This window comes from Pseudochaenichthys georgianus, chromosome 10 (genome assembly GCF_902827115.2).
Source record: "Pseudochaenichthys georgianus chromosome 10, fPseGeo1.2, whole genome shotgun sequence".
NCBI lineage: Eukaryota > Metazoa > Chordata > Actinopteri > Perciformes > Channichthyidae > Pseudochaenichthys > Pseudochaenichthys georgianus.
This window is the reverse complement of record NC_047512.1, coordinates 88301-160389: the sequence shown is the minus strand read 5'-3', so window position 1 is coordinate 160389 and position 72089 is coordinate 88301. Positions and strand designations below refer to the sequence as shown.

The window sequence follows — 72089 nt, the reverse complement described above, 5'->3', positions numbered from 1 at the left end:
GCATATTACTCTCAATGAATATAAGAAAGCACTGCGTAAAGCGAGAGCAGCCTACTACTCTTCATTAAAAGATGAGAACAAGAATAATGCAAGATGTCTTTTCAGCACTGTAGCCAGGCTGACAGAGAGCCACAGCTCCATTGAGCCTTCTATTCCCATAGCACTCAGTAGAAATGATTTTATGTGCTTTTTTAACGATAACATTGTTACTCTTAGAAACAAAATTAATGACCTCTTACCTTTGACCAGTATAGTGTTATCAACGGCTCCCGGAAACGTAAGTTCTAATATTACACTAGATAGTAAACTAGAATGCTTTTCAGCCATTAACCTTGAACAATTACATTCAATGATTCTCTCTTCTAAACCATCACGTGCATGTTAGACCCAATTCCAACTAAGCTGTTGAAGGAAGTTTTTCCATTAATTAGCACTTCTTTATTAAATATTATGAATATGTCTTTATTATCAGGCTATGTTCCACAATCATTCAAAGTAGCAGTGATAAAACCGCTTCTTAAAAAGCACAACCTCGATCCAGAGGTTTTAGCCAACTATAGACCTATTTCTAATCTTCCGTTCCTCTCAAAGATTCTTGAGAAAGCGGTCGCAAAACAGTTGTGTGATTACTTAAAAAACAATGATTTATTTGAAGATTTTCAGTCTGGCTTTAGAACACATCATAGCACAGAGACAGCTCTGGTTAAAGTCACAAATGACATTCTAATAGCCTCAGACAAGGGACTTGTCTCTATTCTTGTTTTGCTCGATCTCAGTGCTGCATTGATACTATCGACCATGATATCCTATTGCAAAGACTAGAGCACTTAGTTGGCATACAGGGAACTGCTTTAGGCTGGTTTAGGTCCTATCTATCTGAACGCTCTCAGTTTGTACGTGTCAACGACGAATCTTCCACGCAAACCAAAGTTAGCCATGGAGTGCCACAGGGCTCAGTGCTCGGACCTATTTTGTTCACATTATATATGCTTCCGTTAGGCAATATTATAAGGAATCATTCTGTAAACTTTCATTGTTATGCGGATGATACTCAACTATATTTATCAATCAAGCCTGATGAAATTAATCATCTAAATAAAATTCAGGACTGCCTTAGGGACTTGAAAGCGTGGATGACCTTAAACTTTTTGATGTTAAACACGACCAAAACTGAAGTTATTGTACTTGGCCCGAAGAATCTAAGAAACAAATTATCTAAAGATATACTAACTATGGATGGCATTAATTTGGCCTCCAGTGAGACTGTAAGGAATCTTGGTGTTATATTTGATCAGGATTTATCCTTTAACGCCCACATAAAATCAATTTCAAGGACCGCCTACTTCCATCTACGTAACATTGCAAAAATCAGGCATATCTTGCCTCAAAACGATGCAGAGAAACTAGTCCATGCATTTGTTACTTCTAGGCTGGATTATTGTAACTCTTTATTATCAGGGAGTACCAAGAAGTCAGTCAAGTCGCTTCAGCTGATTCAAAATGCTGCGGCTCGTGTACTAACCAGAGTTAGGAAAAGGGACCACATTACTCCTGTTCTGGCTGCCTTCATTTCATTTCATTTCATTTCAAACCTTTATTTATACAGATAAAATCCCATTGAGATCATTGATCTCTTTTCCAAGGGAGACCTGTTCAAGTAGTTCCACATGAAACATAAAAACATAAATAGAACAACAAAAGGACATCATCAGCATCATTTACAAAATTATCCACATAAACAGGTACCAATAGCTTCCGATTGAGTAGCATCCAACCGAGCTTTAAAAACATTTAGTGGCACCAGATTGTTCAGTTTCCATTTAATTTGCAGACTGTTCCAAGACAGAGGAGCTGCATCTAAAAGCTGTCTTCCCTAAGACAGTCCTAGCAGTTGGCACATTTAATAAAACCACAGCATTCGATCTCAGGCAGTAGCCACTTACAGTTCTCAGCAGATATAAGATGGAAGTTTCCCTAGCATGGCTTTGTATATAAAAATGTACCAGTGACTGAGCCTCCGTACAGTTAGTGAAAGCAAACCAGCCCTTGCATACAGGGTACAGTGATGGGTTAATGCCTTACACTGGCTCCCTATAGAACACAGGATAGAATTTAAAATTCTTCTTCTCGCCTACAAAGCCCTTAATGGGCAGGCGCCATCTTACCTTAAAGAACTCATTATACCCTACTGGCCTACTAGGGCATTGCGTTCCAAGAATGCAGGGTTGTTGGTTGTTCCTTGAGTCTCTAAAAGTACAATGGGAGCCAGAGCCTTTTCTTATCAAGCTCCACATTTGTGGAATCAGCTTCCAGTTTGTGTTCGGGCGGCAGACACCCTATCCGTTTCTAAGAGTGCGCTGAAGACCTTCCTTTTTGATAAAGCTTATAGTTAGGGCTGATTAGATTCAGCCCCTAGTTTTGCTGATATAGGCTTAGTTTGTCGGGGGACATCTTACTTCTTCCTTCTCTCTGTCTGTACCTGTGTACACTCATGTTCCGATTAACCCAGCTTCCCCACATGTCTTTCTTTTTGGTGTCTATATACGCCGGGATCCGGAGTCATGGATGATCCTGCGGTCCTGTGTCCTGGATCGCGAGCGCTGGATCTTGAGTCGTGGCTGTGGTCCTGGATCATAAGTCCTGGATGGCTATCCTCGTGGATTCATCTTCCTATTATACACACATGCATTTCCAAACATCTGGACTACCTATGTTGCAAATGTATTATCTTTTCAATTTACACACGGCATCTATTGCACGTCTGTCCGTCCTGGGAGAGGGATCCCTCCTCTGTTGCTCTCCCTGAGGTTTCTCCCATTTTTCCCTTTAAACTGGGTTTTCTCTGGAAGTTTTTCCTTGTACGATGTGAGGGTCTAAGGACAGAGGGTGTCGTATTGTCATACTGATATTCTGTACACACTGTGAAGACCACTGAGACAAATGTAACATTTGTGATATTGGGCTATATAAATAAACATTGATTGATTGATTGATTGATTGATTGATTGATTGATTGACGAGGAGAAGACTGACGGACGTGTTCTTCACCAAGAGAGGAGGACGAGGAGAAGACTGACGGACGTGTTCTTCATACAGAGAGGAGGACGAGGAGAAGACTGACGGACGTGTTCTTCATCAAGAGAGGAGGACGAAGAGAAGACTGACGGACGTGTTCTTCATCAAGAGAGGAGGACGAGGAGAAGACTGACGGACGTGTTCTTCATACAGAGAGGAGGACGAGGAGAAGACTGACGGACGTGTTCTTCATACAGAGAGGAGGACGAGGAGAAGACTGATGGACGTGTTCTTCACCAAGAGAGGAGGACGAGGAGAAGACTGACGGACGTGTTCTTCATCAAGAGAGGAGGACGAGGAGAAGACTGACGGACGTGTTCTTCACCAAGAGAGGAGGACGAGGAGAAGACTGACGGACGTGTTCTTCATCAAGAGAGGAGGACGAGGAGAAGACTGACGGACGTGTTCTTCATCAAGAGAGGAGGACGAGGAGAAGACTGACGGACGTGTTCTTCACGAAGAGAGGAGGACGAGGAGAAGACTGACGGACGTGTTCTTCATCAAGAGAGGAGGACGAGGAGAAGACTGACGGACGTGTTCTTCACGAAGAGAGGAGGACGAGGAGAAGACTGACGGACGTGTTCTTCATCAAGAGAGGAGGACGAGGAGAAGACTGACGGACGTGTTCTTCATCAAGAGAGGAGGACGAGGAGAAGACTGACGGACGTGTTCTTCATCAAGAGAGGAGGACGAGGAGAAGACTGACGGACGTGTTCTTCATCAAGAGAGGAGGACGAGGAGAAGACTGACCAAGGCCACAAAAGAGGCTCCATAAGATGGATCAGGGAGGGCCCACTGGTATTTGTGAAGTGGATGGACAACAGGGAAGTAGCTGTCTGCTCCACCATCCATGAAGCATACTCTGGCAACACCGTGCAGAGAAGGCAGAAGCAGAGAGATGGCTCCTGGTCCCGAGTAGAGACCCCCTGTCCCACACCTGTTGCTGAGTGCACTGCACACATGGGTGGAGTTGATCCGTCAGATCAGCTCTTACAGTACTACTCTTCAAAGCACAAGACCATGCGCTGGTACAGGAGCCTGTTTTATCATTTCCCGGACATTGCCACTACAAACAGCTTCATTATGTACAAAGAAGTCTGTCTGTCTGTCACAACAGAAGAAGCCCATGACACACAGAGCACTCATGGAGGAGCTGAGTGCTGAGCTCTGTGGCAAGCCTGTCCATACACCTCCTGTCCGGGCACCTGCAGCTCATCTTCCTGTGCCCATTGCTGATGGCCAGGCAGAAAGCGACAGGGCCACCACAGGTCGCAGGAAATGCGAACATTGCTACTTCCAAGGCAAGAGAAAGGACACACCTTGGAAGTGCAAGCAGTGTGATGTTGCCCTGTGTGTCTCACTGGAACGCAACTGCTTTGAGGCATGGCATGAGGACTTAATCTGAGTGAAAGTCCATCATCTTCTCCTGCTTATCTGGTTGGGTCGAGTGGTGAGTGAAAGTGTTTTTTATAAATAGTTGAAAAAAAGCTCTGAGGTTCAATATTGTAACAAGTGTGTTTTTGCTGTTTTTATTTGTATGTATAATGAATAGTTGCTTGAAGGAAAAAAAATGCAATATTGTAAATAGTGAGATTTTGCAGTTTATATACATTGTTGGTATTATAATAAATTGATGGTTAAAAAAAAGTTCTAATGCTCAATTCTTTTTTTTGTACACATCACATGAACCTTGTTATGTGATATGAAGTCATTATTCAGTCCTGATGTATCTCAGCCGTTGCTGTGGTGAAAGTAGAGTGATTGACAGCTGTTTTACTGAGAATTCGAATGTATTACATTTAATTGTAGACATGAATATCACAATTATATACAGTGTAATTCAAATATGTCACTACTATTGTAATCCTAAGACTTTTGAAGATTTTCCGAAAATCAGATGTCAAATTTTAAGCTACTTATCTCATCAAACAGTGCTCTTAGGTGAGTAATTTGCATATATAGCAATACTAGAGATTGTCCTGAACATTTTGATATGTAACACATGGGTGCCATGTTAGAAGAAACACATTTAAAAGGTGATTTAAGAAACCATCTAAAAATCGAGAAAACACCCTTAGAGGGTTAAACAGCATAATAATAAGGACGATCGTCCGTTCTGTGATTCTCCAGAACACACATGGCCAGTCCGCCCCTGTGTAGCATATTATTTCAATGAGAGATGAGCAGATCACCACTGGGCTTTCAACTAAAGACACAGCCACGCAAAAACTGGTTGCCGACCCCTGCCATAGAATATGTCTGGTCATGTCCAGTCCTGCACATCAGAGGCCATGCCCAGTTTCCACAAATATGGGTGTGGAGGAGTTGTCTTAGGTTTTTCTATCCTGTTTTCGGGCATAAAGACACTGGCGGATGGGGAGGAACTGGTTCCCCTGGTATGCTCTCTCTCGGTAAGCTCTGTCCCTCAGAGCTGGGTCTTTGCTCTCGGTAAGGTTCTCTCAAACTTGGTAAATATCTCTCAAATGTCTTGGTTGAATGCCGAGTGAATTACTTTGTTGAATGTGTGGAATGAATTGAGATGTGTTAGTGAGTATTAGTAACCGCCACCTATGAGGATCTTCCTCCGAATACCTGCGGGAGATAGGTACGTGTTTGTGAATGTTAGTACCCGCCACCTGTTGGCGTCGTTTGGACAACAAAAACAGAGTGAAGCTCTCATACCATAAACCATCTTTGAGTACAGACACCATCCTGCAGAGAGCACACAGCCCAACAGCACGTTTTTGGTCTAGCATCATTTTACAACACGTTTGCATTAATACACTAAGACTAGCTGGTCCATTGTAAAGGTCAGTCCACCTTAAATGAACAGTGGGTGATCAGCAGGTGAAAGGCAGGACACGGGAACTTGGTCCTGAGGAGATGCAACGATTATTAAATAAGAAATAGTCGAGCCAAGGGGTCAAAGAAATGAACATTTGTGATTATTAGTGAATCGGTTGCAGATGGGTGAAAACAGGCTTAGGGAGTAACATATTACATGTTACGGCATTAGGTCATCAGGATACAAAATAGGAAAATGTATTCCCTTATAGTTACAGGAGCAAAAACACTCCGATAACAGGTACATTTATGTAAATCAGGGCTCATTAACAGGATAGCAATGATACAAAACATTTAGAAATAAAGAATACATCAAACCATCCTATACCTTTATATGGAAACTTGGAGCCCTCAATCCAAATAAAATGGTTAATCAACAGTCAGTGGTTAACGTATACATCAGAATGACAAAAACATTAAACATATTGTCCACCTATGTTGATAAAGATTCATTTAAGTCTTATATGGATGTTGTTCAACAATGTTAATCCGGTCAGACAGATTTCTCTCATGTGTGAACTGTCATAAGACTTATTCATTGTCCTCTCCATCAGCTTCTGTTTCCATGTGTTCAGCTGAGCTGCTGATTGGAGGCTCTGCCTCTCCGTTATCCTCAGTTTGAATTTCATTAAGCTGTGAGGACTGACGACCAACACACTTGTGCCTTTTGAAATGAACACGCCATTTAGATCTTTTGTCACAAACATTGCATTTGAATGGTTTCTCTCCTGTGTGGACTCTCATGTGTGCCTTTAAATTTTCATTACGTGAAAAAGCTTTGTTACAGAATGAGCACCTGTGTGGTTTCTCTCCTGTGTGGACACTCATGTGTTTCTTTACATGTCCACGCTGTGAAAAAGCTTTCTCACAAACTGAGCATTTGAATGGTTTCTCTCCTGTGTGGACTCTCATGTGTTCTTTTAAACTTCTACTGCGTGAAAAAGCTTTCTTACAGACTGAGCAGCTGTGTGTTTTCTCTCCTGTGTGGACTCTCATGTGTTCCTTTAGACTTACACTCCGTGAACAAGATTTCTCACAAACTGAGCATTTGAATGGTTTCTCTCCAGTGTGGACTCTCATGTGTTCTTTTAAACTTCTACTGTGTGAAAAAGCTTTCTTACAGACTGAGCAGCTGTGTGCTTTCTCTCCTGTGTGGACTCTCATGTGTTCCTTTAAACTTCCACTCTGTGAAAAAGCTTTCTCACAAATTGAGCAGCGAAAGGGTTTCTCTCCTGTGTGGATTCTCATGTGTCGATTTAGATCTTGTCTACATCTAAAAGCTTTCTTACAGATTGAGCATCTGAATGGTTTCTTTTCAGCACTATGTCGGGGATCACTGACAGATTCTTGTCTATTTTTCAGTGAGTTTGAGCCTGAGGCAGGTTCTCTGGTCTCCTTCCAATCAGCACTGTCTTCAGTGTCAGGTTCAGAAGAGTCATCAGTGTCTTCAGAAGAGTCATCAGTGTCTTCAGAAGAGTCATCAGTGTCTTCAGAAGAGTCATCAGTGTCTTCAGAAGAGTCTCCAGTGTGGTCCTCAGTCTTTGGTTGTAAACTGCTCTCTGGATCTGAGTTTCTGGCTGGTTCTGGTCCTCGACAGACCTCTCCATCAGCTTCTGTTTCCATGTGATCAGTTTGCCTTTGATGAGGCTGTGAGGACTGAGGTTTCTCTTTATCATCTTCACTCTTCACAGGGTCAGGAGTGAAAGTGGACTTGGTGATATCAGCCTCCTCCAGCTCCTGAAGCTGATCTCCCTCCTGACTGATCCTGAGTTCCTCCTGTTCCTGCTTAATGTGTGGGGGGGAATCTGGTTCCTCCTGGTCCAGACTGGAGCTCCACTCCTGCTGGTCAGAGAGAGGCTCTTCTTTAACCACCACCAGCTGCTGGACATCTGCAGGAAACAGGAAACACACTGTTATATCAGTCTTGGACCTAGTCAATATAATTAGGTATGTTATTGAATTACAGTTTCCAGAGAAGAGAGGCCCATTGTCTCTTCCGCAATTATTAGGGGTGAGCGGAAGTGCAAAGAGGCCCTCCTCAGGATAATACAGTTAAGTCTTGTTGGTTAGGTGGTTCATATCCTGACAGGGTATGAATTACACCTATAGAGGTCATGAGATAATGACCTTTCGACATCTGGAACATATGTGGGTGTGTTGGCTAATGTAAGGGAAATTGTGTGTGCGTTTATTACAGCTGCTATATATGATGTGAAAGACTTGTACTCGTTGGAGCATTACCACTATTGACTGCTTGTGTGCAAGGTAATGTTTCCTCATTATTATTGATTGTTGTACAACTAAATAATAATTAATCAACTATATCTGTGTTTTATTGATTCCTCTCCGTTTTATTCTTTCCTGCTGTGAGTGCTGAATTGCCACAACAACACAGTCAGAAAAAAAAGGGTCTAATTATGTTGGCTCAATTCACCTCATGTAGCCCAGCCCCTTTCCACTTACAGTTAAAAATGAAAAATGTTTTTTTCTTCTGGTTTAGCACTAGCCGCAATGTAAACAATGAATTGTATTTGGGATTGTTCACAGATACACTACGCCAGGGCTATTCAATTAGTTTGGAATGGGGGCCGGTTGATGAAAATGATCCAAAGCAAGGGGCCGGGAAAAAGATGGCTTAAAATATGAGCAATCATATTAAGATCTTCAGATACAGTACAACAGCATAGTGGAGTGCATATATTGTGTTTAATTCAATCAAACAACATAGCCCCAAGGCCCTTTTTGATCTAAATGCTAAGTTGTGTAACGCAAGACACATTGAGAGCATCATTGCGAAAGGGAATGCAGCAAAATAATCGTTTTTTTTCCGATTATGTTGTTTCCATAATCGTTGCAAGCCAAAATCGTAATAGAGATTAAAATACGATGAATTGCACAGCCCTAATTCAAACCTTATTTAAGTAAAAGTATGCAAGTATTATCAGAACATTTTATGGCACCCTCTTATGTCATAGTAATGATGGTGCTGTTGAGATCTTCATAGTATCAAGTGAATACTTAAAACGAAAGTTAGTTATAATCAAATATGATCAATCATATTCTTATATAACCCACAATGAAAATGCTTCATATTTTATGATTTTCTATATTTACAGTATAAATAAACACAAGTGGTTTGTTATGTTGAGTGTGTAAGGCCTATAATGGTTTCACTGATAAGGGAGAGACAGTTTCTTCCCTCTTCCCTCACAGCAGTACACAGGGAGGGGGGCTCCTGACTTAAGGAGAAAAAGACAGAGGCCCCCAAAAGGTGGTTATGTAATAGCCATAGACCAGGGGTCGGCAACCTTTTTGATATGAAGTGCCATTCAAAAAAATATATTTGATCAACGTGCTGACGATCGTGAATTATCAAGGGGGGGGGGGGGGGGAAGAGCTCGACGCTCGTGAACTGTCAACAGGAGGGCGGGGGGAGCCTCGCTGAGGGGAAGTAGTGTGTGGACCTGTCAGGGATGCTCTGATCGGATCGAGTGGGTGGGGCCTATGGGGATCTTCCATTTAAAGTTATGTTTAAAACTCAGTTAATGGGGCTCATTCATCACTGGCGCTTCCACCAACAACAACCAACATAATTGTTACATTCAAATGAAGTACATTATTCAAGTTTACATTAACTTTGGATGGTAACACGGGACAAATGAGCAGAAGCGCTCTCTTTTCCTCTCTCCCCCTCTCTCTCCTAACAGCCCGTCAGTATCTCATGCAGCTCATTGATCCAGTAATGAGTGACCCGACAGTGAAGAATAAATATATGTATAACTAGTTTAGCTTGTTCCAAAGGTAGATCAAATAGCTATGTGTGTTAGGTCTAACTCTTGTGTGTTTTGCTCCGCTCACCGGTCCGTCACAGCGGCCGGAGCTGCAGGATTTCTGCTTCACACACATTGCATTCCGCTATTTTATTGTCATTTTCGGACACTTTAAAATACTTCCAGACCGGTGAAGCCATTTTGGAGAGCTTCTCATGTATTTTACGTCATGCGATCGGCATCTTTAGAGAGCACCGATCGATCGGCAGAGTGGGTATCGGTCGATATCGATCGGCGGCCGATCGATCGGAGCATTCCTAACCTACATGATGCCGAATTTAACAAACAAATTTAAATAATTGGTTTAAACAGCATAATAAAAAGGACGATCGTCCATTCTGTGATTCTCCAGAACACACATTACATGGCCAGTCCGCCCCTGTGTAGCATATTATTTCAATCAGAGATGAGCAGATCGCCACTGGGCTTTCAACTAAAGACACAGCCACGCAAAAACTGCGGCATTTGTACAGCTCCTTCTGGGTACTGCAATTTGTGAAGTGCTTTCCTCTGTGGTGAAACGATCAGCACGGCACCACGGAGGAAAGCGGCAGAAAGTCGCCTGGACTTAAAGAGAGCACGGCTGCGTTGCGTGCATGGCTTCCTTCTGCAGGTAACATGTATGTGTTTGTGGATGTTAGTACCCGCCATCTGTGTCGGATAGGATTGTGTTTGTGAGTATTAGTAACTGCTACCTGTGAGGATCTTCCTCCAAATACCTGCGGGAGGTAGGTATGTGTTTGTGAATGTTATTCCTGCCATCTGTGTCGGAAAAAAGGTATGGAATTGATGTCAATTGATTTGGTGAATGAAAAGTTGAATGTGCTTTTTATTATCACCAGTCTTTTATGAGGAAATGCCTCTAAATTCTATCGGGAGATTTAAAAATCACAACTCAATTGGGCAGTTGAAATTACAATTTTGGTAATAAATGTAAAACTGTGAATAAAAGCTTCATATATTTGAACATGCATCCTGCATCTAGATCCCTCTGCAGGTGGTACTTTAACTATATTTTGATGCTTTTCTACTTTTACTTCTAACATTTTGAATGCAGGACTTTTTATTGTAACCGAGTATTCCTACACAAGATCTGAACTTCTCCCACCTCTGACAGTAAATCCTGAGTGGCTACCAAAATAAAAAGGTAACCAAAAAAGGTTATTTTCATTTTACAAATCCTGCTCTCAGGTTTGCTTTCTCCAATATCATTGAAATGCAGCCAGATGCGGCTTCTTTTTTCGGTTTTCGCTAATTTCTTGCCTTTTTCCAATCCGTCTCCCCGTCGCTCTGTGCAGCCGGCCTGTACCACTACACCTTCTGTGCCCCCCACCCTTCTTTCACATAATGGTATGATCCTAGTGTGTCTTCGCATATGATTGGCCGCTTGGTGGACCAGCTAAATAAAGTCCCGCACCTGCCTGCAAGGATTCTCAGCAAGAGTAGGATCGGCCGGCTGAAGATTCTGCTCTCCCCAACGGGAGTCTTTTCTTCTAGCAGCAGCTCGCGATCGGCGTGTTGGAGACCTCGGAATTAAATGATCAAGTCACCTCAAGTCAGAAGGCTCGAGTCCAAGTCAAGTCCCGAGTCATTGGTGTTCAAGTCCAAGTCGAGTCGCAAGTGTTTTGTGATTTTGTCAAGTCGAGTCTCAAGTCATCAAATTGGCGACTCGATTCTGACTCGAGTCCACACCTCTACCACTATGGTCGGCCCAATATATAAGGGAGACGACGAGTCGGCATACAGAGACGAGATCCTGAAGCTGTCTGAGTGCTGTTCAGCTAATAACCGACATCTGAACACAAGCTAAACAAATCATCATAGACTTCAGAAAGCACCGTCCAGAACCCCCCCCTCCTTCACCTCAATGGAGAGAGAGTGGAGAGGGTCTCCACCTTTAAGTTCCTGGGGGTTCACATTTCGGAGAGCCTCAGCTGGACAGCACACACCACTGCAGCAGTTAAGAAGGCCCAGCAGCGACTACACTTCCTGAGGGTGCTTCGGAGGAACCGACTGAACAAGAAGCTGCTGGTGTCCTTCTACCGAACGACCATCGAGAGCGTGCCGTCATAGTCCATCTCGGGGTGGTATGCAGGATGTTCAGCTGCGGACAAGAAAGCCCTGCAGAGAGTGATCAGGATGGCAGAGAAAACCATCGGCTGCCCCCTGCCCTCTCTGGAACACATCTCCACCTCCCGCTGCCGCAGCAGAGCTGACTAAATCATAAAGGACAGCTCTCACCCAGGTCACAGACTGTTCTCTCTCCTGCCTTCTGGGAGGAGAGACAGGAGCTTCAAGTCACGGACAAACAGACTCAAAAAACAGTTTCTACCCCTGGGCCGTCAGGCTGCTCAACCACCACACATAATGCAATAACCGTGACCATTCTCACACACACACACACTTTTAATGCACTTTATTTACTGTTTTTATATCAATATTTTAAACTATTTATCCCCCCGTAGGATTGTTTATGTTGTCTGTCCTATTGCCGTGTTTTTTAGTGTTATGTACGTGTTTGTATTTGTTGCACACCGGGACAGAGTTGCACTCTGAATCTCGTTATACTCTGTGTATAATGACAATAAAAGGCTTTAACTTAACTTTAACTTTGATAACCAGCTTCGGAGGACCGCTTAGCGAGATCGCGTTTGTTAGGGTTAGTTAAGCCGGGTAACTCAAACATATCCAGGGTCTGTTGAACTGGCTTCGTCGTACAGGGCACTGGAGGCAGTAACATGTAACTCAGCAGAATCTGAGAAGAGCAGCACCAGCTGCAAAGAGAGAGAGATTCCGGAGCTAAGAGGAGGCGTCGTTTACGTCTCTCTTACGTCGAGGCGTGCAGGAAACTAAACCCACATCCCCTGAACATGGGTCGACTGAAGAGTCTCGTCATGCCTGCCTACAAGCAGTAGTGCTGAGCAAAGTGACTAGAAGGCAAACACACACTTATAATATTGTATATAATACTATAAGGCATAATGCCCCTTTCACAGATTCTGCGTCATCATGCCCTGCATCTTCCATTTCAATCTTTTTTGCAGATATAGCGTCTTTAGCTAGCGGCTAGCTAGTAATTATGCTAATGTGCACATAAATCGTTATGTACTTATATTACGCTGTAACGATGATATCCAACAAACAAAGCTTCATTTAGCATGAAAGAATTATTGCACTGTGTGTGTGTATATATATATATATATATATATATACACACACACACAGTGTAATAAGCTTCTTAGTGCAATAAGAAGCTACAGGGACGTTAATCTAACGTCGGTAATATTAACTTTATTTAATACAACATTTACGGTAGAAGATTTAAATCATACAGCCCATGTAGTATAATAATGAATTACAGCAAACATGTGCAATATATCCATTATTACAGTTCCGTGGGCTGGCAGTAAGGCGATATGTGTCCGTTGTTATTGTGCATCCATGGGTAAAGATAAACGCATGTAGTGCTGCACACGTAACATGAACGTGCCGGGCAGCGCGGTCCCGTGGGTTAGATGCGCGTTCATAATGCCGAGGGAAATAGCTCTCAGAAAAACGTTATTAGCACATTTGTACAACTTGAGGAACGAATGTTTTTAATAAGGGCTATACAAGTGTTCATACTGGGTAGTTTATTTAGTTTAAAAACAATTATCCAACGATTTACAGACCACTCTTTCCCCGTGTAAGTCAATGGGAAAAAGTGTTTCCGGGCCTGGCAACCAAACGGAAGTGTAGTACCGCCGTTTGGCCACCACGAATATTTTCATCTGAGTCCAGCGCACTTCCTGGGGGCTTGGTAAGGTGCTATTGTATTATGTCAGTGGACAAAATGTATGCTATTATTTTATTAGGACAATAACGTTCCGTTGTGTTTGTTTAGTTTAATGTAGTCGTTTAATGCTCACAGCAACATGTTTTGTGTGTGATTGGCTATTTGTGTTATATGATTTATTAATGTGACCATCAATAGAGAACCGCAGTGACGCGTCCTAAAACCCGGAAGTAAACTCCTTTCGGTTCCTTCGTCAAAAACGCAATGCAATGTCTCCGTAGGATTTTGGAAAATAGCTGGAAATAAGGTCTGTGGTTGAAACACATTTAAGAGACAGATCACGTTTTGTTCAGCCGGATAATCTCCACATAATTTTCGAATCATAAATCTAGTTGCCAGAAGCAAAATGCTAACGTTATGCTATAAAGGAACTACAGCAGGGTCGCTGCTTCAACATCACGCGACTTAAGATCCATATTCAAACATACAGACTCCAACTGGTACGAGTTGAAGCGTCTGTTTGAACAGTTTGCAGGAGGCAGGGACTTGCTTTCAAGCAGAACAGGGCAAACTAACTTAGCGGGAGTGTTTACGTGTTCGGTGTAATGACGTAAAACGGCCTGGACAACTTCTGTAGTTCTATTCAGCCACTTGGTAACAACCATCGTTTTTCAGATACGTAAACTCTTCAAAAATCACCAGCGGGGTCACTGCTGGTGGATTTCATGTCGTAGAACAAAACGTGATGTGTCTCTTCAATTTGTGTCAAACACAGACCTTATTTGGAGCTATTTTCCAAAATCCTATAGAGAAATTGCATTGCTTTTTATCGAAGGAACCGGAAGTGGTAAAAATGCTAACTTACTTCCAGGTTTTAGGACGCATCACTGCGTTCTCTATAGCTAATTTGAGCTAATAGGCTAACGTAAGCGTGGTGCTATCTCTCCAACAGAACGCAGCTCACGTGTCCATTTTATGTTGTCCATTGAAATGCAGGTATGTGAGTTTTGTACACCAGTTTGTTTATGTTTAATGTTTCACATTTTTTATACTACCACTATACGATCATTGTTGTGTTGTTGATTATAGGACACTTATTTTGTAAAGGAGATTTTCATACCGCGTGAGGATCTCTTGAGAAACGCAGCTCACGGTTCCAACTAAAAAAACATTTTTAATGTTTCTTCGCTGAAGCTAAATAATTTATTCTATAGTTTAAAAGTATCATTTGAATAATAATATATAATATAAAATATATCTCAGTCACAATGAAAAGTAATCAAAAAATATATATCAAAACATTAAAATGTGCAGGCAGAGGAGCTCCGCCTGCCTGACGCTAGGGGGTGCTGCAGCGCCCTCAGCACCCCCCTTCCAGCGCCCCTGGTCTAAAGTGTTATTAATGTGATAAAGTGTTACTGAAGAGTTTAAAGTGTTAATGAAGAGTAAAGGGAACATACCTGCTCTGTGTATCCGAAGCTGAGGCTGTAAAACAGCGTCCAGTAGTTTCTGGAGTCTCTTGTTCTCCTCTTTGGAAAGAAACAGCTCCTCCTCGAGCTCTGCTATTGTTTGTTCAAACAGAGCAAATATCTCTCCAGAATCAGCAGTGACTCGCTGCTTCTTCAACGACAGCAGCATTTGGACTTTACTCATGTTTCCTAGATCACCTTTCCCTGCAGACTCCGTTAAACACACCGTTTCTCTCTCCGTCAAACTCTCAATCTGACTAGTGTTGCTCACGTGTTTCCAGCTAGCATGCTAAGCTAGCTCCTATAGTCCGAGGTAAACGCTCCAGAAAAAAGAGCACAGAGTCCGTTCGGAGGTTTATCCAGACACACAGATGATGGATCAGTAGAGCTGGAGCTCACACACACTTTCTCAGGAACACAGAGAGAACCGTAGCGACGAGACGCAGCATGCAGGGCTCGAGTTATGTGTGAGCCAATGGAAGCTGAGCTCCCACAAGGAGGGGCAGGGCTCGAGTTAAGTGTGAGCCAATGGAAGCTGAGCTCCCACAAGAAGGGGCAGGGCTCGAGTTAAGTGTGAGCCAATGGAAGCTGAGCTCCCACAAGGAGGGGCAGGGCTCGAGTTATGTGTGAGCCAATGGGAGCTGAGCTCAGACCCCTCGCTAATACATTACCAACAACCATTATTTTTATTTTGTATTGAGTCAGGCACAATGAATTTACATTTATACAGTCAATATTTGTCCCTTTCTCCCCCTTCCCGGTCCTAGCTAAGTAAATAAATAGATACATATAGGCCTATAGGTAAAATAAAGTAATGTAACAGATAATATTAAAAGAAAATTAAAATTAATCGACTAGGAAATAAGGAATAATAACAATAATACATGTACCCATATACTGCGGTGACACCATATTGTGGACCATAATTCACCTGTTGTATTGTGTTGCCACACGGACCCTTTAGTGGGAACACTGAGCTGTGGCTATTCATTCCTGCTAGCTCGTCAGACAGAGCAGTTCATGCATTATCCTCCGAGAGTTTAATGAATAATAAAGTGTGGAAGTCAATTCTGAATACACCGCCTCCGACTCCCTTTTCACGGCACTGCAATACTCACATATGTATACCCACACATACACATACACACATGGGCGTAGGAAGCATCCTCAATGTGGGTGGGACAATTTGTATGATACACATATACACATACATACACGTACGTACGTACGTACGTACGTACGTACATACATACATACATGTATATAAAGACAGAAACAAAAACAAACAAAAAAGCACAAACATTCATAGTCCCCCCTTTCTTCTTAGTGTCTTAAGTTCAGCTATGTAGGCTATCAGAGCCGAATAGTTTTGAAGAGCCCCTCAGGTTATATTTAATCTTCTCCAAGTTCAGGTACATCATTAGATCTTTAAGCCATAGAGATGCTTTAGGTCAGTGATGACATAACTGGGGTTACCTACTGTAACCCAGCTTCTATGAGTAATGGCTTCGCCCTCTAAGGCTATCTATTGGGTTATCCCTCTGCGCCCCCGCGCAGCACTGAAACACTTGTCCACCCGCCAGGTGGGCCCCACCCTCGGGCCTCCTTCCGGTATAAATAGGGAGGTGGCGCGGCAATCTGCTCCCATACAATATAACTTTTCTTCAGCTATTCGTAGAGCCAGTGGGCCCAGCACTCAGAGGGCTGCGCCATTACTCATAGAAGCTGGGTTACAGTAGGTAACCCCAGTTCTATTTCGTATATGAAGCTGAGGCCTCTAAGGCTATCGCTATTGGGTTAAGGGCGAAGCATGATGTAGTCTGCGCCCCACTGGGTCCGCCCGGCACTAGAAGCACAGACACACCTGCTCAATAACACATCCCTGCCTGTTGTGCCATGCGTAATGGCACCTCCCCGTCCCTGGAACATAGCAAACATACCTGTTTTCCTCACTGGGTGAAGGCTGGGACAATACATACCGACCGCTGTGAGAAGTAGAGACGAAGGTCCACCTTATCCTGCGATCATAGAGGGGGAACATTGCCCGCCTCCGTCCCTCACTCACCTTCCCGGCTGCTGAAACCCTCATCCACGCATTTGTCACTTCAAGACTGGACTACTGCAACAGCATCCTGTATGGTTCATCATCCAAAATCCTAAATAAACTACAATACATCCAGAACTGCGCTGCCCGCCTCCTCACCCACCCCCGCTCCAGAGACCACATCACCCCCGTCCTTCAAAACCTGCACTGGCTCCCTGTCCGTCAACGAATACACTTCAACATCCTTCTGCTAACACACAAAGCTCTCAGTAACCAGGCCCCCCCTACCTCTCCGACCTGATCCACCACTACACCCCTTCCCCCTACCTCTCCGACCTGATCCACCGCTACACCCCTTCCCCTACCTCTCCGAGCTGATCCACCACTACACCCCTTCCCCCTACCTCTCCGACCTGATCCACCACTACACCCCTTCCCCCTACCTCTCCGACCTGATCCACCGCTACACCCCTTCCCCTACCTCTCCGAGCTGATCCACCACTACACCCCTCCCCCCTACCTCTCCGACCTGATCCACCGCTACACCCCCTCCCGCAGCCTTCGCTCATCAGAAGCGAACCTCCTCTCTATCCCCACACGAACCAAGCTCCGAACCTGGGGCGACAGAGCCTTCTCCATCGCTGCCCCCACCCTCTGGAACTCCCTTCCCCAACACATCAGAGACTGCACTGACCCCCCCACTTTCAAAACACTGACCAAGACACACCTCTTCAGACTGGCTTTTAATCTGTGAATTATGCTGTATTGCTGTTTTAATAACTTTTAAATGTTATTTTATCATGTTCTAATACATTTTTAAATTCTATTTTATCATGTTTTATCACCACTGTAAAGCGTCTTTGAGCACCTGGAAAAGCGCTTCGAAATGAAATGTATTATTATTATTATTATTATTAACCCTGGAAATAGCCTCTTTCAACAGGAGTTCCCGTAGCTCTGCTTGGAGCGCAAGACACTGTTCTCGGGATGTTAGGCATGTCACCTGTATCCCTTTGAACTGTGGGGGGGTGAAGGCGAACTGCAGGGGGTACCCTCTGCTGATCAGCCTGTGCATCCATCCGTCCATCAGACACAGGCGCTGCCACGCCGAGAAACACTCTGACAGCGGGCGCGCCTGTTCGAGATGTGTTGTGGTTGTCATGACGACGAGCCACTCCAAAGCCCTCGCCGCCACTGCCCGTGAGGCAACCCAAGGTGGGCCTAGAGCGAAAGGGCTGTGCGGAGGCCTCCACACGCTGCGTATCACTCCGCCTCGCATCATGAGACGTGTACACGCTCAGAGGATGGATGGAGGTGTGTGCAGTAATATCCACATGAGGCGTTAACACTGCTCTCATGGGCTTATTGTGACCGTGTGTCGGTGGCGTATCTCGGACAGAAGAATGCCGCGAGGTCTGTGGTTTAATAACCGAAGAGTCATAACCATCAGAAATCTGTTGCGAACCATGCCGCCTACTAATCATCAGATTGGAGGCAGTTGGTGTAATTATTGAGCTCCGCCGCTTATTAATCGATGGATTAAATAGCGCAGGCTTTTGTACCGAACCCGGCTGGCTATTAACCGACAGGTCATAGGCAGCCTTCGTCGGTGCGGGACGGTGCCCTCCTTTTTTGAGCGCCGTGCTGGCCGCTTTAGCGATCTCCTCCGACTCCTCTGGAGCCACGGTGGTGGATCGCTCGACCAACGTCCCCACCGAGTTGGTCAGCAAAGCGATGTTGTTTGCCGCTGCTGACGCCTGGAACGCACATTGGTGCGCCCGGTCAGCCTGCTCATCCATCTGTCCATCAGAAACACGCGCTGCCACTCCGAGAAACACTCTGAGAGCGGGCGCACATGCTCGAGATGTGTTGTGGTTGTCATGACGACGAGCCACGCCAAAGCCCTCGCCGCCGCTGCCCGTGAGGTAACCCAAGGTGGGCCTAGAGCGAAAGGGCTGTGAGGAAACCTCCACACGCTGCATTTCACTCCGCTTCTCATCATGACGCGCGTACACGCTCAGAAGATGGATGGGTGTGTGTGCAGTGATATCCACATGAGGCGTTACCACGGCGCTCATGGGCTTATTGTGACCGTGTGTCGGTGGCGTATCTCGGACAGAGGAATGCCGCGAGGTCTGTGGTTTAATAACCGAAACGTCATAACCATCAGACCTCTGCAGCGACTCCTGCTGCCTACTAATCAACAGATTGGAGGCAGCTGGTGTAGTTACTGTGCTCTGCCGCTTATTCATCATAGATTAAATAGTGCAGGCTTTTGTAACGAACTCTGCTGGCTATTAACCGATAGGTCATAGGCAGCTGGTTCACCCAGGGTGGAGGATATGTGAAATACATTTGTAATTGATGACTCAGACAACATGTTGGGAAATAATCGTTTTTTATTTCCTTCACCCCCAAACCGTCAAGGCCGGCTTTGCTTCTTCGGCGGCTCTCGTGGAGCAGACGCCGAAGTGAGTATCTCACTCCCTTCTTGCCCCCCCTCTCTGGTGGGGGGCCTGAGGCGCAGGACGGTGCCCCCGCCGCTGACGGACGACTCTGACGCCTCGGCTATTGCGCGTGTCTGTCCGTCTGCCGCTGTGGCTGGGTTGGCTGCTGCTGCTGCCGCTGGCGCCGTTGCGGCTTCCCTGCTGGCTGGAGCCAGCTGACGTGCTGGCGGATGTCCTCCGCTTGCTCCGATGCCGCCTTCATGGACTCGACCATGGCCAGGAACTGGGGTCCGAACAGCCCGTCCGAGCTGATCGGAGCTTCCAGCAGCACCTTCCTGGCTGGCTCTGTCACCGCTGCCTGCTGCAACCAAAGGTGGCGCTGGATCTGAGTCATCCAGGCCGTGATTCTGGCCTGGGAGACTGCCACGGCTGCGCACAGCGTGAGTGCCGTGACGGCCGCCTTAGCGATCTCCTCTGCCTCCTCTGGAGCTACGGTGGTGGACCGTTCGACCAACGTCACCACCGAGTTGGTCAGCAACGCGATGTTGTTCGCTGCTGCCGACGCCTGGAACGCACACTGGTGCGCCCGGTCAGCCTGGCGGGCGACATACTGGTCTTTGGGGGTGGTCAACATAGGGCGCCGTCCGGCGACCAAGTTGGCCTGTCTAACCCCGAAAAACGCCGTTAAGCTCGGTTCCAGAGCGGGTGTGGTTGCAAAAACCTCGTCCGTGAACCCCTCCACCATAGTGAAGGGAACAAAGGTGGCCACCGGAGCCCTTAAGGTCCTCGGGTTCACCGCTGCCCCTTCCTGGTAACGCCTAATGGCGGGGAAGCGCGGCCAGATCGGGTCAATGCTGCCCGTCTGAACCCGGGAAAATACTCCGGCCATGTCATCCAGAGCCACCCTCTCCCGTACTCGTGGAACGGGGAGGCCTCTGCATGCTGCTGCTTTGCCGATTATCTCCGGCAGCTCCAGCATGATGCCTCCCAATGCCGGTAGCGCCGTGGCCACGGAGAAGGGGACCACGTGCTCGACCGCCACCTCTGACTCTCGCTCCGACCCCGTCTCCCCCGTCCGGGGAAAAGGGGGAAGGGGAGAGCCGAATGGCGAGCCCTGGATGGAGGCGGGGGAGGAGTCGTCCGACTCCTGCCCCCCACTCGCCCCCAGGAACAGGTTGTCGTCCCTGTTCTGGATGGGCCAGTCGTCCTCCTCACCCGCAGCAGCTAGAGCGTCCGCCCTTTGCCTCCTGTCGGATGATGGGAGACGCACACAGTGAGGACATGCGATCTGCTGGCTGAGAGCCGCGTCCGCGTGCTCTGGCCCCAGGCAGGATGCGCATATCGGGTGTAAATCATAGCTCATGATATATCCTGTTTTGCACGAAGGACACATGCGGATATGATCATTGCTGCTCATGATTTTTCTCGTGCTTCAGTACTGCTGGTTGCTGAAGAAAAGAGGGAGCAGATTGCCGGGCCACCTTCCTATTTATACCGGAAGGAGGCCCGAGGGTGGGGCCCACCTAGCGGGTGGGCGTGGACTACAAGTGTTTCAGTGCTGCGCGGGGGCGCAGAGGGATAACCCAATAGCGATAGCCTTAGAGGGCGAAGCCATATACGAAATAGAACGTCAACATAGGCCGACCTGGGAGTGAGGATGTGTTGGTTTGTCATGTTACAGGCCACTGTGCTGGTGTTGTGTGCCTGTAACATGACTTCTAATATGTGTCCGTCTGAATAAACTTTTCTGCAATCAGTCAAGTATAGTTTCCCTAACGCTAACCCAAGTATAGTTTCAGTTAAAATGCGTTTTAGGACATATTAAGTATGTTTGGTCTTGAACAGGCTGGGCCCACCTGATTTCTGTTGGGCCCGCCCACTCTTTGATTTCTGCCTGCGCCACTGCCTGTAGGGTTATACATTAGACATGAAGGATCTCTGGTATATGTGGTGCATATAGAGACACAGACAAAAAGAATACTTGGCAAAACAAAATGGATAGGAATGTTATAAAAGCTATTTGATAAAAACTGTCTTAAAACTATAATAACAACAATATTGACATCTGAAAAATACTATAAAGTGTATTTGAAGTGGAGAGCATCTAGTTTACATGTTACTAACAGTGCCTTGTTAAAGAGCCTGTTGCTGTTTATTTATAGCTTTGAATTCTTTCAACCCAATAGTATCTTCTTAAACTTGTATGGTAGTCAGGAGGATCACTTTCTAATGTGTATTGATACATTTAGAGGGAGGGATCTAAAGTAATGCTTTAAAATTCAGATTGGATTCATTTCTCCCATTTTCTTAAATTCATGGTAGTTTCAGTAATCCCCATGGTAACTGAGGACACAAGCTATCTAAACGACTAATGTCATCTTTATGGCTTTCAGAAAGGACAGGTGACTATCAAAGGACTAGCAGCAGCAGCACGATGATGATGATGATGATGATGATGATGATGATGATGATGATGTTAAATGTGTTGTTTTAGTAACATCCATTGCAAATACATGCTATTCAATGAACATAGAAGAGCATATCATGCAGTTTGTCGGTGCCTTTTCCTCCGTGTTGTCCTGGTTTGCTGTGCTGCCTCCTAGTCGCCACCATGGTTTGCTGTGCTGCCTCCTAGTCTCCACCATGGTTTGCTGCGCTGCCTCCTAGTCTCCCCCATGGTTTGCTGCGCTGCCTCCTAGTCCCCACCATGGTTTGCTGTGCTGCCTCCTAGTCTCCACCATGGTTTGCTGTGCTGCCTCCTAGTCGCCACCATGGTTTGCTGTGCTGCCTCCTAGTCGCCACCATGGTTTGCTGTGCTGCCTCCTAGTCCCCACCATGGTTTGCTGTGCTGCCTCCTAGTCTCCCCCATGGTTTGCTGTGCTGCCTCCTAGTCTCCCCCATGGTTTGCTGCGCTGCCTCCTAGTCCCCACCATGGTTTGCTGTGCTGCCTCCTAGTCCCCACCATGGTTTGCTGTGCTGCCTCCTAGTCGCCACCATGGTGTGCTGTGCTGCCTCCTAGTCTCCCCCATGGTTTGCTGTGCTGCCTCCTAGTCACCACCATGGTTTGCTGTGCTGCCTGGGGATGCTCAAATCGCTCAGAGAAAGGAGTACGAATGTACGGCTTCCCCACTGACACAGAGCGGAGGAAAAATGGCTGGCTCAAGTCAGCAGGAGCAATTTCACGACCAACAGCAACAACATATGTGATGTAATTATATACAAACACTGCATTTGCACTTTTTCACCAAACGAAAACCACACCATTGGGAGAGCTTAATGTTTTCTTTAATACAAAAAAACAGGGAAAGGCTTGAAAAACACAGAGTTGAGACTCAGGGTGCAGGGTGAGGGTCTCAGTGCAGGTATTCAGGCTCCATTGAACCCCCCTCTGGTTCTTGTGCTGAGAGAGGGAGCAACAGACAGGAGAAAGGGTTATACACACACAGCACACCTATTGGATGGGAAATGCCTCGGGGAGATAAGGTGTTTACTTATATAAAACAGTAGTATTAAACTTACCTTGTGTTTTCACTCTTACTTAAGTGCCTCTCCCTTTGTCATCAATCCAGAATCAGCTGAGCTGCAACATTATACAGACAGGTAATAATCAACAGAATCACAAGGACACAATATGGCTCTGCTAAAAACACTCACTCTTACACGCACCAAAGTTATATTTATCTAATATTTAACTCCCTCCACCCCCGCATACAATCCCGTTTAGAAGCCCCTCTTCTCTAATTCAACATGTTGGACGAAATGACATTAAGAGAACGGAATGTACAATTAAAAGGCTGTTCAACGTGTGTTGCTAACTTGCTTCGGTATGCTAGCTTGATCTGTTATCTGTAAACGTTCCCTAAATCTACTAATTTAGGGATAATCCACTGACATCCTTTAATACACATGTTCATTAGAATCAGATGTACTGATAATATCCGCAATATAAATCTTTAAACTTCTTCTTACCTTTATGCTGCAACTCCACAGCTCTGCTAGCCTTGGCGCTAACTTCTGGGCAACGATTGAGAGGCTCCGCGATCCGCCATTGCTGTAAAAAAGTGGTCCATTGGAGTGAACGGAGATGTCGTAACTCTTCTATTATATGGCTCTGGGTATACATATGTGAGTATTGTAGTGCCGTGAAAAGGGAGTCGGAGGCGGTGTATTCAGAATTGACTTCCACACTTTATTATTCATTAAACTCTCGGAGGATAATGCATGAACTGCTCTGTCTGACGAGCAGAGATGGGGTTGTTACTAAAAAAAAAGTAATATATTACACTACTTCGTTACTCTCTACATAAAGTAATTTGTTACTTTACTCGTTACTTTACTCGTTACTTTAGTCGCAGGGCCGGCCCGCCCCTCCCTGCATGCAGATCACGCAGACTGCTAAAGTTTTAAATGTTCTCTTTCGTTCAGTTTCCATTGTCGCATAAGACTGATCCAGATCCTGAATGTTTTCCTATCTGACCGTGGCTGTCCTCTGTCTCCTGCTATCTGACCGTGGCTGTCCTCTGTCTCCTGCTATCTGTATACTTTGCGCAGTCTATCTCTGCTCACGCTGTTGCGTCGGCATGTTCTCCTGCGTGTTGGCCATGTGTTGCACTGGAACCAGACACCGCAAAGACTTCAGCCGAGCACGTACGAACTGCGCATGCGTGAGTGGCAATAACGCTCCTTACCAGCAGGCGGCGGTAGTGTGTATTCATCATTCAAAACAGGCAACAACCGGAAAACAGAGAAGAAGAACAGACTACGTGTGTGATATAAATAAACAACAGCTCTGTGCGTTAGCTTCACCTAGCATGTGTTCTTTGCAGGTGTTTGTTGAGGTTTGATTATGACTGATTTTAGAAAGTAACGAAGTAACGCGTGTCGGGGCAATGTTAGTAACTGTAGTGTGATTACTGAATTATAAAAGTAACGCGTTACACTACTCCGTTACCGACAAAGTAATACTATTAAGTAACGCGTTACACCCAACTCTGTCTGACGAGCTAGCAGGAATGAATAGCCACAGCTCAGTGTTCCCACTAAAGGGTCCGTGTGGCAACACAATACAACAGCTGGATTATGGTCCACAATATGGTGTCACCTCAGTATATGGGTCAGAGGCGGATTTAAGATTGTAGGAGATCCGGGGCTTAGCCCAGGAGTCGTTGGGTTGGGGGGGGGTGCAGGGGTACAGTGCTATTTTTTATAAGTGGGGCTGGACCGAACATCCTTTAGGGGGGTCGTGGCCTCCTCTTAGGGGGTCCGGGGGCATGCTCCCCCAGGAAGATTTTTTTTTTTAAATATTGAAGTTGAAAGCATCAATCTGGTGCACTTTGAGAGCAACATTAACCCTACCTTAATAACACCTTAAAGCGGACAAAAGGCAGTGGAGAACACTCATTAACACCCTTTAATGAAGCAATGCCTTAACGCACTCAAATAGTCGTTTACTTATTAAGGTGAAACGAATGTGCGTAGAGTTTTAAAGGATGCGGATAGTCTCACCTTGATTCTGGCGCATTGCTTATCGTTTTATAGATCTATTCTCATCCACCATCTTTGTTTGTGACGTAAAGAGTGTAAGAGTCACATTTCTGAATCGGACACTCTGAGTGGATGCAGTCACAGCCAATCGGAGTCTGATTCAGAGGGTTGTGTTGTGTCTCGTCAGATCTGTTAGTATTATTTATCTGAGTCTATATTATCAAGTCCGTGTCTGCCATTTCCTGTTTTACCTTGTCATTTCCCTTCTCATTTCAGGTAGTTCGATTCCTACCTTGCCTGTTTGTCCACGGACCTGATTACCTGCCCCGCCCTTATTGTTTGCACCTGTGGAGTCCCTTGCTTTTGTATATATTCTGTGTGTTCCCTGTGCTAAGTGCCAGATCGTTTTGAACCTTGTGAATGGATTACCTTGTTTTATCATCACAGTAAAACCTTTTTTGAATCATCTTTTGTCTAGAGTCGTGCATTTGGGTCCTATCAGTTTTTGTGTGTCAGTTCTGTTGTTATGTGTACTGAAACGAGAGCCGGTATAATTCCATGCGCGAAAACAAAATAAAAAATGGAATACATTATTTTAGTGTCTTAAAAGTAGACTGAGGTATGAAGGGTTAACGTTACATCTTAGGATAATTTGTAGTCATGTTCTGTATACATACTAACATATAAAGGTATACTTAGTGTGGTTACTCCATGTTTACTAGCTATAACATTAACGTTACATCACTCTTTTTCACTTCTTACTCAGTCAGCCAGAGGGCAGATATCACCATTAGATTCACAAACCTGAAACATCTTCCATTTCTTGACTGCTGGTGATGACATTGTTGTCAGCTGTTGATACTGCTGCTGCTACTGCAGCTTGTGGCGCCGGCTGCTTCGATGACAATAACTTTCTAATATCCATAACTGTATAGGCTATTAGCTTAAAACTCGTCAGGCACTAGGAAGGATCACTTCTTCTTCAGGGCAGGCTACGCAGTACGCAGGCTAATGCCCCACAGTGGTTGCCTCTCTGGTGGACTCCGGTACTGCACATTACTCCCGAGACGTTTTAAAAAATATATATATTAAAATGTTTAAAAAAATATTTTTTTTTTAAGTGAAACATCCGGGGCTTTTCAGAAAACATCCGGGGCTTGAGCCCAAGTAGCCACCCCCTAGCGCCGCCACTGATATGGGTACATGTATTATTGTTATTATTCCTTATTTCCTTATCTATTAATTTTCATTTTCTTTTAATATTATCTGTAACATTACTTTTTTTACCTATATATGTATCTATTTACTTTGCTACCTAGGACCGGGAGGGGGGGAAAGGGACAAATATTGACTGTATAAATGTAAAGTCATTGTGCCTGACTCAATACAAAATAAAAATAAATAAAAATAATGGTTGTTGGTAATGTATTAGCGAGGGGTCTGAGCTCCCACGGATGCAGTGACATCATACCTCCTTGTGGGAGCTCAGCTCCCATTGGCTCACACATAACTCGAGCCCTGCCCCTCCTTGTGGGAGCTCAGCTCCCATTGGCTCACACATAACTCGAGCCCTGCCCCTCCTTGTGGGAGCTCAGCTTCCATTGGCTCACACTTAACTCTAGCCCTGCATGTGTCGTCTCGTCGCTACGGTTCCCTCTGTGTTCCTGAGAAAGTGTGTGTGAGCTCCAGCTCTACTGATCCATCATCTGTGTGTCTGGATAAACCCCTGAACGGACTCTGTGTAGTGATGGCAAAATGAAGCTTTGAAAGAAGCGTCGAACCACTTGGACAATTGTGTCGGAAATAGGTTCATTTCTCGAAGCTTCAGTTACAGCGACCTCTCCTGGCGAAGTGCAAGGCTGCAGTGGGTTTAACGTATCTTTGCCTGAAAAATATTCGATGCACTCACACTAAGACTGAATATCATGTTCTATTTGCAATTAAAGATTGATAGTTGTGTGTATTGGGTTATTGGGAAGAGACTAGAGAGTGCTGGACCTTTTTTTGGGCTGAGAGGGCCTTTTATCAGTCATTAAAGTATTAAAGTTGAAAAGCAATGATTAAAAGTGTAAATACTCCGGGCTTTGAACCAGCTGCGCGGAGGACATCGCCGCACCATGGCCGCCGGCTCTACCCACTGGGCTATCTATTCCTTAGACCATCGAAGTGTTTTTATATTACTCATTTTCTTTTTGTTCACAGCTTCTCCACATTTCGAAGTGTTTCACGAGCCATAACGACCTATCTTTCTTCCTGGCTTGCTCTATAATGATCCAATTCAAATGCAATGCCAACAACAACTCAACAGCAACAACAACCCACACATTGCGCATTGTTTAGAGCGGTTATAAAGTGTTGAAGCGCTCAAGTTTGAAACTGTTTCAACCTGTCACCTGTCAGAATCGAGACGAGGCAGTGCATTGAATCGCGTGAATGGACCGTGAACCAGTCAAGTGATTCATTCAGGAAATGAAGCAGTTGCTGGTTCGGACGTCACATGTCACGTGAATTGAAGCAGTTGCTGCTTCGGACGTCACATGTCACGTGATTTGAAGCAAGCTTCGAAGCACTGCTTCTATGGAATAGGAAGTCCAGGGTTGAAGCTCCGTTCGAAGCTTCAGTGTCAAACTGCCATCACTAACTCTGTGCTCTTTTTTCTGGAGCGTTTACCTCGGACTATAGGAGCTAGCTTAGCATGCTAGCTGGAAACACGTGAGCAACACTAGTCAGATTGAGAGTTTGACGGAGAGAGAAACGGTGTGTTTAACGGAGTCTGCAGGGAAAGGTGATCTAGGAAACATGAGTAAAGTCCAGATGCTGCTGTCGTTGAAGAAGCAGCGACTAACTGCTGCTGCTGAAGAGATATTTGCTCTGTTTGAACAAACAATAGCAGAGCTCGAGGAGGAGCTGTTTCTTTCCAAAGAGGAGAACAAGAGACTCCAGAAACTACTGGACGCTGTTTTACAGCCTCAGCTTCGGATACACAGAGCAGGTCTGTTCCCTTTACTCTTAATTAACACTTTAAACTCTTCAGTAACACTTTATTATCACATTAATAACACTTTAGACCAGGGGCGCTGGAAGGGGGGTGCTGAGGGCGCTGCAGCACCCCCTAGCGTCAGGCAGGCGGAGCTCCTCTGCCTGCAAATGTAATGTTTTGATATATATTTTTTGATTACTTTTCATTGTGCCTGAGATATATTTTATATTATATATTATTATTCAAATGATACTTTTAAACTATAAAATAAATTATTTAGCTTCAGCGAAGAAAAACTAATCCTCACGCGGTATGAAAATCTCCTTTACAAAATAAGTGTCCAATAATCAACAACACAACAATGATCGTAGTGGTAGAAAACACATGTGAAACATTAAACACAAACAAACTGGTGTACAAAACTCACATACCTGCATTTCAATGGACAACATAAAATGGACACGTGAGCTGCGTTCTGTTGGAGAGATAGCACCACGCTTACGTTAGCCTATTAGCTCAAATTAGCTATAGAGAACCGCAGTGACGCGTCCTAAAACCCGGAAGTAAGTTAGCATTTCTACCACTTCCGGTTCCTTCGATAAAAAGCAATGACATCTTTCTATAGGATTTTGGAAAATAGCTCCAAATAAGGTCTGTATTATTGCAAATATTATTTAAACCAGCTCATGGTTTGAAATGGCAAACATTGAAAGGCAAAAGTATTATTAAAACCATGTACTAAACATCACCTTGGTCCCATCATATACTCTGGGGAGAGAATATCTACTGTGCTTGAAAACTGGTCCTCATCATCATCTGAGGTTGACTTTGTGATCTGGAGAACATTTCAGCTGCAACATCAGCTCGTTGATAAGCTTGGGATATGAGATCTGTTTGTAGCCATTCGTGGTGAAGGCATCTGTGCTATTGTGTGCATTATGTTTGACCAACATTTCTACAGGCAGGGCAGAATATGGCACTATTTTCACATGAATATTCCATTGTCTATTTGTATACCACGAGCTGCAAAATGACCGCCTAACCCCACTGCACAGGCGGGTACTTGTTTAGATATACCTGGGCCGGCTCTGTTTTGCCGTGGTATCCTGCGGGCCGCAGAGGGGCGGCGTAGTTTGGGGAGACGAAGACTGCTGCTCCGGGGGCGAGGGCGGCGAGTCAGGCGGGAGTAAGCTAGTGTCCACAACGGAGGGTAACGTGATGTCCCCATCTGACCCGTTGCTACGGTCTGCAGTAGATGCAGTGCTGCTGGCGTTTAGTGATGGTTGCTTTAACCATGTTCGTATAAATGATTATCCACAGATGTGTGTCACTGCTGTGGAAGCACTTTGGAAATGATGCACGCGCAGCGGAGCAGGTCACGCGCACCTGACACAATTTGTTGTAGTGTTGCACGGTGTACCGATACTTGAAAGGTACCGTGATATCCTGCAGTTAAAAACGGTACGATTCCTCCGTTTCATTAGTATCGGTACTTTAAGAATGACGGGGAAAAGTACTCCGGTGAGAAAGCGCCGTTTTAATAAGAGCCGTGTGTGTTCAGCGCTCTGCTTCCACTCACTGCACTGCAGCCGTACCTGCAGCCCCTCCCCTCTCAAGCACGCTCCAAGTCCCTCCCCTCTCTCGTGCACACGCTAGCTGCCAGAGCATGTGAGAAAACGAGAAGCATGGCTGCAAGTGGGAGTGCAACTGCCGCTGCGCCTCGGCTTGTTGACAAAAACGACGGCAGAAGCGAAATTTGGAAGTATTTGAGCGATATCTCTGACAGTGAGGGCAAGCCTACGGACACCACGAGGCCTGTCTGTGAGAAATGTTTTAGATCCCTGCAAACCAAGGGAGCCAACACATCAGACTTGGCTAAGCACCCGCCGACCGGAATCCAGAGCTGTTCAAAGAAAATGTAAAGACAGACAGGTTAGCGAATGTGGTAGATAACATAATTACATCATGCTCAGCCCATGCCCTCAAATCTAAGTCAAACAAGTGTAATTTATTTTGTGACAAACGAGCGTATTCGTAGTTTGACGAGGCAATTAATGGCAATGATAACTGTCTAATATGGCTATCTTTTTAGCTAACTTGTTAAGATGTTATTCCAACATCTGCAATATACATTTTGTCAATAATTATTTATATTACTGTACTGTACATGTTAATAAAATATAAAAATAATTATATTTTATAAAACAAAAAAGTTGTTTGAGATGATGCTTAATTTTATTTCAATACGAATTCTTGTCATTTATTTTGTTTATTGTTCTCATTGTTTAAAAGTTTGTGTTAACCATATGGTTCTGGTGTGAAATAAAGCACAATAATTACATTTAAGACTGTTTCCCTTTTTTTTTGAAAAGTATCAAAAAGAATCGGAATCGCAATTCTTGACTCGGTATCGAAACCAAAATGTTGGTATCGTGACAAAACTAATTTGTTGTTTGTATTTTTCGCTCCGTTCTCTTTTTTGAATAGAGGGTGCATAACATTCAACGAGGGATGTCCCGATCACCTTTTTTTGCTCCCAATCCGATTCCGATCATTTGATTTTGACAATCTGCCGATACCGATTTTTCCCGATCTTTATGCAATGCATTAAGAGAAAGAAAGCATTCAAGTTGTCCCTTAAAGGTGGGGTAGGTAAGTTTGAGAAACCGGCTCGAGATACACTTTTTGTTATATTCCATGGAATGCTCTTAACATCCCGATAGCAATGAATATCTGAAGTGCTTTGACAAAAAATCCATTAAAAAATGTCATCTGTGAAAGCCGTAATACTGTAAAAAGTACATCCAATTGGATTGCCGCCCTGTCTGTCAGCCTTCCATCTCGTGCACGCACAAATGTATCTCGTGCCCTCATTGGGCGTGCCGTAATTGGGCGTGCATTGCGCGTTCATGTGTGTTGGAGGAGGTGCTCTGTAAGGAAGTCTGAAGGAAGGGGCGGATCATTTTCGGCTGTGTACTTTCAAATTTTAGTGCACTCGAGCCGGTTTCTGAAACTTACCTACCCCACCTTTAAGGTTATTTTTTTATTTAAATGACAGAACCCAACTATCCATTCTATCCAACATGGATATAGCTTCTTTTTTTCACAGCAGCATTGGATCAGTTCAGTTGTGCAGCATTGGATCCAAACAAAAATAAAGCGGAGAAAAGTAATAACTACATATAAAGACGGAGAAAGTAAACAATAACGTTTATGGTTAAGTGTTAGCACCCACCAAGCTCTTACGTTGATATTGGAGATTTCAATAAATTCAATTTGAAAATAAAACGGGGGGGGGAAATGAAAAAACAAACAATCGTATTAGATTGGTCGTGTTGAACGTAGCTCTGTTCTTTCCACCACGCGGAACCTCCTTCTTGCAAACATTGCATCTGGCTGTTACACTGCCTTCGCTTTCAATTTTATAATACTTCCAAACTCCTGACATTTGCTCTGTCCCGACTCCCGAGTCACCAGCTGAACGTAGCCTCTCGTTAGCTTACTGCTACTATTTACTATATACTTATACTCTTGCTTATCTTTCTTACAGTGCAGACGCTTTTCTGCTTGCTCCTGCCTCTGCTTACTTTTTATGCTGATTTTCCTATTCTTATTCTCTGAAAACTTTGAGCAGCGGCTCCTGGACATTAACCTATCACTGGGACAGTTCATCTTCGTAAATAGACGGAGGTTTTCAGCCATATTTCAACATTTTTACGGCGACCCCAGTCTTACAGTAGCGTGGCCTAGCAACAGCTAAAGCCTGGTAGGCTACTGCATGCTATTTAGCTTAAGCTAGTTGGTAGCAAATGCCTCCGTTCTCTACAGATGACTTCCACAAACTTCTACAGAAGATAGCTGTGCTGGAAATGAAAATGCAACGGTTGGAAGTTAACGTGGAAGTGAATGGACTATGTTGTGGGAATGACACCACTTTACCAGTGTTGCAAAATAATGGAAAAGGGTATGCTAACTCACAGCTAGTTAGCAGCTACAAGGATTCCAAGGAACAGGAGGGCTGTGTACCGGGTAATAAATCTACAAGTGGTGGTCCTCCCTGGAACTCTCTGGGTGCAAAGACTAAGAGTAAATCATTTTCATGGAATTTGGGAGGACGGATAACAGGCAGAGCCCAACACTCTGAAATATGTGATGCGACCGGCTGGCCTGCATTGTTATCACCCAGGAGGAGCGCCTCTTCAACCCCTAAACAGCCGTGGACAGCTGCTAAAGGGAGAATTACAAAAAATCCTCCTAAACCACCAAGTGTGCCAATCCAGAACAGATACGCTCCGCTGACCGAGAGCCGGAGATCTCTTTCTGATGACCTGGATAACCCGTCCTCTTCACACAGCAGGGTAAGGACCAATAGCTACTCCAAAAGCAAAAGGCTAGAGGGAAAGCTAACGACTGGGCCTGAAACTCTGATTGTGGGTGACTCTGCTGTAAGAGATGTAAAAGGTCTGTGTAGTAAGAACAACACCAAAGTACTCTGTTTTCCCAAGGATGTGGTCTCTGACTTGGCTGAGAAGATCCTGCATATTGGGGCTGAACATCCGACTGTGAAGAATGTGGTTCTGCACATTGGAACAAATGATGTTGTGAAACAAGAGTCAGAAGTGCTGAAAAAATACTTTAAATGTCTGTTGGAAACTGCCAGCTCTCTAAATGCAGAGGTGTTCATCAGTGGCCCTCTACCGCCAGTCAGAAGAGGAGTGGAGAGATTCAGCAGATTGTTTGCACTGAACACCTGGCTTTCACCTGCCTGTACTGACCATTCTGTGCATTTTATTGACAATTTTAACTTTTTCTGGGACCGCAGACATCTTTTCAAGGCAAATGGAGTTTGCCTGAACAAGTCAGGAGTGAAATTGTTTATCTCTAACATATTCAACTGCCTGCGTCATCAATCTGTTCCCTCTGCCAAGGACAAGCGGCAAGAGGAATCAAAACAGGAGATAGACACAACACATCGCGCAGAAAACCCTGAAGAAGTATCACTGCACCCGCCTGAGGAATGTTCTGATTATGGGAGACCTATGAAACACACGGAGGAGTCCCCACCGCCCGTCACCCCCCCCCCCTGTCAACGCCTTTGAGGATACTCCGTTCACCCTTTCGCCCTCGCCCACCCTCCTGGAGATCGTGGAACACAAGAAGGAGATACAGAGGGCTGGCACCGATTCCTTCCTGGATTTCAAAGACCAGACTAAGGCGATACGCAGGGCTGGCAGCATGTCCTTTACCCCCGCCCCTCAACGACGCCCACCAAAATCACCAAAGCAGAGACGCGCACCATCTCCCCCGGCTTCATCACCATGCCTACCACAATCATCCAAACCAAAACAATCTGCAAACTGATATCTGCTGGGTCCAGGCTCAAGGGCGTATGGCACTCTCAACTATTTCCAGGACATTCCAGGGCCCTGCCTGCCAGTAGCTTTGCCGATATCTGTGTTGATAGGTAATAGATTAAGAGCGGTGAATCAGCTTAGACACAGGAAGCACTCAAACGTTTGTGTGAGTTTATCTAATTTAGCAGTGATTCCATGTCAGCCACAGCTTGTTACAAAAAACATGACTGATAGTGTGTTCAACGAACTTAAACTAGCTTTATTAAATGTCAGGTCTTTGGCAGGAAAAACATTTTTAATCAATGATTTTATCACTGAGCACAATCTCGATTTTATGTTTTTAACAGAAACTTGGATTGAACAAAATAACAGTGCAGCTGTTCTTATCGAATCAACCCCTCCCAACTTTAGTTTTATGAGTCAGGAAAGAATGCATAAGAGAGGAGGTGGAGTTGCTATTCTGTTCAATGATTCCCTTCAATGCAGGAAGACATCTTATGGGAACTTTGATTCTTTTGAATATGTGGCCCTTCAGCTGAAACGCTCCTCTCGAGCTCTGTTCCTAAATATCTATAGGCCACCCAAATACTGTGCAAGCTTTTTTGATGACCTTACTGAACTGCTGTCTATAGTGTGTATTGACTTTGACCGTCTAGTCATTGTTGGTGATTTTAACATCCATGTTGACAACCCCCAGGACAGAGGGGCTAAAGAACTGTTTTGTGTTCTTGATAGCTATGGACTGACTCAGCATGTGACGGAGCCCACGCACAATAAGGGGCACACTCTGGACTTAATGATCTCAAAGGGTCTGAATATCTCTAAGGTTGTGGTGACTGATGTTGCGCTCTCTGACCATTCCTGTGTTTTCTTTGAGAGCTCTATTTCTATGTTCAAAAAGAGGTAACCACAAAGCGATGTTTAACTGAAAATACTAGGGAAATGTTTACTCAGAATTTTTCTTCCACACTTGCCCCTGCTAACATCTCAGTAAATGAGCTAGTAGATCATTTTAATTCAAAAATTAAAAATGTCATAGATGCCATTGCTCCAATTAAGGTAAAGGAAGTGACTGGGAAGAAAATATCTCCATGGAGAAAGGCCATGACCGTTAAAACAGAAAAAAGAGAATGTCGAAAAGCTGAACGCAGGTGGCGAAAAAACAAATCTCCAGGTTCACTTTGAAATTTATAAAGAGAGACTTGGCCTTTATAATTTGGAATTGAAAAACGCACGACAATCATTCTTCTCTGACATCATAAACAAAAACAACGCACGTGCCTTGTTTGCTACCGTCGACAGACTAACTAACCCCCCAGTGTCAGTAGCCTCTGAATTTCTATCCACCAGGGCGTGCAATGATTTTGCCTTTTTCACTGACAACATTCAGAACATCAGACAAGCAGTCAGTGCCTCTGCATCAGGAACAGCAAATGTGCTGTCTCTGTGTCCACTTAACATCAATTCAGACATCATGACACAGATCCATCAGATTAATGATAAAAACCTAGAGGACATTATTCAACTTCTGAAATCCTCCTCCTGCTGCCTTGATATTATTCCAACAGGATTTTTCAAAGATGTTTTGCCTTGCATGGCCTCAGAACTACTTCATATAGTAAACAAATCTCTTCACTCAGGTATTTTTCCACAGGCCCTGAAAACTGCAGTCATTAAACCGCTCTTAAAAAAGAATAATCTAGATGCTTCAGTAATGAACAATTACAGGCCCATATCGAACCTGCCATTTCTAGGTAAAATCATTGAAAAAGTTGTTTTTCAACAGTTGAGTAATTTCTTGCATTTAAATAGTTGTTTCGATGTGTTCCAGTCAGGCTTTCGTCCAAACCACAGCACTGAGACTGCTCTTGTAAAGGTCTTTAACGACATCCACTTAAACACAGACAGTGGCAGAACTTCAGTGTTAGTATTATTAGATCTCAGTGCTGCGTTTGACACTGTTGACCACAGCATATTACTGGACCGACTGGAACACTGGGTGGGACTTTCGGAAACGGTTCTAAATTGGTTTAAATCCTACTTAAAGGATAGAAACAACTTTGTTTTTATCGGTAAATACACATCTGAGTTGACAAATATGACATGTGGGGTTCCTCAAGGCTCCATCTTGGGGCCTCTTCTCTTTAACATCTACATGCTACCACTGGCTCAGATAATGAAAAACAACAAAATAAGTTACCATAGCTATGCAGATGACACACAAATGTACGTAACAATTTCACCAGGAGACTATGCTCCAATTCAAACACTGAGTAAGTGCATTGAACAAATCAATGACTGGATGTGTCAGAACTTTCTCCAATTAAACAAAGATAAAACTGAGGTAATGGTTTTTTGAGCCAAGGCAGAACGTTTAAAAGTTAGCGCTGAGCTTCAGTCTGCAATGTTCAAAACAACAGATACAGCCAGAAATCTAGGAGTAGTCATGGACTCTGACCTGAGTTTCAACAGTCACATTAAAACAGTTACTAAATCAGCCTACTATCACCTAAAGAACATATCTAGGATTAAAAGACTAATGTCACAGCAGGATTTGGAAAAACTTGTCCATGCCTTTATCTTCAGTAGACTCGACTACTGCAATGGTGTCTTCACAGGTCTCACTAAAAAATCTATTAGAAAGCTGCAGCTGATTCAGAACGCCGCTGTTCGAGTCCTCACTAACACTAAGAAAGTGGATCACATCACTCAAGTCTTTACACTGGCTTCCTGTGTGTCAAAGAATAGATTTCAAAATATTGCTGCTGGTTTATAAAGCACTGACTGGTTTAGGCCCAAAATACATTACTGACCTCCTGCTAAACTATGAACCATCCAGATCTCTCAGGTCTTCAGGGACTGGTCAGCTTTCTGTCCCCAGAGTCAGAACTAAACATGGTAAAGCAGCGTTCAGTTATTATGCTCCAAATATCTGGAACAAACTCCCAGAAACCTGCAGGTCCGCTTCAACTCTGACTACTTTTAATTCTAGGCTGAAGACTTTCTTTTTGTCGCTGCTTTTAATTGAACTATTCATATCTTAAACTGCACTGTAACTTTTATCCATGTACTTTGTCTTGTAATGTTTAATTGAACTATGTATATTTTAGACTGCACTGTAACTTTTATCCATGTATTTTTCCTTAATGTTTATTTGATTAGCTTTTCTTTTTTAATGCTTAATGTCTTTCATTTTTTTTTTTTTTTTGTAAAGCACTTTGAATTGCCTTGCGTTGAAAAGTGCTCTATACATAAACTTGCCTTGCCTTACTATTAGACACTGCGCCCACTCTGTTGCCAGATTTCAGAGAAATAAGCAACCAGGTCTGAAAACAAGCCCAAAAGAAGCAACACATACATGATGTTGTGTCATTTTAAACCAAAACTAAGGCATCAGGATGACTTTAAGACGTGAACATGGTCATTTTTGTTTTGTAACATTAAATAAAATAATTTTTTTAAGGATTCCCGATCCCCGATCTTTGTCTCCCGATTCCGATCTTTTAAAAATCACGTGGATCGGGACATCTCTACATTCAACTGCCCCGAAGATCCCGACGCGAAGCCTGAAGGGTAAACACACCAGGTTTAATCTGCCCGCACAATTTGTCTGGTGTCGGAATGTCTCGCCATGTTAGTCCATTGTTAAAAAACAAAACACCATTTAATTTCGGGTTAAAATGTGTTGTAACTGCGTTACTGGGCATTGTAACAGGTAATATATTACCCACATTTCATTAGTAATGCGTTACATTACTTCGTTACAGCAAAAAGTAATATATTACTGTAACTCCGTTACTTTTGTAACGCGTTACACCCAACACTGGTTGTTACCAAGTGGCTGAATAGGACTACAAAAGTTGTCCAGGCCGTTTTACGTCATTACACCGAACACGTAAAACATTCCCGCTAAGTTTGTTTGCCCTGTTCTGCTTGAAAGCAAGTCCCTGCCTCCTGCAAACTGTTCAAACAGACGCTTCAACTTGTACCATTTAGAGTCTGTATGTTTGAATATGGATCTTAAGTCGGCGTGACGTTGAAGCAGCGACCCTGCTGTAGTTCCTTTATAGCATAACGTTAGCATTTTGCTTCTGGCGACTAGATTTATGATTAGAAAATTATAAAATTCAGGATCTCGTCTCTGTATGCCAACTCGTCGTCTCCCTTATATATTTGGCCGACCATAGTGGTGTCATCTGCACATTTTATAATGGAGTTGGAGGGGTGAATGGGAGAGCAGTCGTGTGTGTAGAGTAGAGGGCTCATTACGCAGCCCTGCGGGGAGCCAGTGCTGAGGGTGGAGGAGCAATAAGGGCCTATTTTCACTGTCTGAGGACGGTCTGTAAGGAAATTATTTATCCAGGCGCATAAGATGGAGGGGAAACCTAGGCGTGACAGTTTTTCCACGAGTATGTCAGGTATGATGGTGTTAAAAGCTGAGCTAAAATCGACGAACAGCATCCTTATATAGTTGCCTGGGCCTTCTAGGTGGCTCACAGCTGTGTGATCAACTCAGTAAATCAACCAGGGTTTCTCTGTCCGACTGAGAGCGCGTTCATGTGAAAGGGACGGGGTTAGCAACATTTGACCAATCACAAACATGGAGAAGCGGGCTGACAGCGTCTTTTTTTCTCTCTCCATGAACCTTTGGGGCTCCGTATATACACTAGTATTAGATGCAGTCAAAAGTTTGGACACATCTTATCATTCGAAGTTTTTTACTTATTTAAATTGGTTCTACATTGTAGATTAATACTGAAGACATCAAAACTATAAAACACATATGGAATTATTATAGCGTTCGGTGGTTTTTGTGAGTGCACTTGAGGATACATTCAAAGTTCTTGAAATGTTCCGGATCGACTGGCCTTCATTTCTTGAAGTGATGATGGACGGTCGTTTCTCTTCACTGAGTTGAGTGGGTCTTGCCATAATATGTATTACAACAGTAGTCAAATAGGGCTCTCCACTGTGCACTAACCCTACCTCAAACACATTAAGAAAGCAAGTAATTCCACAAATTGACTCTTGGCAAGGCACACGTGTTAATGGAAAACCGTTCCAGGTGACGACCTTGTTATGGCAGATTCCTTATTACAGCGTATTTCTCGCTTATTCATTAAGGTCACACAGGTCAGAGAGGCCCCATCGTCTTGTTATATCAGTCTTATGCCTAGTCACATGGTTAGTTAAGACAAATGTGTTTATTGAGTTACATTTCCAGAGAAGAGGCCCCATCGTCTCCCCCGTAATTATTAGGGGTGAGCGGAAGTACAAAGAGGCTCCATAGCTCAGTCGGTAGAGCCTCAGGTTATAATACAGTTAAGTCTTTGTTAGTTAAAGACGTCATGAGATCGTGACCTTTCCACATCTGAAACATATACAAGTATGGCATTCATAGGGGAAAATGTGTGTGTGTGTTCATTACAGTAGCTATATATGCCTGTGTAAAACTGCTACTCGTTGGGGCATTTCCGCGATTGGTTGCTGTTGAAGCAAGGTGATGTACTCCAATATTATTAGTTGTTGTGTGAATATTGATTAATTTCAACCATATCTGTGATTACGTTTTATTGATCTCTCTCTCTGTGTTAACATTTAAAGTTGGTGAGCCATTAATTGCACTAGCTGTGTGCAAAGCAAAAGGGGTCTGCTTTGAAGAATCTAGAATAAAAATCACACTTTTTTGTTAACTAGATAATTCCATATGTGTTCTTTCATAGTTTTGATGTCTTCAGTATTAATCTACAAAGTAGAAACAAATTAAAAATAAACAAAAACCATTGAATGAGAAGGTGTCCAAACTTTTGACTGGTACTGTATATAAAAAACACACATATTTTAATATTTAGCAGGTTCCCTCATCTATAATCATTTATACAAGCACAACTTTAAACATTTACAGCAGTGAAATGCAACATTCAAAACAATCAAGAAACATCATAAATGAAACACTGACAGGGTTGGTGCGGAGCTGATAATTTATTCCGGCAAATTACTCAGACCTACTAATTAACCTAACCGAAGTTATTGAGTCTAAGTAAGTTTACTGCTTGGCTCAGATCCACCAACGTCAGCAAGATCTCACCTCTATTAACTCCTGAAGAACCAGGTTCAATTAACTGCTGTTTCAATTCAGACGACTCTCTTAAATCTGTTTAAGTGATCCCGAAGGATTTTGATATCAGTAATGAGGTGTGTCCCTACCTAAGTGTGAGTGTGGCAGGGTGCAATCTTACCTTTGAAGCAGGAGAGGAGAGCGCAGATGTCTTTTAAGTTGTCGCAGTCCAAAAGGTGGGATCAGTTTATTTGAAGAAAAATGGGTCCAAACTAATACAGGGTTTTTACCTTCTCTCGTTACATCATTATACTCATACTAAACCTATCATGCTTCGATCATGTTCAAATATGAAACTTTTATTCACAGTTTTACATTTATTACCAAAATTGTAATTTCAACTGCCCAATTCAGTTGTGATTTTTAAATCTCCCGATAGAATTTAGAGGCATTTCCTCATAAAAGACCGGTGATAATAAAAAGCACATTCAACTTTTCATTCACCAAATCAATTCGCATTAATTCCATACCTTTTTTCCGACACAGATGGCGGGTATTAACATTCACAAACACATACCTACCTCCCGCAGGTATTCGGAGGAAGATCCTCATAGGTGGTGGTTACTAATAACTCACAAACACACTCCTATCCGACACAGATGGCGGGTACTAACATCCACAAACACATACCTATCTCCCGCAGGTATTCGGAGGAAGATCCTCATAGGTGGTGGTTACTAATAACTCACAAACACACTCCTATCCGACACAGATGGCGGGTACTAACATCCACAAATACATACCTATCTCCCGCAGGTGTTCGGAGGAAGATCCTCACAGGTGGTGGTTACTAATACTCACAAACACATCTCAATTCATTGCACTCATTCAACAAAGTAATTCACTCAGCATTCAACCAAGACATTTGAGAGATATTTACCAAGTTTCAGAGAACCTTACCGAGAGCAAAAACCCAGCTCTGAGGGACAGAGCTTACCAAGAGAGAGCATACCAGGGGAACCCCCCCCCCTCTCTCTCTCGCTCTCTCCAAAAAAAAAGTTCCTCCCCATCCGCCAGTGTCTTTATGCTCAAAAAATGGCCTCTGATGTACAGGACTGGACATGACCAGACATATTCTATGGCAGGGGTCGGCAATCCCTGGCACGCGGCACCGTATCCAGTGGCAAACTAGGAATAAGTGGAATAAGTGTGCAAAACATTAACATTTTCGGATCCTGAACGAGACCGCCGCCAGAGCGCGTCTCCCATTACCTGCAGAAGGAAGCCATGCACGCAACGCAGCCCCGCTCTCTTTAACTCCAGGCGACTTTCTGCCGCTTTCCTCCGTGGTGCCGTGCTGATCGTTTCACCACAGAGGAAAGCACTTCACAAATTTCAGTACCCAAAAGGAGCTGTACAAATGCCGCAGTTTTTGCGTGGCTGTGTCTTTAGTTGAAAGCCCAGTGGCGATCTGCTCATCTCTCATTGAAATAATATGCTACACAGGGGAGCACTGGCCATCTGTGTTCTGGAGAATCACAGAACGGACGATCGTCCTTATTATTATGCTGTTTAAACCAATTATTTAAATGTGTTTGTTAAATTCGGCATCATGTAAGTTAGGGATGCTCCGATCGATCGGCCGCCGATCGATATCGACCGATACTCACTATCTGCCGATCGATCAGTGCTCTCTAAAAATGCCGATCGCATGACGTAAAATACATGACAAGCTCTCCAAAATGGCTTCACCGGTCTGGCAGTATTTTAAAGTGTCCGAAAATGACAATAAAATAGCGGAATGCAACGTGTGTGTGAAGCAAAGATCCTGCAGCTCCGCCCGCTGTGACGGACCGGTGAGCGGAGCAAAACGCACAAGAGTAACGGCCCCTACACACGGCGGCGTGCGTTGTCGCTTGCCGGCGGGGGGGGCTGAAACTCGACCAACAACCAATCACATGAATCTCCCGCCCCAGACACACAAGCACGCGGTTTGATTGGCTAGAGCTTGTACTGGCATATGATTCGATTGGCTGACGCCTCCGTCAAGGCATCAAAAGTAGAATATTGCTCTACTTTTGCAGCGAGCACCGCGAGAGAAGCTACGCTTTGCTCCCACAATGCAGTTCGGCGAATCGTGACGTCACCCCATTCAAAGTGAATGGGCAGAAGCGTTGAAGCGGCAACGCACGCCGCCGTGTGTAGGGGCCGTTAGACCTAACACACTTAGCTATTTGATCTACCTCTGGAACAAGCTAAACTAGTTATACATATATTTATTCTTCACTGTCGGGTCACTCATTACTGGATCAGTGAGCTGCATGAGATACTGACAGGCTGTCAGGAGAGGGAGGGGGAGAGAGGAAAAGAGAGCGCTTCTGCTCATTTGTCCCGTGTTACCATCCAAAGTTAATGTAAACTTGAATAATGTACTTCATTTGAATTTAACAATTATGTTGGTTGTTGTTGGTGGAAGCGCCAGTGATGAATGAGCCCCATTAACTGAGTTTTAAATATAACTTTACATGGAAGATCCCCATAGGCCCCGCCCACTCGATCCGATCAGAGCATCCCTGACAGGTCCACACACTACTTCCCCTCAGCGAGGCTCCCCCCGCCCTCCTGTTGACAGTTCACGAGCATCGAGCTCACCGTAACCATTTCCCCCCCCGCCCCCCCCTCCTTGATAATTCACGATCGTCAGCACGTTGATAAAATATATTTTTTTGAATGGCACTTCATATCAAAAAGGTTGCCGACCCCTGTTCTATGGCTATGACATAACCACCTTTTTGGGGCGTCTCTCTTTTTCTCCTTAAGTCAGGAGCCCCCCTCCCTGTGTACTGCTGTGAGGGAAGAGGGAAGAAACTGGCTCTCCCTTATCAGTGAAACCATTATTGGCCTTACACACTCAACTTAACAAACCACTTGTGTTTTGTTTATACTGTAAATATAGAAAATCATAAAATATGAAGCATTTTCATTGTGGGTTATATAAGAATATGATTGATCATATTTGATTATAACTAACTTTCGTTTTAAGTATTCACTTGATACTATGAAGATCTCAACAGCACCATCATTACTATGACATTAGAGGGTGCCATAAAATGTTCTGATAATACTTGCATACTTTTACTTAAATAAGGTTTGAATTAGGGCTGTGCAATTAATTGTATTTTAATCTCTATTACGATTTTGGCTTGCAACGATTATGAAAACAACTAATCGGAAAAAAAAGATTATTTTGCTGCATTCCCTTTCGCAATGATGCTCTCAATGTGTCTTGCGTTACACAACTTAGCATTTAGATCAATAAAGGCCTTGGGGCTATGTTGTTTGATTGAATTAAACACAATATATGCACTCCACTATGCTGTTGTACTGTATCTGAAGATCTTAATATGATTGCTCATATTTTAAGCCATCTTTTTTCCGGCCCCTTGCTTTGGAAAATTTTCATCAACCGGCCCCCATTCCAAACTAATTGAATAGCCCTGGCGTAGTGTATCTGTGAACAATCCCAAATACAATTCATTGTTTACATTGCGGCTAGTGCTAAACCAGAAGAAAAAACCCTTTTTCATTTTTAACGGTAAGTGGAAAGGGGCTGGGCTACATGAGGTGAATTGAGCCAACATAATTAGACTATTTTTTCTGACTGTGTTGTTGTGGCAATTCAGCACTCACAACAGGAAAGAATAAAACAGAGAGGAATCAATAAAACACAGATATAGTTGATTAATTATTATTTTGTTGTACAACAATCAATAATAATGAGGAAACATTACCTTGCACACAAGCAGTCAATAGTGGTAATGCTCCAACGAGTACAAGTCTTTCACATCATATATAGCAGCTGTAATGAACGCACACACAATTTCCCTTACGTTAGCCAACACACCCACATATGTTCCAGATGTCGAAAGGTCATTATCTCGTGACCTCTTTAGGTGTAATTCATACCCTGTCAGGATATGAACCACCTAACTAACAAGACGTAACTGTATTATCCTCAGGAGAGCCTCTTTGCACTTCCGCTCACCCCTAATGATTGCGGAAGAGACGATGGGCCTCTCTTCTCTGGAAACTGTAATTCAATAACATACCTAATTATATTGACTAGGTCCAAGACTGATATAACTGTGTGTTTCCTGTGTCCTGCAGATGTCCAGCAGCTGGTGGTGGTTAAAGAAGAGCCTCTCCCTGACCAGCAGGAGTGGAGCTGCAGTCTGGACCAGGAGGACCCAGAGCCCCCCCCACACATTAAGCAGGAACAGGAGGAACTCAGGATCAGTCAGAAGGGAGATCAGCTTCAGGAGCTGGAGGAGGCTGATATCACCAAGTCCACTTTCACTCCTGACCCTGTGAAGAGTGAAGATGATAAAGAGGAACCTCAGTCCTCACAGCCTCATCAAAGGCAAACTGATCACATGGAAACAGACGCTGATGGAGATGACTGTCGAGGACCAGAACCAGCCAGGAACTCAGATCCAGAGAGCAGTTTACAACCAAAGACTGAGGACCACACTGGAGACTCTTCTGAAGACACTGATGACTCTTCTGAACATGACACTGAAGACAGTGCTGATTGGAAGGAGACCAGAGAACCTGCCTCAGGCTCAAACTCACTGAAAATTAGACAAGAATCTGTCAGTGATCCCCGACGTAGTGCTGAAAAGAAACCATTCAGCTGCTCAGTCTGTAAGAAAGCTTTTAGATATAGAAGAGATCTAAATCAACACATGAGAATCCACACAGGAGAGAAACCCTTTCGCTGCTCAGTTTGTGAGAAAGCTTTTTCAGTGAATACAAATTTAAAGACACACATGAGAATCCACACAGGAGAGAAAGCACACATCTGCTCAGTCTGTAAGAAAGCTTTTTCACACAGTGGAAGTTTAAAGAAACACATGAGAATCCACACAGGAGAGAAAGCACACATCTGCTCAGTCTGTAAGAAAGCTTTTTCACATAGTGGAAGTTTAAAGAAACACATGAGAGTCCACACAGGAGAGAAAGCACACATCTGCTCAGTCTGTAAGAAAGCTTTTTCACAGAGTGGAGGTTTAAAGGCACACATGAGAGTCCACACAGGAGAGAAAGCACACATCTGCTCAGTCTGTAAGAAAGCTTTTTCACACAGTGGAAGTTTAAAGGCACACATGAGAGTCCACACAGGAGAGAAAACACACAGCTGCTCAGTCTGTAAGAAAGCTTTTTCACGGAGTAGAAGTTTAAAGGAACACATGAGAATCCACACGAGAGGAAACACACAGCTGCTCAGTCTGTAAGAAAGCTTTTTCACGGAGTAGAAGTTTAAAGGTACACATGAGAATCCACACAGGAGAGAAACCATTCAAATGCAATGTTTGTGACAAAAGATTTAAATGGCGTAATCATTTCCAAAGGCACAAGTGTGTTTCTCGTCAGTCCTCACAGCTTAATGAAATTCAAACTGAGGATAACGGAGAGGCAGAGCCTCCAATCAGCAGCACAGCTGAACACATGGAAACAGAAGCTGATGGAGAGGACAATGAATAAGTCTTATGACAGTTCACACATGAGAGAAATCTGTCTGACTGAATTAACATTGTTGTACAACATCCATATAAGACTTAAATGAATCTTTATCAACATAGGTGGACAATATGTTTAATGTTTTTGTCATTCTGATGTATACGTTAACCACTGACGGTTGATGAACCATTTTATTTGGATTGAGGGCTCCAAGTTTCCATATAAAGGTATAGGATGGTTTGATGTATTGTTCTTTATTTCTAAATGTTTTTGTATCATTGCTATCCTGTTAATGAGCCCTGTTTTACATAAATGTACCTGTTATCGGAGTGTTTTTGCTTCTGTAACTGTAAGGGAATACATTTTCCTATTTTGTGTCCTGATGACCTAATGCCGTAACATGTAATACGTTACTCCCTAAGCCTGTTTTCACCCATCTACAACCGATTCGCTAATAATCACAAATGTTCATTTCTTTGACCCCTTGGCTCGACTATTTCTTATTTAATAATCGTTACATCTCCTCAGGACCAAGTTCCTGTGTCCTGCCTTTCACCTGCTGATCACCCACTGCTCATTTAAGGTGGGCTGACCTTTACAATGGACCAGCTAGTCTTAGTGTGTTAATGCAAACGTTTTGTAAAATGACACGAGACCAAAAAGGTGCTGTGTGCTCTCTGCAGGATGGTGTCTGGACTCAAAGATTGTTTATGGTATGAGAGCTTCACTCTGTTTTTGTTGTCCAAACGACGCCAACAGAGGGCGGGTACTAACATTCACAAACACGTACCTATCTCCCGCAGGTATTCGGAGAAGATCCTCATAGGTGGCGGTTACTAATACTCACTAACATATCTCAATTCATTCCACACATTCAACAAAGTAATCCTCCCCCTCTCTCTCGCTTTCCTCCGTGGTGCTGATCGTTTGAACAATGACATATTCTCATGAATATTAAACACAACAACCTGGAACCTCTCTCATTCAATAAGAGTGTGTGTGTGTGATAGATAGATCGTTGGAGCTATGTGCAACTCAAGGCATATGCTCGAACGGGAGCTGCCTGGACGCTGAAATCATGTTGCGCACTATCCGAGCTGAGTGTGCTGACTTCTCCTACAATGTCCCGCTGTCTGCTTCCTGCATAAAGTCAAGTGCTCGGCGCAGTTGTGGCGAAATTTCGCTCCTCTGTTTTCATTTAAACAGCTCCTTATATCTGTTAGCGCAGCTAGCTAGCACCAGATGCTAACAATATACATACTACTTTTGTAATTCTAACACTTTGGTAACAATCTAAAACACCAAACCAATTAGATCACATGAGAACATTTGTGTTTTGAAGATTTTCCCAAAATCAGATGTCAAATTGTAAGCTTTTGAGCTACTTATCTCATCAAACAGTGCTCTAAGGTGATTAATTTGCATATATAGCAATACTAGAGACTGTCCTGAACATTTTGATATGTAACACATGGGTGCCATGTTAGAAGAAACACATTTAAAAGGTGATTTAAGAAAACATCTAAACATCGAGAAAATACCCTTAGAGGGTTAAACAGCATAATAATAAGGACGATCGTCCGTTCTGTGATTCTCCAGAACACAGATGGCCAGTCCGCCCCTGTGTAGCATATTCAGCAGGTGAAAGGCAGGACACGGGAACTTGGTCCTGAGGAGATGTAACGATTATTAAAAAAGAAATAGTCGAGTCAAGGGGTCAAAGAAATGAACATTTGTGATTATTAGCGAATCGGTTGCAGATGGGTGAAAACAGGCTTAGGGAGTAACGTATTACATGTTACGGCATTAGGTCATCAGGATACAAAATAGGAAAATGTATTCCCTTACAGTTACAGAAGCAAAAACACTCCGATAACAGGTACATTTATGTAAAACAGGGCTCATTAACAGGATAGCAATGATACAAAACATTTAGAAATAAAGAACAATACATCAAATCATCCTATATGGAAACTTGGAGCCCTCAATCCAAATAAAATGGTTCATCAACAGTCAGTGGTTAACATATACATCAGAATGACAAAAACATTAAACATATTGTCCACCTATGTTGATAAAGATGGAGTTCATTTAAGTCTTATATGGATGTTGTACAACAATGTTAATCCAGTGAGACAGATTTCTCTCATGTGTGAACTGTCATAAGACTTATTCATTGTCCTCTCCATCGGCTTCTGTTTCCATGTGTTCAGCTGAGCTGCTGATTGGAGGCTCTGCCTCTGCGTTATCCTCAGTTTGAATTTCATTAACCTGTGAGGACTGACGACCAACACACTTGTGCCTTTTGAAATGATTACGACCATTACATCTTTTGTCACAAACATTGCAGCTCTATATTTCCTCTCCTGTGTGGACTCTCATGTGTGTCTTTAAATTTCCACTATGTGAAAAAGCTTTCTTACAGACTGAGCAGCTGTGTGCTTTCTCTCCTGTGTGGACTGTCATGTGTGTCTTTAAATGTCCACTCTGTGAAAAAGCTTTCTTACAGACTGAGCAGATGTGTGGTTTCTCTCCTGTGTGGACTCTCATGTGTTCCTTTAAACTTCCACTGTGTGAAAAGGCTTTCTTACAGACTGAGCAGCTGTGTGCTTTCTCTCCTGTGTGGACTCTCATGTGTTCCTTTAAACTTCCACTCCGTGAAAAGGCTTTCTTACAGACTGAGCAGCTATGTGCTTTCTCTCCTGTGTGGATTCTCATGTGTTCCTTTAAACTTCCACTCTGTGAAAGAGCTTTCTTACAGACTGAGCATTTTAATGCTTTCTCTCCTGTGTGGACTCTCATGTGTTCCTTTAAACTTCCACTCCGTGAAAATGCTTTCTTACAGACTGAGCATTTGAATGATTTCTCTCCTGTGTGGATTCTCATGTGTTCCTTTAAACTTCCACTCTGTGAAAAAGCTTTCTCACAAACTGAGCATTTGAATGATTTCTCTCCTGTGTGGATTGTCATGTGTATCTTTAAATTTCCACTCTGTGAAAAAGCTTTCTCACAAACTGAGCATTTGAATGGTTTCTCTCCTGTGTGGATTGTCATGTGTTCATTTAAACTTCCACTCCGTGAAAATGCTTTCTTACAGACTGAGCATTTGAATGGTTTCTCTCCTGTGTGGACTCTAATGTGTGTCTTTAAATGTCCACTGTGTGAAAAAGCTTTCTCACAAACTGAGCAGCAAAAGGGTTTCTCTCCTGTGTGGATTCTCATGTGTTGATTTAGATATTGTCTATATCTAAAAGCTTTCTCACAAACTGAGCAGCTGAATGGTTTCTTTTCAGCACTACGTTGTGGATCACTGACAGATTCTTGTCTATTTTTCAGTGAGTTTGAGCCTGAGGCAGGTTCTCTGGTCTCCTTCCAATCAGCACTGTGTTCAGTGTCAGGTTCAGAAGAGTCATCAGTGTCTTCAGAAGAGTCTCCAGTGTGGTCCTCAGTCTTTGGTTGTAAACTGCTCTCTGGATCTGAGTTCCTGGCTGGTTCTCGAAAGTCCTCTCCATCAGCTTCTGTTTCCATGTGATCAGTTTGTCTTTGATGAGGCCGTGAGGACTGAGGTTTCTCTTTATCATCTTCACTCTTCACTGGGTCAGGAGTGAAAGTGGACTTGGTGATATCAGCCTCCTCCAGCTCCTGAAGCTGCTCCCCCTCCTGACTGATCCTGAGTTCCTCCTGTTCCTGCTTAATGTGTGGGGGGGGCTCTGGGTCCTCCTGGTCCAGACTGCAGCTCCACTCCTGCTGGTCAGGGAGAGGCTCTTCTTTAACCACCACCAGCTGCTGGACATCTGCAGGAAATAGGAAACACACTGTTATATCAGTCTTGGACCTAGTCAATATAATTAGGTATATTATTGAATTACAGTTTCCAGAGAAGAGAGGCCCATCGTCTCTTCCGCAATTATTAGGAGTGAGCAGAAGTGCAAAGAGGCCCTCCTCAGGATAATACAGTTAAGTCTTGTTAGTTGGGTGGTTCATATCCTGACAGAAAAAAAATGGTCTAATTATGTTGGCTCAATTCACCTCATGTAGCCCAGCCCCTTTCCACTTACTGTTAAAAATGAAAAAGGTTTTTTTCTTCTGGTTTAGCACTAGCCGCAATGTAAACAATGAATTGTATTTGGGATTGTTAACAGATACACTACGCCAGGGCTTTTCAATTAGTTTGGAATGGGGGCCGGTTGTTGAAAATGATCCAAAGCAAGGGGCCGGGAAAAAGATGGCTTAAAATATGAGCAATCATATTAAGATCTTCAGATACAGTACAACAGCATAGTGGAATGCATATATTGTGTTTAATTCAATCAAACAACATAGCCCCAAGGCCTTTTTTGATCTAAATGCTAAGTTGTGTAACGCAAGACACATTGAGAGCATCATTGCGAAAGGGAATGCAGCAAAAATAATCGTTTTTTTCCGATTACGTTGTTTTCATAATCGTTGCAAGCCAAAATCGTAATAGAGATTAAAATACGATTAATTGCACAGCCCTAATTCAAACCTTATTTAAGTAAAAGTATGCAAGTATTATCAGAACATTTTATGACACCCTCTAATGTCATAGTAATGATGGTGCTGTTGAGATCTTCATAGTATCAAGTGAATACTTAAAACGAAAGTTAGTTATAATCAAATATGATCAATCATATTCTTGTATAAACCCATAATGAAAATGCTTCTTGATGGTTTTTGAATATCTATGTATGTTTACGATTTTATCTGTTGCTGTGTTGATAACTTTGCGTTTTAAAAAGAGGGTGTTGAGATCTTCATAGTATCAAGTGAATACTTAAAACGAAAGTTAGTTATAATCAGATGTAATCAATTATATTCTTATATAACCCACAATGAAACTGCTTCATATTTTATGATTTTCTATATTTACAGTATAAACAAAACACAAGTGGTTTGTTAAGTTGAGTGTGTAAGGCCTATAATGGTTTCACTGATAAGGGAGAGACCGTTTCTTCCCTCTTCCCTCACAGCAGTACACAGGGAGGGGGGCTCCTGACTTAAGGAGAAAAAGACAGAGGCCCCAAACAGGTGGTTATGTCATAGCCATATAACAGGGATCGATAACCTTTTTGATACGAAGTGCCATTCAAAAAAATATATTTTATCAACGTGCTGACGATCGTGAATTATCGAAAAGCGAAAAGCTAATAAAATAAACATATAGCTCTACACCCCTGGCCGACATGTCCTTAAAATGAAGTCCGAGTTTGAAATATATCTCAAATAATGTATGCACTGCCATTTCCCCACAGAAACATAACAGTCTGCAATTAAACGGTTGTCTCCTGTGCGCTCCTCTTCCTACTTGGCGCACCGGTAACTTTCTCGTGCGCACAAGAGGCTGAGACCAGCCGCCGAATCCCTCGGAACATCATAAAAGCCATAAAGCCAAAATGTTGGTATCGTGACAACACTACACTCTACACACACGACTGATCTCCCATTCACCCCTCCAACTCATTATAAAATGTGCAGATGACACCACTGTGGTCGGCCAAATATATAAGGGAGACGACGAGTCGGCATACAGAGACGAGATCCTGAAGCTGTCTGCGTGGTGTTCAGCTAACAACCTACATCTGAACACAAGCAAAACAAATCATCATAGACTTCAGAAAGCACCGTCCAGAACCCACCCCCCTTCACCTCAATGGAGAGAGAGTGGAGAGGGTCTCCACCTTTAAGTTCCTGGGGGTTCACATTTCGGAGAGCCTCAGCTGGACAGCACACACCACTGCAGCAGTTAAGAAGGCCCAGCAGCGACTACACTTCCTGAGGGTGCTTCGGAGGAACCGACTGAACAAGAAGCTGCTGGTGTCCTTCTACCGAGCGACCATCGAGAGCGTGCTGTCATACTCCATCTCGGGGTGGTATGCAGGATGTTCAGCTGCGGACAAGAAAGCCCTGCAGAGAGTGATACGGATGGCAGAGAAAACCATCGGCTGCCCCCTGCCCTCTCTGGAACACATCTCCACCTCCCGCTGCCGCAGCAGAGCTAACAAAATCATAAAGGACAGCTCTCACCCAGGTCACAGACTGTTCTCTCTCCTGCCTTCTGGGAGGAGAGACAGGAGCTTCAAGTCACGGACAAACAAACTCAAAAACAGTTTCTACCCCTGGGCCGTCAGGCTGCTCAACCACCACACATAATGCAATAACCGTGACCATGCTCACACATACACACACTTTTAATGCACTTTATTTATATATATAAATATATATCAGAATCTGAGAAGAGCAGCACCAGCTGCAAAGAGAGAGAGATTCCGGAGCTAAGAGGCGGCGTCGCTTACGTCTCTCTTACGTCGAGGCGTGCAGGAAACTAAACCCACCTCCCCTGAACATGGGTCGACTGAAGAGTCTCGTCATGCCTGCCTACAAGCAGTAGTAATGATGTTCGTTTACGCCAATCAGAATGCACCAAACTTAATGTGGAGTCGGTGTGTAGTTATGCTAAAACAATGTCGGACACCGTAATCTTCTCTGGTCCCCTCCCCAATCTGATCAATGATGACATGTATAGCCGCATGTCATCATTTCAGCGCTGGTTGTCTTGGTGGTGCCCAGCAAACAATGTGGGCTTCGTAAATAATTGGACAGCCTTCTGGGGAAAACCTGGTCTGATTAAGAGAGACGGCATTCATCCTACTTTGAAAGGTGCAGATCTCATTTCGGCAAACATTTCAGGGCTTTGTGGACTTAATCCATGACAAACTGGAGTTGAGACCAGGAGGCAGAGTCGCAGTCTTACACGCTTCTCTGCGCTCTCTCCTAGGCAGTCACCCATAGGAATAAATAAAATACCCAATATTAGCGGTGTGTGTGTGTCTGCCCAAGGACAATTTAAGGTAAAACCTAATAGAGGTATCATACATAATAACCTAATAAAAGTAAATGTAACAACTACTACAGTGCAACAAAACAGGAAGATTAAATGTGGTCTCTTAAACACAAGATCTCTAGCATCTAAAGCAATATTGGTAAATGATTTAATATCAGATTATAATATTGATATATGCTGTCTCACTGAAACTTGGTTGAGACATGAAGAATATGTCAGCATAAATGAGGCCACTCCACCCAGCCATGTCAACACTCATATTGCTCGAGGCACGGGCCGAGGAGGTGGAGTTGCAGCAATCTTTGACTCAAGTTTACTTATCAATACTAAACCAAAATTAAATTATACCTCTTTTGAAAGCCTCGTTTTTAGTCTTACGCATCCGACCTGGAAAACTTTGCAGCCAATCTTATTTGTTACAGTGTATCGTGCACCAGGTCCTTATTCAGAATTCTTATCAGAATTCTCTGAGTTTTTATCAACTTTGGTTCTTAAAACAGACAAAGTAATTATCGTAGGTGACTTTAATATTCATGTTGACGATGATAAAAATAGCCTTACTGTTGCATTTAACTCTATATTAGATTCTGTTGGTTTCTGTCAGAGTGTAAATAAACCAACCCACTGTTATAATCACACTCTCGACCTTGTTCTGACTTATGGTATTGAAATTGAGCAACTATTAGTCGAATCCTGCTTTATCCGACCATTTCTTAGTAACTTTTGAAGTACTGTTACTAGACTACAAAGCATTAGTCAAAAGCTCTTGCAGCAGAAACCTATCTGTTAGTGCTATAGCCACATTTAAGGAAGAGATTCCACCAATACTTAACTCGATAGCATGTCTGCATGTAGGGGAGGAAACTTATACAAAATGTACACCACCCCAAATTGATCATGTTGTTGATAGTGCTATAGATGCGCTGCGAATAAAATTAGACTCTGTTGCTCCTTTGAAAAAGAAGAAAATAAAACAACATAGATTAGCTCCATGGCATAATGCCGAAACCCGCAAAATAAAGCAAAAGTCTAGACAACTTGAAAGGATATGGCGTTCCACTAAACTTGAAGAATCTCGTTTAATTTGGCATATTACTCTCAATGAATATAAAAAAGCACTGCGTAAAGCGAGAGCAGCCTACTACTCTTCATTAATAGATGAGAATAAGAATAATGCAAGATTTCTTTTCAGCACTGTAGCCAGGCTGACAGAGAGCCACAGCTCCATTGAGCCTTCTATTCCCATAGCACTCGGTAGCAATGATTTTATGTGCTTTTTTAACGATAAAATTGTTACTCTTAGAAACAAAATTAATGACCTCTTGCCTTTGACCAGTATAGTGTTATCAACAGCTCCCGGAAACGTAAGTTCTAATATTACACTAGATAGGAAACTAGAATGCTTTTCAGCCATAAGCCTTGAACAATTAAATTCAATGATTCTCTCTTCTAAACCATCAACGTGCATGTTAGACCCAATTCCAACTAAGTTGTTGAAGGAAGTTTTTCCATTAATTACCACTTCTTTATTAAATATTATGAATATGTCTTTATTATCAGGCTATGTTCCACAATCATTCAAAGTAGCAGTGATAAAACCGCTTCTTAAAAAGCACAACCTCGATCCAGAGGTTTTAGCCAACTATAGACCTATTTCTAATCTTCCGTTCCTCTCAAATATTCTTGAGAAAGCGGTCGCAAAACAGTTGTGTGATTACTTAAAAAACAATGATTTATCTGAAGATTTTCAGTCTGGCTTTAGAACACATCATAGCACAGACAGCTCTGGTTAAAGTCACAAATGACATTCTAAGAGCCTCAGACAAGGGACTTGTCTCTATTCTTGTTTTGCTCGATCTCAGTGCTGCATTTGATACTATCGACCATGATATCCTATTGCAAAGACTAGAGCACTTAGTTGGCCTACAGGGAACTGCTTTAGGCTGGTTTAGGTCCTATCTATCTGAACGCTCTCAGTTTGTACGTGTTAACGATGAATCTTCCACGCAAACCAAAGTTAGCCATGGAGTGCCACAGGGCTCAGTGCTCGGACCTATTTTGTTCACATTATATATGCTTCCGTTAGGCAATATTATAAGGAATCATTCTGTAAACTTTCATTGTTATGCGGATGATACTCAACTATATTTATCAATCAAGCCTGATGAAATTAATCATCTAAATAAAATTCAAGACTGCCTTAAGGACTTAAAAACGTGGATGACCTTAAACTTTTTGATGTTAAACACGACCAAAACTGAAGTTATTGTACTTGGCCCGAATAATCTACGAAACAAATTATCTAAAGATATACTAACTATGGATGGCATTAATTTGGCCTCCAGTGAGACTGTAAGGAATCTTGGTGTTATATTTGATCAGGATTTATCCTTTAACGCCCACATAAAATCAATTTCAAGGACCACCTACTTCCATCTACGTAACATTGCAAAAATCAGGCATATCTTGCCTCAAAACGATGCAGAGAAACTAGTCCATGCATTTGTTACTTCTAGGCTGGATTATTGTAACTCTTTATTATCAGGGAGTACCAAGAAATCAATCAAGTCGCTTCAGCTGATTCAAAATGCTGCGGCTCGTGTACTAACCAGAGTTAGGAAAAGGGACCACATTACTCCTGTTCTGGCTGCCTTACACGGGCTCCCTATAGAACACAGGATAGAATTTAAAATTCTTCTTCTCGCCTACAAAGCCCTTAATGGGCAGGCGCCATCTTACCTTAAAGAACTCATTATACCCTACTGGCCTACTAGGGCATTGCGTTCCAAGAATGCAGGTTGTTGGTTGTTCCTAGAGTCTCTAAAAGTACAATGGGAGCCAGAGCCTTTTCTTATCAAGCTCCACATTTGTGGAATCAGCTTCCAGTTTGTGTTCGGGCGGCAGACACCCTATCCGTTTTTAAGAGTGCGCTTAAGACCTTCCTTTTGGATAAAGCTTATAGTTAGGGCTGATTAGATTCAGCCCCTAGTTTTGCTGATATAGGCTTAGTTTGTCGGGGGTCATCTTACTTCTTCCTTCTCTCTGTCTATACCTGTGTACTCTCATGTTCCGATTAACCCAGCTTCCCCAAATGTCTTTCTTTTGGTGTCTATATACGCTGGGATCCGGAGTCATGGATGATCCTGCGGTCCTGTGTCCTGGATCGCGAGCGCTGGATCTTGAGTTGTGGCTGTGGTCCTGGATCATAAGTCCTGGATGGCTATCCTCGTGGATTCATCTTCCTATTATACACACATGCATTTCCAAACATCTGGACTACCTATGTTGCAAATGTATTATCTTTTCAATTTACACACGGCATCTATTGCACGTCTGTCCGTCCTGGGAGAGGGATCCCTCCTCTGTGGCTCTCCCTGAGGTTTCTCCCATGTTCCCTTTAAACTGGGTTTTCTTTGGAAGTTTTTCCTTGTACGATGTGAGGGTCTAAGGACAGAGGGTGTCGTATTGTCATACTGATATTCTGTACACACTGTGAAGACCACTGAGACAAATGTAACATTTGTGATATTGGGCTATATAAATAAACATTGATTGATTGATTGATACTGCTGAGCAAAGTGACTAGAAGGCAACCACACACTTATAATATAATATTGTATATAATATTATAAGGCATAATGCCCCTTTCACAGATTCTGCGTCATCATGCCCTGCATCTTCCATTTCAATCTTTTTTACAGATTTAGCGTTTTTAGTGAGAAAGAATTCCGAGATACTTTGTTGTGCCTATGTAACAGAGTTATAACGGTTGGTGTAAAGTCCTGGTTAAATTGGAGAATTACGCCATCTGGTGTTACAAACGTGTGCCTGCATTACTGTGGCTTTGTTACCGCAATGGATTGTGGGAGATTCTCATACCACGTGAGCATCTCTTGAGAGTAAGGTGCATGGATGCATAATAAGAACTGGATACAGCGTGGGAGGCGGGGCCTCATTCATTCCTATGAGAGTTGCTCATTGGCGCATGATGATAAAATGGCACAACTTTTGAGAGAGCGAAACGTCACAGATTACCCAGCATGCCTGAGAAGTACTTTAACCAAAATGCGTGTTCACATCAAGCACGTCAATATGCGTACACGTAACAGCACCGCGCGTTCATGACAGCATGGTAATGATTTGTTATTATGATGGATTTGCATGTAGTGCTGCACACGTAACTTGAACGTGCCGGGCAGCGCGGTCCCGTGGGTTAGATGCGCGTTCATAATGCAGAGGCAAATAACTCTCAGAATAACATTATTAGCATATTTCTACAACTTGAGGAACGAATGTTTTTAATAAGGGCTATACAAGTGTTCATACTGGGTAGTTTATTTAGTTTAAAAACAATTATCCAACGATTTACAGACCACTCTTTCCCCGTGTAAGTCAATGGGAAAAAGTGTTTCCGGGCCTGGCAACCAAACGGAAGTGTAGTACCGCCGTTTGGCCACCACGAATATTTTCATCTGAGTCCAGCGCACTTCCTGGGGGCTTGGTAAGGTGCTATTGTATTATGTCAGTGGACAAAATGTATGCTATTATTCTATTAGGACAATAACGTTCTGTTGTATTTGTTTAGTTTAATGTAGTCGTTTAATGCTCACAGCAACATGTTTTGTGTGTGATTGGCTATTTGTGTTATTTGATTTATTAATGTGATCATCAATAGAGAACCGCAGTGACGCGTCCTAAAACCCGGAAGTAAACTCCTTCCGGTTCCTTCGTCAAAAACGCAATGCAACGTCTCCATAGGATTTTGGAAAATAGCTGGAAATAAGGTCTGTGGTTGAAACACATTTAAGAGACGGATCACGTTTTGTTCAGCCGGATAATCTCCACATGTCTACCCTACTTTTATAATTTTCGAATCATAAATCTAGTTGCCAGAAGCAAAATGCTAACGTTATGCTATAAAGGAACTACAGCAGGGTCGCTGCTTCAACGTCACGCCGACTTAAGATCCATATTCAAACATACAGATTCCAACTGGTACGAGTTGAAGCGTCTGTTTGAACAGTTTGCAGGAGGCAGGGACTTGCTTTCAAGCAGAACAGGGCAAACTAACTTTTTCATTGCTTTTTATCGAAGGAACCGGAAGTGGTAAAAATGCTAACTTACTTCCGGGTTTTAGGACGCATCACTGCGGTTCTCTATAGCTAATTTGAGCTAATAGGCTAACGTAAGCGTGGTGCTATCTCTCCAACAGAACGCAGCTCACGTGTCCATTTTATGTTGTCCATTGAAATGCAGGTATGTGAGTTTTGTACACCAGTTTGTTTATGTTTAATGTTTCACATGTGTTATACTACCACTATACGATCATTGTTGTGTTGTTTATTATTGGACACTTATTTTGTAAAGGAGATTTTCATACCACGTGAGGATCTCTTGAGAAACGCAGCTCACGGTTCCAACTATGGTGGAATGAGCTCCCCATTGAAATCAGGACCGCAGAAAGCTTACACACCTTCCGGCGCAGACTGAAAACTCATCTCTTTCGACTCCACTTCGAGCGATCGAATGACTAACAAAGAACTGCTAACAGAGCACTTATATACTAATAAAGGACTGGCTTATCTAAAGCCAGTTGAGTAGCACTTGAAACGATTGGCTCTTTGAAATGCTTTGAAACCTGATGTTCTTATATGATTCTGTTTTCTTCAAGGTTGTGTCTTCCTGGTCGAATGTACTTATTGTAAGTCGCTTTGGATAAAAGCGTCAGCTAAATGCAATGTAATGTAATGTAACTAAAAAAACATTTTAAATTTTTCTTCCCTGAAGCTAAATAATTTATTTTATAGTTTAAAAGTATCATTTGAATAATATATAATATAAAATATATCTCAGGCACAATGAAATGTAATAAAAAAATATATATCAAAAAATTTAAAAATTAAAATGTGCAGGCAGAGGAGCTCAGCCTGCCTGACGCTAGGGCAGTGATTCTCAAACTTTTTCTGTCATCCCCCGCTTTGAACAGGTGGGCCTTTTCAAGCCCCACCTGTTCCTCATCGCTCCAATAAAATGGTAGGCCAAGCTTAAAATTGTCAAATGTATCGTTCTATAACAGGGGTCTCCAACTTTTTTTAGGATGAGGGCTACTTTCAAAAAATAAAACAAGTCGTGAGCTACTTTTACTCCTCTTTTTTGTTTTTTTGCAGTGTATATATTTAGCACATTTTAACATTATTATATGCTATCTTTAACCTTTGAGTGCTGTTTGGGTCTGTGGGACCCGTTTTCAGTGTTCACTAAAATAAAATGTATGCAATTTAATTATTTTAACCTGCTTTATTTGGTGGTGGACGTCACATCCTCGAGGGTCCGGGGGCATGCACCCCCAGGAAGATTTTTTTTAAATGTTGAAGTTGAATGCATCAATCTGGTGCACTTTGAGCTAGGGCTGCTCAATTAAATCGCATTTTAATCGCAATTACGATTTTGGCTTGCAACGATTATGAAAACAACATAATCGAAATAAAACGATTTTATTTATTTTTTAGGTTTTTCAGTTGAATTATACTTAAAGTTCAGGGTAATCAACTGTTAAAAACATACTTTTCAAATTATTTTCTTCAATAAATTGATGTTTTTCAAAGTAAATGGTTAATCGTTTTTAATAATCGTGATATCAATTATTGACCTAAATAATCGAGATTATGATTTTTGCCATAATCGAGCAGCCCTACTTTGAGCCCAACATGAATTTATGGATACAGCTCTCAACACTCAGATGAAAGGGAGCTGTATACTTTTCAATAATCCAAACATCTTTAGAATATGATCACAACCAATCATTTAAACTTGTTTATTCTTATCTTATGTTACCTAGTTAGCATTCTTTCTTTTTATTTATGCATATTTGACTAATCACTCCCCTTTTAAACTTTTTACTGTCCTATAGTACACATTGGAATGATTTCTTAATTTATTTTGTACAACTTTATTAAATAGATAAAGGTGTGCTCTCTCTCTTGCTCTCTTGCTCTCTCGCTCTCTCACTCCACATTGCTTTTCTTCCCGACTGTAACGCTGTTGTGTGTGTCTGTGAGAGCGTTTCACACGTGTGTATGAGAGATTTTTACCAGTGGCGAGCCTGTCTCTGAGGGCCTAAGATATTCTACAAAATAATATTTAAAAACATTAAAACAAATTATATTTGTCTTTATATATTTTTTTTAAATATGTTTTTAGTAATATTTGTCAATAGTTTTACCAAAAATAACTTGATTAAATTGTATTTAAAATAACATTTCCAAAGAAATAAATCCTTTGAATCTGCCTATTCAGTTTCTGTTTGAATGTGAAGGGTTAAATGAAAGAAGCTCCTCTCTGCGAGTCTGTGAGGACAGGAGCTGATTGGACGTCCAGCTATGAATTCACAGAGGGCCAGCTATAGTAACTGAACGAGAGTAATCTCAAATGCAGTGGCGACTGGTCATTAGGGGCACAGCCCCACCTAGTGTCAGCAGAAAGTATTAAAATTATGATTACAACAAAATGCAAAAATTAATTAAAAAATATATAAAATATATTTTAAGATCATGTTTAATCATCTGATTCGTCTGTACATTGCTGTTTTAGTATGTGTTCTTCTAATTAGTGTCTACAGTGTGCCTATTGAGCTGTTTAGAGCCATGTGGGACAAAACCTGATCCTGCCCCTCCCTCTGACTGTCTAAGTGAACGGTGACTGCAAAAACTACACTACGCATGCTCAGAGTATTTTCCTATTTAATGTGTGTGGCAAAAAATAATGACCATAGGGGCAAAGTGCTGCCATCCCCACCATACGTCATCTAACATAATTCAGAGCTGATTGGCTGTAAGTACGTGTGCCGCGAAAAGTGTGGTGTGTGAAGAGGAGGAGAGAGAGCTGCAGTGAGGCGTCCTAAAACCAGGAAGTAAGCTGCGCATGGCTTCCCTCCACAAAAAAGCAATGAGATTTCTCCATAGGATTTTAGAAAATAGCTCAAAATAAGATCTGTGGGAAACAAACCTGTTAGATAAATGCACGTTTTGTTCAGCCGGATAATATCCACATGTCTACCCTACTTTTATCATTTTCGAATAAAAAATCTATTGATTAGATTAGATTTATGATAGACTTTTGAAACTACAAGAAGATAAGGAGGACTTTTACAAAAAAGTAATAGAGATTTTTGTCCAGAAGGATAGGCAAATGGACTTCATCTTCAAGTCAAGGTAAGACTGCAATTTTATTGACCACTTTTGTACATATAGAAACGCCACTGGTCAAATGACAGTACAATTGACCAATCATATCTTCCCTCTAAATGGGTGGGCTTTATTATTGCGGACTTTATGACAAGTTCCGCCCGCTGTGAAACGTTTCTTGTTTCCATAGCAACAACAACTGTCAACAGAGTAAACTTGCCTTCAAAATAAAAGCATGCCAAATTACACTTAAGACATACAACTGCAACGAAAGTAACAAACACAATGCAATATCCTTTTCAATTTCAAAGAACACAAATTGGGTTATCTACAGGTGTTGTTTTGTGTGGTAGAGGGTCGCTTTTCATTGATACGTTTTGCACCCCGGGCGGGCCTTTGTTTTGATATTCCACCAGTGTATAAATAATAAATAAATGTGAAAAAAAAAATGTTTTTTTTCGCGACCCACCTATCACATCTCTGCGCCCCACCAGTGGGGCGCGCCCCACACTTTGAGAAACGCTGCGCTAGGGGGTGCTGCAGCGCCCTCAGCACCCTCCTTCCAGCGCCCCTGGTCTAAAGTGTTATTAATGTGATAATAAAGTGTTACTGAAGAGTGTAAAGTGTTAATGAAGAGTAAAGGGAACAGACCTGCTCTGTGTATCCGAAGCTGAGGCTGTAAAACAGCGTTCAGTAGTTTCTGGAGTCTCTTGTTCTCCTCTTTGGAAAGAAACAGCTCCTCCTCGAGCTCTGCTATCGTTTGTTCAAACAGAGCAAATATCTCTCCAGAATCAGCAGTGACTCGCTGCTGCTTCAACGACAGCAGCATTTGGACTTTACTCATGTTTCCTAGATCACCTTTCCCTGCAGACTCCGTTAAACACACCGTTTCTCTCTCCGTCAAACTCTCAATCTGACTAGTGTTGCTCACGTGTTTCCAGCTAGCATGCTAAGCTAGCTCCTATAGTCCGAGGTAAACGCTCCAGAAAAAAGAGCACAGAGTCCGTTCGGAGGTTTATCCAGACACACAGATGATGGATCAGTAGAGCTTGTCACTACCCGATCTGCAGTGCGCAATGCGCATGTGCGAAATGGTCCGCCATATTGGACAACTCCGGACGGCAACCCAAGTAGGACAACATTGACACAGTGGCTTTTGGCAAAGCTCAAAAGGAAAACTCGAGAGAGATGAGTTATTGTTATTACAACGTAACTTCACTATTATTTAACAACTCTTTTTATTGGGTTCTTTTATTTGGGGTTAAGTACATTGTCAGAATAAGTGAGAAATGAATTTAACTTCAGTTAGACATCTATATGCCATACATTTTTGCACACATTCACAGTAAATATGTATTCAGTTTGATAGCTGTCTAACATAAGTTAAATTCATTTCTCACTTATTCTGACAATGTACTTAACCCCAAATAAAAGAACTCCATAAAAAGAGTTGTTAAATAATAGTGAAGTCACGTTGTAATAACAATAACTCATCTCTCTCTCGTTTTATTTTTGAGCTTTTCTAAAAGCCACTGTGTCAGGTGTCCATCTTGGGTTGCCGTCCGGAGTTGTCCAATATGGCGGACCATCTCGCACATGCGCACTGCAGATCGGGTAGAGCTGCAGATCGGGTAGTGACAGAGCTGGAGCTCACACACACTTTCTCAGGAACACAAGAGAGAACCGTAGCGACGAGACGCCACATGCAGGGCTCGAGTTAAGTGTGAGCCAATGGAAGCTGAGCTCCCACAAGGAGGGGCTCGAGTTATGTGTGAGCCAATGGAAGCTGAGCTCCCACAAGGAGGGGCTCGAGTTATGTGTGAGCCAATGGGAGCTGAGCTCAGACCCCTCGCTAATACATTACCAACAACCATTATTTTTATTTATTTTTATTTTGTATTGAGTCAGGCACGATGACTTTACATTTATACAGTCAATATTTGTCCCTTTCCCCCCCTCCCGGTCCTAGCTAAGTAAATAAATAGATACCTATATAGATACAAATAAAGTAATGTAACAGATAATATTAAAAGAAAAGGAAAATTAATAGATAAGGAAATAAGGAATAATAACAATAATACATGTACCCATATACTGTGGTGACACCATATTGTGGACCATAATTACACTGAGCTGTGGCTATTCATTCCTGCTATCCTCCGAGAGTTTAATGAATAATAAAGTGTGGAAGTCAATTCTGAATACACCGCCTCCGCCTCCCTTTTCACAGCACTGCAATACTCACATATGTACAGGGGCGGTTCTAGGGGGGGCTAGTGCCCCCCTAACACTGACCTCTGACCCCCCTGTGGCCCCCCTAACAATGAAAAGTTTATTTTTTTTTAAAATGTATATTTTCTGGTACTCGGTTTGCCAAAAACCGCAGGATTTTGTTGCTATAATGCAGCGTTTCTCAAAGTGTGGGGCGTGCCCCACTGGTGGGGTGCAGAGATGTGATAGGTGGGTCGTGAATGGACGCGATGAACGGGAGATTATTTGTTTTTATTTGTTTTATGTTTTAAAATGTTTTGGACCTCAGGCCGGAATCGAACCTGGGTCCTCGCGGGCGGTAGTGGATTGTTACAGCCGGAGACTCGCAACGTCGGTGGACTTTCACAGCACTGCTGCGCCGGACCTGCCAGAGCCGCCAGAGCCTCGCAACGGCGGGTGTTTGCGGTGGCGGCGGCAGATGCGGTACCGGCGCAGCAGCGCTGTGAAAGTCCATGGTCCGCCAGAGCAAGCGGCCCACCGAAGGCAGCAGCCCACCAATGGCAGCGGCCCACCGGGAAAAGTCCAGAATCTCCCGATGGCCAATCCGAGCCTGCTCACACACACACACAACTGAAACCAAAATAATTTACAGATTATGTAAAAATTGCTCTCACACTCACACACACAACAGCGTTACAGTCGGGAAGAAAGGCAATGTGGAGCGGCACCACACCACTTCGTAAGGAGTTTAACCGTGACACTTTTCGAAATCCCGTTTGTTTCCCCCCACTTTACAAATAGGCCTATGTTTATTATTATCTTTTAACGCAAGCCATCATCGCCACGGAGGAGCACACAGCCTCTGTGAGCGAGCGATAGAGCTAGAGAGAGCACACCTTTATCTATTTAATATAGTTAATAATTATTTGTTTATTTGTTTGTTTATTTATTTGTTTTTTTATGTTTTTGTTTTGTTTGTTTGTTTTTCATTAACACATGGATTACTTTACTTACTTACTTACTTTGACCGATGCCCCATCGAAACCAAAGGATTTTCGCTGATATGGCATTTGCGTGCATGTCTCCAGTCTCCAAAAAGCCCACAGCCCTTTCCTTGATCATATCTTTGTGCATGTGTCGGATACATACTGCCACATGCCACTGGCGCATTGCTTATCGTTTTATAGATCTATTCTCATCCACCATCTTGTTTGTGACGTAAAGAGTGTAAGAGTCACGTTTCTGAATCGGACACTCTGAGTGGATGCAGTCACAGCCAATCGGAGTCTGATTCAGAGGGTTGCCTGTCAGTTCTGTTGTTATGTGTACTGAAACGAGAGCCGGTATAATTCCACACGCGAAAACAAAATAAAAATTGGAATACGTTATTTTAGTGTCTTAAAAGTAGACTGAGGTATGAAGGGTTAACGTTACATCTTAGAATAATTTGTGGTCATGTTCTGTATACATACTAACATATAAAGGTATACTTAGTGTGGTTACTCCATGTTTACTAGCTATAACATTAACGTTACTTCACTCTTTTTCACTTCTTACTCAGTCAGCCAGAGTGCAGATATCACCATTAGATTAACAAACCTGAAACAGCATCCATTTATTGACTGCTGGTGATGACATTTTTGTGGCCACTGGTCATTAGGGGCAGCCCCACCTAGTGTCAGCAGAAAGTATTAAAAATAATGATTACAAAAAAATGCTAAAAAAATATATAAAATACATTTTAAGATCATGGTTAGTCATCTGATTCGTCTGGACATTGCTGTTTTAGTCTGTGCTCTTCTAATTAGTGTCTACAGTGAGCCTATTGAGCTGTTTAGAGCCTTGTGGGACAAAACCCGATCCTGCCCCTCCCTCGCACTGTCTAAGTGAACGGTGACTGTAAAAACTACACTGCGCATGCTCAGAATATTGTCCTATGTAATGTGTGTGGCAAAAAAATAATGACCAGAGGGGCATAGAGCTGCCATCCCCACCATACGTCATCTCACATAATTCAGAGCTGATTGGCTGTAAGTACGTGTGCCGCAAAAAGTGTGGTGTGTGAAGAGGAGACGAGAGAGAGCTGCAGTGAGGCGTCCTAAAACCAGGAAGTAAGCTGTGCATGGCTTCCCTCGACCTAAAAGCAATGAGATCTCTCCATAGGATTTTAGAAAATAGCTCAAAATAAGATCTGTGGGAAACAAACCTGTTAGATAAATGCACGTTTTGTTCAGCCGGATAATATCCACATGTCTACCCTACTTTTATAATTTTCTAATCATAAATCTATTGATTAGATTAGATTTATGATAGACTTTTGAAACTACAAGAAGATAAGGAGGACTTTTACAAAAAAGTAAAAGAGATTTTTGTCCAGAAGGATAGGCAAATGGACTTCATCTTCATGTCAAGGTAAGACTGCAATTTTATTGAAAATGGGATCTTACTAAGAGAGAACAATTCAATATTTAAATGATACAATTACATGTTTTGGGTATCCTTCTGTTGAACTGTCTGTTTAAAATTAATTGAAGCATCAGACAAAAATAGCTTTTGAAAATAATATTATATTTTGATTTAGGTCAAAATATAATATTTGTAAACCTGAAGAGTCAGTGCCAGAGCCTCACCAGCCATGAACCTCACTGCAGGAGCTTATATATAGACATCTACGTTTTTTGTGCCCCGCCACTTTTGTACATATAGAAACGCCACTGGCTGCTGATACTGCTGCTGCTGCAGCTTGTGGCGCCGGCTGCTTCGATGACAATAACTTTCTAATACTGTATGTACTGTACTGTAATAACTGTATAGGCTATTAGCTTAAAACTCGTCAGGCACTAGGAAAGATCACTTCTTCTTCAGGGTAGGCTACGCAGTACGCAGGCTAATGTCCCACAGTGGCTGCCTCTCTGGTGGACTCCGGTACTGCACATTACTCCCGAGACGTTTTAAAAAAAAAAAATCTTACATTTTTATTTTACAAATATTTTTTTTGTAAGTGAAACATCCGGGGCTTTTCAGAAAACATCCGGGGCTTGAGCCCAAGTAGCCACCCCCTAGCGCCGCCACTGGTGTCCGTCTCATCATGCAATTCCGTCTTTATTCTTCGGATGAGTAAAGAAGTAGCTATTTGTAGTATCTCATTCTGGATATCGGGGCTTGTAAGTTTCCCGTTCCCCGGCAGGTCGCCCAGTCGCCGTTTAATTTCTGGGTCATAGTGAGAGATCATTTTAAATAACTCCAGAAAGTTGCCTCTGTTCAATGCCTCTTCGTTTTCCCGATGCCCACGTAACGGAATCCCCTGCTTTGCACAAAATAAAACGAGGTCTATTACTACCTTAATGTGCTCTCTATTCCTTTCCACAAACGACCTGTTGCAAGCGTCGTTGTTCAGCTGGTTAACAATATTTCCCCGTCCTTGATGGCTTTGTCTGAAGCCTTCGGTTTTGCCGAGCGCCGCAGAATGTGCCCTGCTAGCCCCGTGTTTCACACAACACTGTGAAATGTGTTTCCAGTCTTTAAAGCCCGTTTTTATAAATCGGTCCTCAGTGGTAGCTTCGGGAAAATGTCTACATGCCTTACAAAAAACAGCATCTCTTGAGGTGCTGTATTCCCGCCATGGGAAAAGTCCATTCCACCTGACAGAAAAACACCGGGGCTTGCCAGCTAAGGTTGTGGGTGGGAAAGAACCGAGTTTGGGCTGTGTCGCTGGTTCATCTATTGTGGACAAATCTGATGGGGCCTTGATTTCCAAACCAGCATCCTCTTCCAGCTCCACAGAAACCGCTGCTGAAGTAGTCTGGGCTGCTGAGGATGATGTCTGAGCGACTTCAGAGTCATCCTTCTCCGTTCTACGTCTTTTGTTAAGAATTTGAATAGAGTACTTTGTTTTTCCATGTTGTCATTGTCAAGCTAGTTTCAAACTGTCAAGGCTACTGATAACAATGAATTGGCGCCTGCGCAGTGGATGGAATCTGAGCGCCGCTCTTTCCCGTGGATGAGATTGGCGGGAGTGAGAGTGGTACGCACCTGCCATTCAAAATAAACTGACGCTAATATCTGAATTTGTAAAGAAGTAGTAAGATACAACGATTTTCGAAAAATAAAAAAGTATTGAAAGTCAGACAATTTACAATATACATTCACTGGCTGCTGTGACATATTTTCCAGATACTTTTTAAGCCTTTTGGTTGGTGCAGACGCGTAGCTGTGGGTGGGCCTCTGACGCAGCTGACCAGCCGCTATCCCCCTCATGGAGGGGCTGCTCTAGCAACTTGTTGTGGCCAGTTTATGACCGAGCAGCTCTCGGTCAGAGATAGTTATTGTTGAGAGACACCTGAGGCTCTCGCTAACGGTCCTACGACGCGGGTTATCAACTCACTCAAGCCTGGGTTTCTCTGTCCAGCTGAGTGCGCGTTCACATGAAAGGGGTGGTATTTGGAACATTTGACCAATCACAAACATGGAGCGTACTGACAGCGCAGCGTCATACTTCCTGAATGAAAAGTGAACTATATTATTAGACATATGAAGAAGTTAAACTTTAAACATCCATGACTTAAACACTTGATCAATCAATCAATCAATCAATCAATCAATCAATCAATCAATCAATCAATCAATCAATCAATCAATCAATCAATCAATGTTTATTTATATAGCCCAATATCACAAATGTTACATTTGTCTCAGTGGTCTTCACAGTGTGTACAGAATATCAGTATGACAATACGACACCCTCTGTCCTTAGACCCTCACATCGTACAAGGAAAAACTTCCAAAGAAAACCCAGTTTAAAGGGAAAAATGGGAGAAACCTCAGGGAGAGCAACAGAGGAGGATCCTCTCCAGGACGGACAGACGTGCAATAGATGCCGTGTGTAAATTGAAAAGATAATACATTTGCAACATAGGTAGTCCAAATGTTTGGAAATGCATGTGTGTATAATAGGAAGATGAATCCACGAGGATATGCATCCAGGACCGATGATCCAGGACCACAGCCACGACTCAAGATCCAGCGCTCGCGATCCAGGACACAGGACCGCAGGATCATCCATGACTCCGGATCCCGGCGTATATAGACACCAGAAAGAAAGACATTTGGGGAAGCTGGGTTAATCGGAACATGAGAGGACACAGGTATAGACAGAGAGAAGGAAGAAGTAAGATGTCCCCCGACAAACTAAGCCTATATCAGCAAAACTAGGGGCTGAATCTAATCAGCCCTAACTATAAGCTTTATCAAAAAGGAAGGTCTTAAGCGCACTCTTAAAAACGGATAGGGTGTCTGCCGCCCGAACACAAACTGGAAGCTGATTCCACAAATGTGGAGCTTGATAAAAAAAGGCTCTGGCTCCCATTGTACTTTCAGAGACTCTAGGAACAACCAACAACCCTGCATTCTTGGAACGCAATGCCCTAGTAGGCCAGTAGGGTATAATGAGTTCTTTAAGGTAAGATGGCGCCTGCCCATTAAGGGCTTTGTAGGCGAGAAGAAGAATTTTAAATTATATCCTGTGTTCTATAGGGAGCCAGTGTAAGGCAGCCAGAACAGGGGTAATGTGGTCCCTTTCCTAACTCTGGTTAGTACACGAGCCGCAGCATTTTTAATCAGCTGAAGGGACTTGACTGACTTCTTGGTACTCCCTGATAATAAAGAGTTACAATAATCCAGCCTAGAAGTAACAAATGCATGGACTAGTTTCTCTGCATCGTTTTGAGGCAAGATATGCCTGATTTTTGCAATGTTACGTAGATGGAAGTAGGTGGTCCTTGAAATTGATTTTATGTAAATTATTTTGGTTTCAGTTGTGTGTGTGTGGGCGTTAAAGGATCAATCCTGATAAAATATAACACCAAGATTCCTTACAGTCTCACTGGAGGCCAAATTAATGCCATCCATAGTTAGTATGTCTTTAGATAATTTGTTTCGTAGATTCTTCGGGCCAAGTACAATAACTTCAGTTTTGGTCGTGTTTAACATCAAAAAGTTTAAGGTCATCCACGTTTTTAAGTCCTTGAGGCAGTCTTGAATTTTATTTAGATTTAGATGATTAATTTCATCAGGCTTGATTGATAAATATAGTTGAGTATCATCCGCATAACAATGAAAGTTTACAGAATGATTCCTTATAATATTGCCTAACGGAAGCATATATAATGTGAACAAAATAGGTCCGAGCACTGAGCCCTGTGGCACTCCATGGCTAACTTTGTTTTGCGTGGAAGATTCATCGTTAACACGTACAAACTGAGAGCGTTCAGATAGATAGGACCTAAACCAGCCTAAAGCAGTTCCCTGTATGCCAACTAAGTGCTCTAGTCTTTGCAATAGGATATCATGGTCGATAGCATCAAATGCAGCACTGAGATCGAGCAAAACAAGAATAGAGACAAGTCCCTTAGAATGTCATTTGTGACTTTAGCCAGAGCTGTCTCTGTGCTATGATGTGTTCTAAAGCCAGACTGAACATCTTCAAATAAATCATTGTTTTTTTAAGTAATCGCACAGCTGTTTTGCGACCATCAATATTATTTGAGAGGAACGGAAGATTAGAAATAGGTCTATAGTTGGCTAAAACCTCTGGATCGAGGTTGTGCTTTTTAAGAAGCGGTTTTATCACTGCTACTTTGAATGATTGTGGAACATAGCCTGATAATAAAGACATATTCATAATATTTAATAAAGAAGTGCTAATTAATGGAAAAACTTCCTTCAACAGCTTAGTTGGAATTGGGTCTAACATGCACGTTGATGGTTTAGAAGAGAGAATCATTTAATGTAATTGTTCAAGGTTTATGGGTGAAAAGCATTCTAGTTTACTATCTAGTGTAATATTAGAACTTACGATTCCGGGAGCTGTTGATAACACTATACTGGTCGAAGGCAAGAGGTCATTAATTTTGTTTCTAAGAGTAACAATGTTATCGTTAAAAAAGCACATAAAATCATTGCTACTGAGTGCTATGGGAATAGAAGGCTCAATGGAGCTGTGGCTCTCTGTCAGCCTGGCTACAGTGCTGAAAAGAAATCTTGCATTATTCTTATTCTCATCTATTAATGAAGAGTAGTAGGCTGCTCTCGCTTTACGCCGTGCTTTCTTATATTCATTGAGAGTAATATGCCAAATTAAACGAGATTCTTCAAGTTTAGTGGAACGCCATATCCTTTCAAGTTGTCTAGACTTTTGCTTTATTTTGCGGGTTTCGGCATTATGCCATGGAGCTAATCTATGTTGTTTTATTTTCTTCTTTTTCAAAGGAGCAACAGAGTCTAATTTTATTCGCAGCGCATCTGTAGCACTATCAACAACATGATCAATTTGGGGTGGTGTACATTTTGTATAAGTTTCCTCCCCTACATGCAGACATGCTATCGAGTTAAGTATTGGTGGAATATCTTCCTTAAATGTGGCTATAGCACTAACAGATAGGTTTCTGCCGCAGGAGCTTTTGACTAATGCTTTGTAGTCTCGTAATAGTACTTCAAAAGTTACTAAGAAATGGTCGGATAAAGCAGGATTATGCGGTTCGACTAATAGTTGCTCAATTTCAATACCATAAGTCAGAACAAGGTCGAGAGTGTGATTATAGCAGTGGGTTGGTTTATTTACACTCTGACAGAAACCAACAGAATCTAATATAGAGTTAAATGCAACAGTAAGGCTATTTTTATCATCGTCAACATGAATATTAAAGTCACCTACGATAATTACTTTGTCTGTTTTAAGAACCAACGTTGATAAAAACTCAGAGAATTCTGATAAGAATTCTGAATAAGGACCTGGTGCACGGTACACTGTAACAAATAAGATTGGCTGCAAAGTTTTCCAGGTCGGATGCGTAAGACTAAAAACGAGGCTTTCAAAGGAGGTATAATTTAATTTTGGTTTAGTATTGATAAGTAAACTTGAGTCAAAGATTGCTGATATAAAAGCCACATAGCTGCACCTGCAGCCTAATGTGGGACACTTTGGCTATAAGCCTAATGTGGGACACTTTGGCTCTAAGCCTAATGTGGGACACTTTAGCTCTAAGCCTAATGTGGGACACTTTGGCTATAAGCCTAATGTGGGACACTTTGGCTCTAAGCCTAATGTGGGACACTTTAGCTCTAAGCCTGATGTGGGACACTTTGGCTCTAAGCCTAATGTGGGACACGTCTGTCCGTCCTGGGAGAGGGATCCCTCCTCTGTTGCTCTCCCTGAGGTTTCTCCCATGTTCCCTTTAAACTGTGGGTTTTCTCTGGAAGTTTTTCCTTGTACGATGTGAGGGTCTAAGGGCAGAGGGTCTGAGGACAGAGGGTCTAAGGACAGAGGGTCTAAGGACAGAGGGTGTCGTATTGTCATACTGATATTCTGTAAAAACTGTGAAGTCCACTGAGACAAATGTAACATTTGTGATATTGGGCTATATAAATAAACATTGATTGATTAATTATTGATGATTGATGAAAGGTTACTTAAACATTTTCTTAATGTTCTAAAAAAATGTGGGGCCCCTGTCAGTCACGGGCCCTTAGAATCGTCCTAACTTTTCACCCCCTTACGGCGCCCCTGCTTATACCCTAAGACCTTCCCTGAACTTCCTCCAACCTCCGAAGTCAGCTCACAATAACATGAATACATCTATTGATAAGTCAGACTGACCATTGTCTCTCTAACTGTTTGTGACTCAATTGTCTCATGTTCTTTTAAGAGTCTTGCAGGATATGAATTATCCCAGTTACAAACAATATATACGTCTGCACATGAGCGCACATACATGTCCTCCTTTTATTCATTTAAGTTTCCAGATCATACAAAAAACTCTTACAGATAACCTACTGAGTTCCGCCCTTGAAAGCCCAAAATGACTTTCTGAAAAATACTTATCAACGGGTAATGATTTTACTCAAGGCAGAAATCACAGGTTGTACTGTACCTTACCTACTCACAAATAGCCACAAAACCACCTTTTGATTATAACACAAATGTGGAAGAAAATACCATTTGCGCTAATCTACTTCTACTTAAAATGGGACTTCATTTTAGGAATATATATAAAAAACCTCTCTAATTAAGAGGAAAGAATAGACTGGTCCATTCAAGTTTAACACACATCCTATATATCAGGTGACATTAAAATGAATATACCAGAAATACGCTGTATTAAACTTTCTGCTATAACACGTACTTTACTGTCCACCGCTGTTCATTGTTCAAGATTGAAATGTAAATGTCCAAGACGGTTTTCTGCCCCTCTATTCACATGTTCCTTTCATACGTGATGGTTTCTTCATTCTCTAAATGTTGTGGAGCAGAAGTATAAAGCTGCACGATTAGTCTCAAGTACCTCAAGATTGTCCTTAAGGACCGTGCCTTGTAAATGAGCTACTGTCTACCGCTGTTCATTGTTCTATTGTGAGTCGCCTGGGATAAAAGCCTCACATGGAAATGTGCATTTAGCAAGAAGTGGCCATTATTCAGATGGTGTTTCTGCCCTCTGTTCATTCTCCCATTATCCTCCACAATCTGCTAGAAGTATCTTCATGTTGTCGCTGTTCAACATGGTCATTTTAAAATGTGTTCACAATATGCTGTACATGAAAGACACGACTGTTCATTTGTTTGGAAGGTTTTTTTATTAACAACAAGGTGTACACATGTTTACAGTCAAAGAAAATAAAACACCTTGGCTAGCAACAAAAGAATAAAAAAATATTCAAACTGTGAAATAAAAAGGAAAGTGAAACTTCTGCTCCTCGGAGCCCTCGGAGCAGGTGAGGACGCTGATGAGGACGCTGATGAGGACGCTGTACTCCTTACCTACATTAGTAACCCAGGCGGCCGTGCCGTAAGCAATACCGGCGAGCTTCTTCGTCACCTGGACAGAGAGAGAGAGAGAGAGAGAGAGAGAGAGAGAGAGAGAGAGAGAGAGAGAGAGAGAGAGAGAGAGAGAATTCAAAGG

The 72089-nt window shown here is 42.8% G+C and overlaps 3 protein-coding genes across 3 annotated transcripts; 1 reads left to right on the top strand and 2 right to left on the bottom strand.

Moving 5' to 3' along the window:
* Window positions 1–6024: 6024 nt before the first annotated feature.
* LOC139434720 (zinc finger protein ZFP2-like) lies at window positions 6025–15177 on the bottom strand. The gene is made up of 2 exons (XM_071204699.1): window positions 14985–15177; window positions 6025–7808 (listed from the first exon to the last, which is right to left on the bottom strand). The coding sequence occupies exons 1-2, from the start codon at window positions 15175–15177 to the stop codon at window positions 6451–6453; spliced, it is 1551 nt and encodes a 516-aa protein (XP_071060800.1). The 3' UTR covers window positions 6025–6450.
* A 12376-nt stretch (window positions 15178–27553) lies between these two features.
* LOC139434667 (zinc finger protein 391-like) lies at window positions 27554–44743 on the top strand. Its single transcript, XM_071204557.1, has 2 exons — window positions 27554–27960; window positions 43528–44743. Exons 1-2 carry the CDS (start codon window positions 27768–27770, stop codon window positions 44652–44654), a joined length of 1320 nt encoding a protein of 439 aa, XP_071060658.1. The 5' UTR covers window positions 27554–27767; the 3' UTR covers window positions 44655–44743.
* A 1849-nt stretch (window positions 44744–46592) lies between these two features.
* LOC139434673 (zinc finger protein 583-like) lies at window positions 46593–60667 on the bottom strand. Its single transcript, XM_071204563.1, has 2 exons — window positions 60577–60667; window positions 46593–48674 (listed from the first exon to the last, which is right to left on the bottom strand). Exon 2 carries the CDS (start codon window positions 48406–48408, stop codon window positions 47233–47235), a length of 1176 nt encoding a protein of 391 aa, XP_071060664.1. The 5' UTR covers window positions 48409–48674; window positions 60577–60667; the 3' UTR covers window positions 46593–47232.
* Between the last annotated feature and the right edge of the window lie 11422 nt (window positions 60668–72089).

Coding starts and splice junctions, on each gene's coding strand:
- LOC139434720 (XM_071204699.1), bottom strand. CDS start 15,177: ATGAGTAAAGTCCAAATGCTGCTGTCGTTGAAGAAGCAGCGAGTCACT. Junction 7,809..14,984: donor GCTTCGGATACACAGAGCAG/GTATGTTCCCTT, acceptor TGTTTCCTGCAG/ATGTCCAGCAGCTGGTGGTG.
- LOC139434667 (XM_071204557.1), top strand. CDS start 27,768: ATGAGTAAAGTCCAGATGCTGCTGTCGTTGAAGAAGCAGCGACTAACT. Junction 27,961..43,527: donor GCTTCGGATACACAGAGCAG/GTCTGTTCCCTT, acceptor TGTGTCCTGCAG/ATGTCCAGCAGCTGGTGGTG.
- LOC139434673 (XM_071204563.1), bottom strand. CDS start 48,408: ATGGAAACAGAAGCTGATGGAGAGGACTTTCGAGAACCAGCCAGGAAC.